Source organism: Ambystoma mexicanum, chromosome 8, assembly GCF_040938575.1.
Source record: "Ambystoma mexicanum isolate Mex_15411 chromosome 8, UKY_AmexF1_1, whole genome shotgun sequence".
Classification (NCBI taxonomy): domain Eukaryota; kingdom Metazoa; phylum Chordata; class Amphibia; order Caudata; family Ambystomatidae; genus Ambystoma; species Ambystoma mexicanum.
This window is the reverse complement of record NC_090929.1, coordinates 548,896,328-548,968,416: the sequence shown is the minus strand read 5'-3', so window position 1 is coordinate 548,968,416 and position 72,089 is coordinate 548,896,328.

Sequence of the window (72,089 nt, the reverse complement as noted above, 5' to 3'; positions counted from 1 at the left end):
GATTTCAGATATGTTGATAACTCCCGTAGAAGTATATGACACGTATAGTCAGTATATGCCAGAAATACAGAGAAAAGTTATACAGGTAATGGTAGAATACCTGCAGGATGAATGTATAAAAATAAAGATTTGTTGTCCCGCAGATTTATTGAATATTTACAAGAGAGCTTTTTCGTTTGACACTTCTTCAGCTGCTCGATTTAGCCCTGCTGCTAGGTAAGCGTTCGGTGTTTTCTATCTCTCAGTTGCCTGTGAGGGAGGTTCAGCTGACATTTGTCCCAAAAGTTGAGATTCCAGCTAATGCCGTAGCCGGTACACCTGCTCAAGACATTCCTGCACATTTGTGTCATAGTTTGTTCACGTCCCGTTCTCGAGACAGGAAGTGAACACCATTAAACAATCCATTCCCGATATTAGGAAGAATCTGACAGGGTTCTACAAAGAGATAGAGTCTGTCTTGCAATCATCAGTATTTTCCTTGAGCGATATTGAGTTGTTATTTCCCATGCTCCTACCTGTTGATTTGTGGAAACAGATTAGGACTGTAGACGATGTACCAGGATTAGGGGATACATGGCATAATATAGTTAGACTAGATAGAGAAAGGCCACCTAGCGAGAGACCACCGCAGGTAATACTGACTTTGCCTGATAGGATAGTCACGAAGCTTAAACTTATAATTCCTGAAAGAAGGATTATTTGGGACAAACTTACTGCTTGTGTCCAAGGGAAATCTGAGGGTGCTACCGAATTCTTTAATCGGTTCGAACAAGTGTTTTCAGATTTCAGTGGACAAGATTTGAGCACAGAGTCTGGGAAATGACTATTTGTGGACAAATTTGTGTGTGGATTGCTGCCTGACATCCAGTCGCAAATTATGTCTTCCGAGAGCGCTTGGCAAGCTAAGTCTCAGTCAGAAGTATTCCATATGGCTCATACTATGAGAATCGTGTCAACAACAAAAAAGAAAGAATTGAAAAGAGAAAGGGAGACCTGAAAACAAAAGTTCTATTACAACCAATTGTTAGAGGCCGTAGAGGGGGTACTTCACAATTTAGGGGTCAGTATGCTCCACAGAGAAATGCACCATTGGGTCCTGTAAACGTGAACCAGTGTGCTTATTGCAGACAAGAGGGTCATTGGCGTGCACAATGCCCGATCCTCCAGCAGAGGTCGTATAACGGATTTGGTGCCATGGGTAGACAATCCAGAGGCCGCCCTGGGACAGGGGGTCCTGGTAGAAGTCAGTTTTCACAAAATTTGCAACCTTTTTCGCAGGATAATCAGGCACCGAGTGTGGATAATAGAAACATTTTTGACCATCCTTCTGCTGCTTACCTCTCTGAAGAACTTCCTTTTGACGACATTCTGTTTCGTTAGGATTGCCCGAAGCAGGGTTTGGAACCGATGCCTATTCCAGTTGATCAGAAAGGTCCCTACGTTGAGATGATAGTGGGAAATAGGAAACATCTATTCTGGTTAGATACTCGGGCACATAAGTGTTCCATTGACCATTCACGTGTTCGAAACATTCCACTTTCAGGGCAAAATAATGTTTCTGTAGGGTTTTCTGGTACGCCAGTAGTTTGTCCGGTTTCTTCGCCGGTACGGATTACATTGGGTCCATTCACGGACCACTGTTCATTTCTTTTGACTACGAATTGTGGAGAGAATTTGTTGGGGTTGAATCTGTTGAAGGAATTAAATGCGGTAATTGAATATTCTTCGGATGGAGTGCGTTTGACGATTTCACCACAGCAACTTTCTGTCTCTCAGTTCTTGACCAGACCTTTGCCGCTGGAATTTAGTAATGTTCCGGAGTGCTTGTGGGCAATTGATGATAATGATGTCGGTGTTTTACAAATTGGACATGTTAAGATCATTTTGAAACATGGAGTAAAGTTGCCACGTATTCCCCAGTATAAGATCTCGGTCGATGGCGAGCAAGCTTTGAAATGTATAGTCTCCGATTTTGTGCATCGTGGGGTAATTGAGGAAATTGCTGGTAGTTTGTGCAATAGTCCGATTTTGCCCCTGTACAAAAAAGGTGATAATGCGATTCCTTTTTGTTTCATTATTGATTTACATGCCATCAATAAGATTGTTGCTCCACAATTTCCCATTGAGCCTGATGTGACGACAATATTAACTATGATTCCGGCTTCTGCTACTTACTTTAGTGTTGTGGATCTTAAGAATGCTTTCTTTAGCATTCCTATACACAAAGATAGTAGATATCTGTTCGCGTTCACCTTAGGGGGACACTCGTTTACCTTTACCGATGTGCCGCAAGGTTACACGGAAAGTCCGAGTATGGATAGGAGGGCTTTGAAAGAGCACCTCGACACACTCAAGTTGCCCACCACTTGTACACTGCTTCAGTATGTAGACAATCTACTTTTAGCTGCTGACTCAGACATTGCTTTTAAGGAGGGCACTGTGTTGTTGCTTATTCATCTAGCAAAACATAGACACAAAGCTTCATAAAAAAAGTTTCAGTATTGTTGACAGGAGGTCGCCTATTTAGGCTATCTCCTGTCAAAGGAGGGAAGAAGGTTAACGCCTGAGTGGATAAAAATAATTTCTAGCATGTCTGTCCCAAATACACAGAAGGAAGTCAGAGCCTTGATAGGAATGGCTTCTTACTGTAGGCAGTGGATCCCCAACTTCTCGTTAACGATTAAACCAATGTTGGCTTTGACAAAGAAGGGCATTTCTTCGCCATTGCCATGGAACTTGGAACACCAGCAAGCGTTTGATCTGCTCAAGACTGCACTGTGCTCGGCACCAGTTTTGGGCACAGCAAATTATGAAAATGCCTTTGTGTTGTATGTGTATGAACATGATGGATGTGCTTTGGCTGTATTAACGCAGGAACATGGAGCGAAGAATAGGCCATGCGGCTACTTTTCTTCCGCCCTTGATCCTGTTGCATGTGCTTTGCTAAGATGTTTGAGAGCTGTCGCTTCTGCTGCTGTGTCCATAAAACCGAGCGAGGGAATGGTCCTAGGCCATGCTTTAACCCTGAAGGTACCTCAATCTGTAGATGTTCTATTAAACAGAACACAAACTCAACACCTCACCTCTGCAGGATTAATGAGATACAAATTGATCTTGTTTGCTTCACACATTAAAATTCAGAGGTGTTGCGTTCTGAATCCGGCTGAACTTTTACCTTTCCAGCAAGGTACTGCTTGCAGTGACGAAGAGTCACATGACTGCCTTTACACCACAGAGCAAGAGACTAAAGGCAGAATGAATCTAAAAGGTACTCCTTTGGACAATCCACAAGGGGAGCTTTTTGTGATGGCTCCTGCTTCAAACTTCCGGGTGGTACATCACCGGCTGCTTATGCAATCACCACATTGAGCATGGTTGTGGAGACCAAAAGAATCACGCATAACTCTGTGTAGGCCGCAGAGATTTTATCATTGACTTGAGCTTGTGAACTTTCCGAAGGGCTTACCATAAATATATATACTGACAGTCAGTATGCTTTTGGGGTGGTTCACAACTTCGGTAGACTTTGGGCAGAACGAGGATTCTTGACCTCACATGGCACTAAAATCCAGAATGGCTCCTTGATAGTACGGTTACTCTCAGCGCTTGCACTCCCCACTCAGTTAGCAATCATGAAATGCGCAGCGCATCAGAAGATCATAGATAATGTGGGAAAAGGGACCGCTTTCACTGACCAGATAGCCAAACAGACTGCCACTGATCTCTCTTCAGAAATGTATACTTCAAGGGAAGCCACAAAAGTTTGCACTTTGGATGAGGGTATTGAATCTGTGAAAAGTATTAAAGCTGATGCCACTTCAGAGGAATCTAAAAAATGGGCTGAGGGTTTGGCAAAATTGGATGATGACGGATGTTGGGTGGACAAGGTAGAAGGGAAATGGTTGTTGCCAGATGCGTACATTACAATGATGGTCGCTATGGCTCATGGCCCCATCCATATCTGTGCACGGAAAGTTACCAAAATGTTACAAAATGTCTGGGTGAACAATACAATTTCCAAAGTAGCTGAACTTTTAGTTCAGAGCTGCATGATTTGTTTGCAGCATAATATGGGGAAGGGTACATCGACTCCTAGGGGTAGTTTTGGTCCACCTTCTGTCCCCTTTGAGGTGAAACATTTTGATTTTATTGAAATGGAGCGTTGCAATAACTACAAATATGTACTAGTGGTTATCTGCGCTTTTAGTATATGGGTTGAAGCTTTTCCTGTTAAAGATGCCACAGCCATGACAACGGCGAACACCAAGCTGAAGGAATATTTTCCTAGGTTTGGTTTGCCAAGAGTCATCTGGTCGGACAATGGTCCACATTTTATCTCTGCTCTAATTCTGCAGTTATGCGTGGGATTACAGATCGATAAACGGTTCCATTCGGCTAGACATGCTCAGAGCGCTGGTTTGGTAGAAAGACACAACGGCATCATCAAGAACAAGCTCGCTAAAACGTGTGCCGGCACCAAACTAAAATGGCCAGACGCCTTACCGATCGTGTTATTATCAATGAGGACGACCCCTAAAACTAAGACTTGGCTCTCTCCATTTGAGGTGGTCATTGGTAGGCCAGCTAACATTTGGAACCTGCCCAAACCCCGATCTTTGCGTGACATTGAACATGTACTTCTTTCTGATTACTGTGGCCAGTTAACTAAAAACCTGTATTTGATTTACCAACAGGTGCGAGAAGCCCTCCCTGCAAAGTACGAGGGCCCATGTCACAGCAAATGACCTGGGGAGTGGGTGCTTGATAAAGCATTCGAAAGAGCATCCTGTCTCGCACCACGTTGGCGGGGCCCACATCAAGTTCTCTTGGTCACATAGACTGCCGTGCGAGTGGTGGGGCAGAAGCACTGGATCCATGCATCACACATCAATAGAATTCCTTTCGCTTTGACACACGATACAGAAGACACAGATTCCCCTATCCCCTACATGTGCTGCAACCAATGATCACGTAGCATCAAACAGCATCACGAGTGCGTCAGAGACTCTCCCTGAGCCCGTGGGGCCTGGGGAAACAGCCACTTTATCTCCACACTCTCCAACAGATCCTTTTGCACCATTATCAAATCCTGTTTCGAATTCACCACTTCCATCAGGAAGCAACGACACATTGTTTGCAGCTCACACAGTACCAGGAGTCACAAGGTACGATCTGCGTCCGAGGAGTTAGACTTACTGCACGGTTCGGCTGTGCCATCAGAAAAAATCATCTGAGGGCTTGTCTTTTTTGGCCCGTTCTTCTGCACGTAAGGGAATTCTGTTGGCTAGGATTTGGGAAAGGACTAAGAAAACACGTGATCTGGGGATCGCCAGCAAACTGACTTTGGAAAATTTGTTTGAAGAAACAATGCCTGCAATCGCTCCCACTCGTACGGAACAGATAAGAGACTGTGTGACCAACCGTAGTAATGAACAATCGAATGTGTCGGCCCCGAAAAAGTATTGCTGTCTTGTGATTATGTTAATTGGTTTCACAATAGTAATTGCCTTAGGGTTTTGGTATTTGTAGGAAGTACATCCGCTTGAAATTTTGTTACCCACTGAAAATGTACCTACTGTTTCTACACCCTTCGTGCATCTGCACACTCTATCTCCTAGAGACTCTTAGCACAGACAGAGTTACCATAACAATACTCTATTACTCATTATGAATGCCACACATGCCATTTTTAACAAATCTAATTGTTGGGTCTTCTCGCATTTAAAGCAACACGGGGATAAGGGGCTGGGCTGGTATATTCATCCTTTACCTTTGACTACTGCATATTATGCTTCTTTAAGGGCACTATTCTTTGGCCAATGGAACAAAAGCATCTTGGGGAACTTTGATGGAACTAATTTGAATGACTTTGAGAAACTTGTTCTAACGCCCCTGGGATGCTCCCTCTTTGCGAATAGGAGCAAGCTTAATGTTGCTTCTATTAGGCCTTCTGGTAGACTGTCTTGTCCTTTTCAATCTTTGATCTCTTTTAAGATGACTCCTATGGGCAATAGCTTTGCCACGCCACCTTCCTATTCTGTTAACCACAGCCCAATTCAGTTTCTTTCTGCATACAGAGGAATGGTACTCGGTCAATGGGTGATTTTAAGGGTTTTGCCAATGTTGCAAATTTGACCAGTGAGGCCAGACCTTTGTATGTAGGCAAAACCTGTCTACTTTGTATGCGGTAATTAAGCTTTCCCATGGTTACCTAGGGATTGGCAGGGAACCTGTTATTTAGGGATTCTGCTACCAAGGGTATTTATAGCAAGCACTGTAGAAATCTCAAAGGCTCGTCCAAGGTGGGACGAGAATGGCGATACTTCAGCACAAGTTCTGGGTGACGTAGCTAAATCCTTCGTACCATTTTTGGGGCAAATATTGAACTGTGAAGATATCAAAAGACTAGCGAGAGTACTGGAGAGGACCATCAACCGGACCACTGACATACTCTATAACATGACTTTAGAACAGAAAGCAATAAGGTTAGTGGCACTTTAGAACCGGATGGCATTAGACGTCATCCTGGCTGAGCGTGGTGGGGTATGTAAATTAGTGGGGTCCGCTTGTTGCGTTTTCATGCCAGATTCCTCCCCAACCATCTTTAAAGCAATACAAAATCTGCACGTCCTTAGTTCAGAAGTGCATGTTCCCGAGGGAAACTCGGATCTTAGCGCTTGGTTCTGGGACTTCTTACGATCTTGGGGATGGAAGCTACTTTCAGTCTTGCTGATTATTTTGGGTATTCTGTTGTTTTCTGTTGCTGTATACAGTGTCTTCCTGGCATATGTTTGGTGTTAGGAGGATGTTGTGCACAAGCTATGGGTACATTAGGACCTAAGGTACGCGCCCCGGAGAAAATGACAAACTAATTTGTGTTAAAGAAAATTTCAGTTTCTGACCTTATGGCGATCGATACCTCTGACGAATGTGATTCAGGGTGTATGGACATTGAGACGTGGAGTTACTCTTAAAGTGACTAGAAGTAGTTTGGTGCTAGGCTAAGGCCAAAACGAGGGTTTGTTAAATGGGATATCATTTTGTGCCTCCTTTCTTGTATATATTGGCCTAAGCCCAGTCGCTCTACGAAGAAAACCGCGTTGCAAAGTTCTGATTTTAGATCGACTTCGCCTCCATTTTAGGCCTAAAAGCCATTTTGATTTCTTTTTAAAAGTAAATCTGTTTCTAAAATGGTGGACAGTGTTTCCCGCTTGTAACTGAGCCGTCCTGAACTTTGTACGATAGTTAATATTCAAACTGTCGGTTGGCCGAATGTTTGGGTTGAGTAAAGAGACCTTATCCCATGTCTGACTTGTAGTCTAAGGATTGTCTGAGCCAATAAGTCTGATCCCCGGACATACATCGACCGCAATGTTGAACAAATCCCGAACGTGGACACTGGCTGAACTGCATTGTAAAGGACATGTGCTAATGCCTACTGCTAAACCTGGGAATACACTGTTGCCATTGTGACCTGTTTGTATGTAAACCGAGGATGATCCATGTGCAAATTGTCGTACAAACCACAAGTGAACTCGGCACAAACTCTAGACCATGGATTATTAACTTGCAGAGGGGCTGGACATTATTACCGAAAATGTAAAAAATGCACAACTGTTTAGACGTCCAGTACGTCTCACTTCTCACACTGAATGGCTAGTATTTCGCTGTGATGTACTGAGGGCCAGATAGCTATCTGTATCTGCTTGTTTCTTTGTAACTGTGCAGTAATAGAATAAAGATCTGTGAATCTTTAGAAGCCCGTGTTTGGTGTATTTCCTTTTGTGGTACTCAGCCTCGATATTTCCTTGCTTTTACAGGGCGCTGGGTCCACCTTACCACCCAGCAGATGAGAGTCCTTGAGCGCATTCGGCCAGTGCTTCACCACCAGATCCTCAGGATGCAGGCCCATCTGGAGTTGAGCGCTAAGTGCCCATGCATTCCCGTTTAAAACAGTGCATGTTGCAGTGTGGTGGTAGTTAGATACTTGGCTGTATGTGTGACATGGGTCATGTATGAATGTGTGTGTGCAGGGACATGATGGTGCTGCATGTGAGTCCAGTCAGGCGTAACCCACATGGGTAATGTATGTGTTACAATGCATCATGCGGAGCAGCATGCGGAATGCACACGTGTATGCATGCCTGTGTCTGTACTTGGACATGTTTGGGGTGTGAGAAATGGGTGCTGCTCTCATGGACTTGCATGGTGTACATGTCCGTATGTCTGAGTAGTGTGTGAGGGACTGGCACATGCCATGGATGCATGACACATGTCCGTGACGATGTGTTGATTCACTGATACAGCCTAGTCATCCTTGTATCCACTGTGTCAGGGGCTATACGGGGCCAGATGGATGACCCTGTGGTGATGTGTGTGCATGTGATCAGTATGTCCCATGATGCATGTGAGTTACAGCCCACCAATGGATGTTCCTACAGTGCCTTGGACATGGATGCAAATGTTTGTTGCATGTGCCATGCCTGTTGCTGCATGTGTGTTGCCTGCACTGACCCATGTGTTGTGGAGGGACATGATGGAAGTGATGTTTGACAGTGCCACTCATGTGCTATTGCTTTGTGTCTAGGGGACTATTGTACAGTACCATGATGCTTGTGTTCAATGTCTCACTTTACACAGCAGCGAGTGAAGAAGAGGGCGGAGACGGTGCTGTGGAGGAAAGTGACAGGGATGCCTGCACCAGCCTGCGACTCAAGGTCCAGTCACCTTCCCAGGAAATTCCATCATCCGGGAGTGAGGGGACTGGTGCTGCGTCTACCACTACGGCTGCAGCGGAAAGGGATGGGTGAGACCTCACAGGGGCTGGCGACAGCAGAAGACGGTGCAGAGCCATCCAGGTTGGTGGTGTGTACGGAGGAGGAGGCCGCTTCAGAGCCGCATATGGGGCCTGGTGGGGGTGGTACCACTGGTGCAAGTGGTGCTGTCCAGGGGCAGGGGCAGGAGGCAGCACATGTCGACACGGAGTGGCCTGTGCATGTCACTGTCCCTGACACTGTGACTGCATCAGCATGCACCAGCAGGGATGCCCCATCCCAGGCCTGTCCGCAGGTAGGGGGGAGGTCCACGTCATCTGGTACTCTTCTACCTGTGGACGTGGGGACCCGGGACAGGATTGAGTCCATCCTGATTGGTATCACGTTGCGCACACATGTCATTCGTGATGATGTGCATGCTTCCCGGGGGGACTACGCACGTCATCACTCATGGTCAGAGTTTCCTCCATGTCGCTCTGTCTTGCGGCCCTCTCCTCCTCTGTGCACACTATATGCCAGTCATTCTCTGTGCCGTCTTCTGGCCCAGATGCTACCAGGGCCCCCTGTGGACCTGCCCCAACCAACGCAAGCAGGCTGGTGGAGATCCCATCCCTGCCACAGTCGGGAGTTGGAGCTCCAGCACAGGTGGTCACCCCAGCAACTGGACCCCTGGCAACGGATGATGTGCAGACACATACAAGCAAGGCACCTGCACGACTGCCCTGGGTGTTGCCATCTACCCAGAGGCAGTCGTGGTGGCGGCGGCAGGCAGCAGAAAGGCAGCTGCAGGCTTGGCGCATGAGCCATGTGGCCTCGGGGCCCTCTATATAATTGGGGCAGGCATCGACTGGCGGGCAGGAGGACCCAGGATTGGGAGTGTCTTCCGTGTGACAGCGGTTGGGCCAGTGAATAGGTGCGGAGTGGCGGCGGGCGGAGAGGGCACGGCTCACAATGGTCAGGGCGGAGAACTCCATGCACAGGGCTTTGAGGTGGGTTGAGTGCCTCGAGGCAACTCACAGGGAGTTGGAGGAGGCCATGGCTGCATACCTGCAAGACCTCGAGGCCAGGGAACAGGACCGCCTCCAGAACATCGACATGGAGTTCAATGATACCCTGGTCCAGGACATCAATAAGTAAGCTATCGGACTAGCCCGCCACCTTTGATTTTTAGGAGTAGGTTTCATTTGGTTTTTATTATTATTTGGAGTTCACAGACTTTGCTACACTTTTTTTATATGGTTGTATTTTAGATAGGGTTTTAGGTAGGTTTCCTTTTGTTTTGGGATAATGGACCCTTCAGACTTTCGTTTTAAATATTCTGGACATGTACATACTTTATTTTTTTGATATTCACATGGAGTATTTTTTTAATGCTTTTCACCTTAGGATTTATTTCTATGGACTTTGGGGATGGACCACCCTCTTATTTTTTCATGTTTTGGATTTTTATTTTTCCTAGGATTTCACTTTATTTTCATACTGCAATCATTATTTCTTCATTTGCATGTGCGATTTTCATTTTGTCATTTGTTTTAATTTTTAATACATTTCATTATTCTTCATTCTTGGTGTGGTCTTATATGATTTCTTTGTTGCATGCCTCCATGAGCATTGGCTCAGTCATGTGTTGCCACTGTGTGGCTCTGTAGGACATTTGTTGATGGGCATGCTGGTTCTTTTCAGACTATCATGGAATGGGTAATTTAGTAGGGAGTGGGTGCATTGGATCGTTGGGTGTTTTTTCTGGGGGTTGGGGGTGTGGGATTTGGGTTGGCATTAGGGCCATGGGTCTGTATAGTTATGACGTGGTGTTTGGGGGGACATGAGTCGGGGCCTACTGGAAAGTGCCCGTCAATGAGGGCTGGGTGGGGTGACATGAGTCGGGGCCTGGTGGCAGGTGCCCTTCAATTGGGGCTGGGTGGGGGTAACCTGAGTCGTGGCCTACTGACAGGTGCCCGTCAACGGGGGGTGGGTGGGGGGACGTGAGTCGGGGCCTGCTGGCAGGTGCCCGTCAGTTGGGGGTTGGTGGGGGACATGAGTCGGGGCCTGCTGGCAGGTGCCTGTCAATTAGGGGTGGGTGGGGGGGACATGAGTCGGGCCTGCTGGCAGGTGCCCGTCAGTGGTGGGGGTGGGGGGGGCATGAGTCGGGGGCCTGCTGGCAGGTGCCTGTCAATGGGGAGTGGGTGGGGGGACATGAGTCGGGGCCTGCTGGCAGGTGCCTGTCAATTGGGGGGAGGTGGGGGGGCATGAGTCAGGGCTTCCAAGTGCATGATGCCATGTGGCCTGCCTGCAGGGCATGGGGAGGGTGGATAGCCTGCCTGTGGGGCATGGTCAGGGTGGATGGGCTGCCTGTGGGACATGGGGAGGGTGAATGAGCTGCCTGCAGGGCATGAGGGGGGTGGATGGACTGCCTGCAGGGCATGGTCAGGGTGGATGGGCTGCATGTGGGGCATGGTCAGGGTGGATGGGCTGCCTGTGGGGTGTGGTGAGGGTGGATGGGCTGCCTGCAGGGCATGGGGAGGGTGGGTGTGCTGGCACGAGTGGGGTACACGTATTACGAGGGGTGTGAGGGGAGTTTTGCATGCGATTTCGCTGGCATGAGCAGGGTACACATATTCTGAGGGGTGCACAGGGAGTTTTACCCACGATTCCGCTGGCGCAAGGGGGGGTACGGGTAATCCGAGGGGTGCGCAGGGAGTTTTACATGCGATTTTGCTGGCGCGAGCAGGGTACGTGTATTCGGAGGGGTGCGCAGGGAGTTTTACATGCGATTTCACTGGCGCGAACAGGGTATGGGTAATCCGGGGGGTGCGCAGGGAGTTTTACATGTGATTTCGCTGGCGCGAGCGGGATACAGGAAATCGAGGGGTGCGCAGGGAATTTTACACACGATTTCGCTGGCACGAGTGGGATATGCGTATTCCAAGGGGGGTACGGGGAGTTTTACATGTGATTTTGCTGGCGCGAGCGAGGTGCGCATATTCCGAGGGGTGCGCGGGGGGTTTTACATGCGATTTTGCTGGCGCGTTAGGGCTGAGTAGCGTTTTTAGCACGTTTTCGTGGTTCGGGGATGTATGCTGGTCCACTGGAATTTGCGCCATGTAGGGGATTTGTGCGATTTTTTGCACACGGGACAGGGTTGGGGCGTAACTGGTGCTGCTGAAGGGTTGCTGCACCACTCTGCGCCACGGCTGGTTATGGATGTACGTATCCATGAATACGCTGTGCGTGTAAATGGGTTTTGGCCCATGCGGCTGGCAAACTCTGGCGCTCACTCCCTCTCTGTGCTGCCCGCGTGCACTGCTTCTGCACTAAATTCTATGAATTACCCCCTTACTATTTTCCAAATTCAATGTTCCATTTATCATCGTAGATATTTGGTTTTAACTCCTCGAAACCAATGTTTTTTTCATTGCTTTTCCTAAGTACAAGTCCCCCTTGAATTTTCTTGTGTTGTCCTAATTTATAGTGGAGGTTGTTTCACTTCCCACGGGAGGATTTTATTTAGAAATGAGACCACGCCTATCACCATTGAAGTCCTTTCTCCATTCATCAAAACTGACCACCAGTCTTCTGCACTATATGATGGATACTTTACGAAGTGCTGTCCCAAAAAAGTTCTCTAACCTTTACCTAATCCTAGCAATCCAGCAATAGATGTTTCAAACGCTCTACTTTTTTTCAGTTCCTCACAAAATCGGCAGTTATTTTGTCCTGTTTGCCTCTTTTTGCCCAGATCTCATTGGTAGGGAGGAGGTTTAGCCTTATCCTTGGAAACCTTTCCCGATAGGGTCTACTTGGGAACTTTACCAGGTAAATTGCAGGTAGATTTAATTTTTTGCAGACCATTGGGAGATTTGTCAGTAATTGGTAAGACAAAGCAACTTCCGGAGTCCAGATCCAATCATGCTCACCCAATTTATTTTTCACTCTTGTGGAGTTTGAACATAGATCTACTTCCGAATAGTCTATTTCCACCAATTTCACTCCGTTTTTTGTTTTCTGGCCCAGCTGTTCAAGAGTTTACTTGCACCTCCTTTTGACACTTCATTGATGATTAAAAAATGTTTGGGTGTTTTGGTTAAATGATTTTCCTAAAAAGGGCTAGGCTATTCCATTCGACCAAAAGCTTGTAGTGACAGCAATCCCAGTTATCTACTTACTGTAGCAATAGGGGTGGAATTGGGCAAGTCCAACACTTGTCTCCAAAATTGGCCCTCAAGTTTTGGCCATAATTTTGTTGGTATCTCAGGCAAGGTCTTTGCTCCATATGTCACAGCAGGAAGGTCTTTGCTCCATATGTCACAGCAGGAACTACCTTCGCCTTGTAAAAATTCAGGACCGGTGTTGTAGAGAAAAGGCCATATTTTATATCCATGACAACTAGCCTGGATTGCCAAGATCTTTGTTTTCTCACGTGTGAAGACCAGCATCCCAACCTCCACCCAGCAGTTGCTCAACATCACTCCTAGGTATTTAAACTGTTTAACCTGCTCGATCTTAGAGGAGTGCAAGAACCATCTTTTAGTTTTTGTTGCTTTCTCAAAGCACATGATTTTAGTTTTTTCCTTGTTTATTTCAAGGTTATTTTATTGGATATATCTCTGAAGTGCCTCGAGTTGACGCTGGAGACCCACCACAGTTTGGTATATTAAGATTAGGTCATCCGCGTACAGAAGATGCAACAAAGTAACTCCTCCTATGCTTGGGGGAAAAGATCTGACTGAGGACTCAGATTCCTTGAGGTCTGTAAGATAGAAATTAAATAGAGCAGGTGCCAGAGGACATCCTTGTTTCACACCTCTTGATGTATGTATTTTTGATGACAAAGTTCCTGAATGGTTCAAGCACACTCTGATCGATGTATTAGAGTGGAGAGCAATTAAAGTGTCCAAAATTGCCCTCAAGCAGTCTTGATTTAACAACTTTGCCTCTAGGTTTCCGTGATCTACCTGGTCAAACACCTGGACGAGGTCTACGGAGGACATGAACATTCTTGGTTTACCTTCCAAAACTCTCCCTTTCAGGATACTAAGGAGAAGAATATTTGATGTTGTCCTGATCTCCTTAACGAATCCTGTTTGAAAAGGATTGTTGCAATCCTCTTTCTGTGTCCACTCTTGGAACTGTTGCAGAAGTAAAGAGCCAAAGACTTTCCCAATCACATTGAGAAGTGCGATCAGCCTATAGCTTCTCATATTTTCCTTCCTACCTTTTTTAAAGATAGGAATAACTGTTGCTCTTTTCCAGGAGCAAGGAATTGAGTGACTTTTGGTGATGTTTTCTCTCACATTATGAATGAAAAGTGTTCATTCCTCTAGGTGTTCCCTCAGAATTGCATTGGTTAAACCGTCATGGCCTGGTGCTCTTGATGTGTTCAATTTCTGGAGTTTCCTGTGGATATCATCAACCTTATATGAAATATTCCATGGCATACTAATGGGCCCTGTTTGTTGGTGTGATGAAGAGGTCGTTTTTTGGTATAGAGATGAAAAGTGCTCCACCCAACTCTTTTCTCAGACATTGTTTTGTTGGACATCGCTCATATGTGATCCAGTTTACTTGACCCGGGACCAAATGTTTTTAGGTTTTTTACAACAAATAGCTTGCAATATTTGTTCAGAATCATTCTGATACAATTTCAATCTGTAACTGGAAAGCCAAGTTCTATATTTCTTAACGTCGATCTTTGCATCTTCTCAGTCTTCATGCGTGTTTATCTTAGTAGCTAGTCTTTTGGTTCTTCTCACTGCTCTTCTTTTTTCAACCAACAAGGCATCAAATGTATGGATTGTCTGAACCTGACCCCTGTTCGAACCCTTTTATCGCGATCAATGACACTCCAGGAGGGGGACATAGTCAACTATGGGGTGATTAGATATCTTGCTGCTAATTCCTGTTTTGATGGCATAGGCTTGCATAAGTTGATCCACAGCAAGTTTACTTAGCCTTAGTCAAGTGCCCCCATTACATTCTTCAACTGATTTGTTGTTTGTTATTTTCTATCGGCACGGACCAAGTTGCACATAGCAGATTATGATCATTATTTTCTGTTCGGATCACCTAAAATTATGTTATTGGAAGGAAAAGGTCTCTTGACACAAAAATGTGATCAATATCTGCACATTGGCTACCACTTTCCCAATTAGACACCCACTCTCAACCAGGGCTGTTAAGTAGTGCAAATCCTAGGAGTTCATGAGGGACTCCCATAAAGTTCCTCTCTCACTTATTTTGCCATGGGGTCTTTGCACGCAACTCATGTTTATGTCTCCACACACTATGATGCAGTTTGCACTCTGGTCTGTATAAGCATCTGCAATAAAATTTGAGACCATGTCCAGAAAAACCTTGTTAGTGATGACCTGTGGGTTACAATATAAGTTTAGCACCACTAAGGAGGCAGCCTCCACTTCCTTGAGTGGATTGAGCAGATGGTTCTAAGTCATCAAAAGTTCTTGCGCAAACAGGTTGGTAAAAATTGTTTTTGTCAAAGTCAATCCACTTCCAGATCTTGTTGCGGAAAGAAGACCTGATGCCGGGCATACTTTTTCTTCCTTCATTGCTGGGGAAAGGATAATTTCATATACGTCCAGGTAGGGGCTTTCCCGTAGCCAAGTTTCCTTAAGGTATATGAGATCAAAATCCTCCAAATTTACATCACTTGGGGATGTTAGGTGTTTAAAGCCCCTTGTGTTCCACAATGCCATTTTAAGCATGGTCTGCACTTAGGTCACTTTCTTGGGCTCCTCCAACGGAGGTAGACACGATGTATTTGTCTTGGGTTGCTATGTGCGGACTCGTTGGGCCAAGGCTTCTGGGATCCGGGACCATTTTCCTAGTTCTAGGTCCTCATGGTGTCTACTTTTGGGTGTTCCGATCTCCTTTGATTCTTTCAGATGCCTATTTGTTTTAAATGTAACATTTAGGCTCGCTCTCTGGCTTTTTGGGCAGTGCCCAATATTCATTGGGTCTCTAAATGAAGGGGAGTCTCCTATTTTACCAGTAGATGCCAATTTGCAAGGGGACAGCTCAATACCACCCTTTAAAGGGGCCGGTAGCCATCTTTTAAGCTCTTCTTTTTTCTCTTGGGGCGACGGTAAGTCTCCGATTTGCCCTACTGCTGTCCGTTCTAAACCCAGCATCAGCAGGCTTTCGGCAGCTTCCAACAACATTCCTTTTCCACTGGTGATGGAATGTGGAGATTAATGCTATACATTCGACAATCATCTTCAAATTCAATAATCCTTAGATCATTAGGAAGGATTTGTCTCAAGTTGGGAATGCAGTGGAGTAGTGACATGACCGTTGATCTAATTAGTATTAGGTCAATACCTTTATCCAGAATTATTTCCAATTTAAGAGTACGCTCACTACTGCATTTTCCGCATTTGCAAGACATTTTCTTGTAGGCCCTGACTTCATTCCTCCAATTCTTGGTGAGTTGGGTTCCCATGTGTTAAAAGAACTTATACTATGTTTTTGGCCAATTTGTGGTGACCTTCAAGGAGTTTCCACTCTACACCTGGTCCTCCCTACTCGCGGAGAGTGTGCATGATAGTTCCTTTTGCTTCTCCTTATATTCTGTTGGTTGTCATGGGATTTCAATTCACTGGTCAGATTTAGGGCAGAGGATGTTGACATGTTATTTAAGCCTTTCTCCTAAAAAGATGTCTCTGAAGCTCTTACTCTCTTCTCTGCCAGGGTTTTGAAAATTGGGGATGTTGACTCTTCTGAGACAGAACCCAGTGTCTCTCCGATTTTACTTTTTCAACAAGATTGGCTTTGGTGGTTCTGCAGATCACAAGTTATTGTTATCAACTCCAACTCTGATTGTTCAATTGAATATAATGATTGGTCCATAAAATCTTGTGTATTTTGTAAGTCGGCCCTAGTTATCAGAAGCACTCTTCTCGTGGTTTCTAGGTTCCCACTTTTCTTTGATGGGTCCTTCTCTTGGAGAACAGTTGTCTTAATCCTCTTTCTCTGAGCTGGTTGAGGTACTCTTGCACTTGTTTTTTTTGTTTCTTTAGATTGAGAGGCAGACAAGATGATCATTTTCTCTATGCTGTAAGCCTGCATCTTCAGATCATCTTTTAACGTTTTCTTTGACTGCAAAACGATAGAGTATTCTTGATTTTTCTCCTCTGCTGCTTTTGTGAAAAACATTGATTTTTGCTGCTTGTCTTTCCTCGGTTCCAAATCGAGAGGGTTGTCTTTATTCGTCACACAGCCATTCTGTTCTCGCCTTTTTTCCCCTGTCTGGGAAGGAGTTTGACCTCCTACATAATTCATGGTTAGTTCAGGGGACCTCGAAACGTCAACAATTCCAATGCATGAGCTATATAGACTTTAGTCCTTTTTTGTTTTGTCCAGCATTTTGTTTTTAGGATCTGTTTGAGTGGTTGTATTTGTTTGCGATGATTCCAGTCACTGGTGTGGGACAATTTGAAGTCCAGATATCATTGGACTCGAATTATCTAGTAAAACTGATTTGTCTCCAATGTCGTGCTTCTTTGTTGCCATTATGTATCCCTATAATATTCATTTCACATGGATCATTGCCATCATTGTTGTATGATATTTTAATGTGTCATCTAAGGCCTTGTAAAGTTTGGTGAACGGGGCCAGAACAATTGTCAGCATCGACATAATTGCTAATAGGTCTTGTTTTTTGTTTAGAATTTCTTTTGCAGTCAACTCACAGTGTGACTCAGACCCCTTATCCTGAAGCGAGACCGAGACAAAATTTGAGTGGGGTTCCACTAGAGAGTCGTTGTTTTGTGTATGGTTCTCCAATCGTGGTTCCTCCTCTTGGGTAACCTGGTCGCGTCTTCTTGGTTGTTGGAGATCTTTTCTCCCTGACTGGTATGGCCCAGTCTTGAGATCTTTAATGGGTGTCGGTACATTTCCTTGTCGGTCTATGATATCTTGCAATGGTGATAAAGGGTTCGACATTCTTCTTTCATTTTGCACTGATGTATGATCCTGTTCTTCACCTTTTTTTAAATTTAAAATATTCCTCGTCACACTTTGGAGACTGGTTGGCGAAGATGGAGCTAACCCCACACCCCTAGTTCTTTCCACATGAGCAAGTGCACGGCACAGCATAGACTGGTCAATTCTGGTTGCTGATTCAGTTAAGCGTTCACAGACGCTCTGCGTAGCTTTTACAACTGGTCTGTGTTTTAAGGAGCACAAGTGGCATTTGGTGCTCTGAGGTTTGTTTTGAGGTTTGAGTTTTCAGAAGTCATTCATTGAATCCACGACGTGATCAGTATGCTCTTGAGCATCTCAGCATCCGAGATCTCACCAGTATGACCTGTGTGGAGAGTATCTAGCTTTTTGGCGAAAAGCGTTACACCATTCATAGAACATGCCGTTTTTTTCCTTGTCAATTTTTTATAGGTGGTTGGGGCTTTGATCCATTTAAGACTCGTTAGTCTTAATGTTTTGGGGACTTGTTTCAAATCTGAGAAGGAACATTCAATTTTTCCTTCAATGCCAATCGTGTTTGAGCTGTTTTAAATACAAATACATTTCTCTCCTCAATCGGGTTTAAACTGTCTGCTGTTACCATAGCTGAAGTTACTGGTATTAACTTTGGAAGGTTAATTTCACGCGCCTCAATTGGGTTTCCATTACAACCTCCACATTAGTGCCTTTTTCTGTTTTGGGCTTAACTTTATCTCGATTCTTGTTCCAATCTCCTTATTCTATAGACAATACAGGCATCACGTCTTCAATGTTTAATACATTCACATCTTAATAGCAAGTTTCCAGGTGCTTAATGCTATTATGTACCTGCGCTTTGATGTGTATCTGTGCCGCCCGTCCTTCATCTGAGCCCCCCAAGATGATGTTTGTGCCATTAGGCAAGAAGATCAATGTGGGAGAGTCACAGATGTTATTACTCGAGTTAGATCTATTTGAGAGGCACAGGTAGGCCTCCTCTTCTTCTGTGCTTCGATCGCTCCCTTCATTGTTGTTCTTTTGAAGTGTTCAAATTTGAATGTGTGATTTAATGAGAGGTTGCGCCAAGGCGGGTTGAGTCACTTCCGAGCTTTCAACCTGCCGGCTCGGCACGTCCAGCACACAAGCCTCAAGCTCTGCACTGGAGTAAACAGCCACTCCCTCGTCCAAAGCAGGTAAGACCTCAGGCTCATAAACAGGCTCACAAACAGAGTCCAGTTGCAACCACAGTTGCGATTTCCTTGAGGAGTTTGTAGGTAAAAAGCCAAACGTTTTTAATGTACCGGGTGGGGGACTGGAGCCATCTAAGGAGTATGACGGTATGATGGACCAAGAGAAGTCAGTGGTTTGGGCATCTGCAAGCACATTTAAGCTGCAGCCGGTGGCATTAGAGTCAGGGAAATATTAACCACTGTAACGTTGCCTGATTTCTTACCTGCCACCATGCTGCCTTTCAGAAGTGGGAAGACCGGCTGAAGCATGGGAGTTGAATGCAGTCTCGGCAGGTCAGGGGCTCTTTTTTCTTCATGGCGAGCATTCACGTCTCGCAGAAACTGTGCCTCCTCCATATTTCAGACTCGCCAAGCCACCAGAGCTCGCACAGACTGCGCTGACTGCAGAACTCAGCTGCCGGACTCCACAGCCACTGCAAGGCCGAGCAAAGCTTTTGCAGAATGACCGGTGACAGCAAACAACACAGAAACCAGACCAACGGGTCTCAAGTACGCTCAGGTACGCTGACTGCAGAACTCAGATGCCGAACTCCATGGCCACTACCTGGCTGAGTGCAGCTTTTGTAGAATAGTCCTCCCACACACTGGTGGCAGCAAAAAACAGGGAAAACAGACCAACCAGTCTCAGGTATGCTAAGGTACGCTGATTGCAGAACTCAGCTGTCAAACTCTGCGGCCGCCCTGTGGCCGAGCGGAGCTTTTGTAGAAAGGTCCTCCCACACACTGGTGACAGCAAACAACAGAGAAAACTGACCAACGGGTCTCAGGTTCGCTCAGTTACACTGACTGCAGAACCCAGCTGCTGAACTCCTTTGTCATTGCTCACACAGAAGCAGTCTCACTCTCAGTTTTCACATGCTGCTTTTTACCCACTCCTGCAATTTCCATCAAGTTCCTCTCTTTCATCAATTCTCATAAATCTTTAAGTTTAAACTCTGGCCTCTCCTGTTCACTCATGCAGCCCTCCACCATTCTCTTCAGTTTCGATTGCCAAAAACCTTAGCTTCAAACACTTTGCACCTAATTTACAAAATAGTTTTATAATGGCAGAACCTCATTGGAAAATGATCTGTGAATCAGGGCCTTTATCTCTTTCTAAAACACCTTTACTCAATCAAGTGGCTTCCTCCAATTTTCACAAGCTTAAAACATTATGGCAGATTCTGCACTCTTTTTATGCCTGTGTTTCTGCTGTTCCTGGCCCTATCCGTACCCCTTTCAATTATGGCAATGCTCTCTACATTGGGCTCCCTGCGGGCAATCTTTACTGTCTTTAGCTGCTTTAACATAGTGAAACCAATCTCAGCACAAACTCCCACAAAATATGTCATGTTAGTCCTCCTTTTATCCCTGCATTGGTTTCCTATATGCTTTAGAATATTGTTGAAATCTCTTTGTCTTTCTCACTGATGCTGTCACAACAACACTCATGATTCTTGACCTAAATGCTCTATCCTTCGTTCTCTCATGTCCTTTCAAAAGCACCTTTTCTGTATCTTATACTTCCATTGCCCCTGAGCTGGAGGGCATTCCTTTTCTAGCTTGCCTGCTCGAGCATGGAGCTACCTCCCTTTCCAGCTTCACTTATTGGTTCACCACACCACCTTCCACCGTCAGCTGAAAACTCATCTCTTTGACTAAAAATAATTTTCAAAATGTACCACACACTAAATCATAACTCATCAGAAAGGCATTGCATTGGTCAGAAATGTGTCGCTAAACATTAAATAGATAATCTATACTTTACATTATCAAAATTCAAAGTGGTACTAACTGAAACATTGGTATTTTTCTTCCTCTCGATATTGTAAAAGATAAGGTGCAACCTTAAAATAATTTGGAAAATAATTCCAGATCTGTGCTTCAAATGCCAAAAACCTTAATTGGAAGTCATAGCCTTTTCTGTTTTTTGGGAACCCAAAGAAAGCATCTGACTAGCTACTAGAGCAGCATATTCTGCTTAATATGACAAGTTGCTTATCAGGAACATTCCAATGTTAACAAAACATTTGATTCAAGATGGAGCCAGATGATTTATATTAGAATTGATAAAAATGTAATCCTGTCCATCTTCCCACTTCGGGCTAAGCATGACACAGTTTTGTTGACAGCAGAGAAAACATTGACAATCGATCTTGTATAACATTTCCTGCATCAGAATGTAGTACAATATTCAATACTATACGTCCAGCCAGTCTATTTCATCAGGCTACATTGTAAAATGGCAGAATGGTGTGTGTTCTACACATTTTCTTCTTAAGAGTGCCAAGGTGAGGAGGACTCCAATCACAATGGGGCATGTGCCTGGCATGTTGTATAGTCTTACAAAACAGCTAACACATTGAGGGATGATGATAGCGATTGGGTCGGTGAGCCCAGATGGATAAACTATTTTTCCACCCTATATAATAACTCAGATGAGAAAGGGCTGATTTGTCCTTCCTAATATGTTGGGCTGACTCACAAACCCAGTCTCACTTTTCCATGATGGAGGTCCGCAAAGCCCTCATGGGGATTGCAAATGGCAAATCAGCAGGAGCAGATTCAATCCCAACTGAGTATTTTAAATGTGAACGGGTGGTATGGATACCTTAGTAACTATAATATTGAATGTGATCTTACGTTTAAAGATCGTACCACCTCAAGGAAAGAGGAAATGATAGTACCAATTTAAAATGGCAGATAGATCTGATCCCACATTTTACCACCCAATATCCTTAATCGATACTTCTGCCAAATGGTTTGGATGGATATTACATGGAAAAATCATGAAATGGGCATTAGGAAATCACATCCTAACAAAATACCAGTACAGTTTTCAGAAAGATCACCTGTTAAATTTAAGTCTAATTTTAAACAAACCTGTAAGGGGTTATAAAATGTATGTATATTCTGGGTTCATGGACCTTTCCACTGCATACGATTGCATCAATCATAGGAAGCTCTGGAGTGTCCTAAATGAGCTGGGCATGCCAGGTAAGATACAACAGTTGCTAGTCGAACTATACTCCAACTTATCAGCCAGAGTAAGGATGGGGAATGGGCAACATACTCAAGATTTCCGAATCATGTGAGGGGCAAGGTAGAGGTGTGTTATAGCACATTAATTTCCTGCCAAGTAATCTAGCTGCTCTGACAAGCAGTGTTCCTAAAATGGCTGGCCAAAAGATGTGCACATTTTTAAATGCTGATGATGCAGTTTTGATGGCCAAAATAAAACATGCTTTACAGACCCTAGTAAATGGCTTCAAAGATTATATGGAACAAAAAGATTTGAAGGTTAATATCTCAAAGTCAAATGTGATGTGCATTGGTACCAGTAAACAACTGGGGAACTCAATAGTTATAAATGATGAAAGACCAGAATGGGTAAACACCTTTTGCTACCTAGGTGTAACAATATTCCGTGTCCTAATGTGGACTATACACATAGAGAAGCAAATAGCAAAGACCACCCAAATCGATGGCTCTATTTTGAGGTATGGCAAGAACTTAGGTGGCCTGCCACTGGATCACACTCAGAAGATTTATTTAGCTAAATCAGCATCCTTGCTAAAATATGGAGCCATTGTACGGGGTTATGATCAAAACAAATGGTTCAGACCACTGAAAATAAGTTCTTGAGGAAAATCATGGCCGTTCATCAAGCCTTTCTGGGGTATTTGCTTCACAAGGAATGTGAGCTGATCCACATTGAAGACATGATAGCTGTACAACTGCTCTTTTGTTGGCATTGCTTGTGGGGGAATCCTCACCTCTTACTTACAAAAAGCTTGGTGGAAGACGTATTGCCTTCGAATATAAGTAGTTAATTTCCCGGGTTAAGTTACATCAACTCTGTTTTGTGCTCCCTTGGCCATGGATGTTTATTTAGTAATTAACTAGACATTAGCAATTCAGAAAGAAAGTGGGTGGTGCGTGACTTCTTGAAGGTCACGACTGAAGCCAGGCGGAACAATACGGGAGCAAACAAAGTGTTCAATTTTACCACACAAATGTCAGTGGTACCCCAAATATTAATGGGCTATGCACACTGGCTCATAGACCATTAAAGAGAATGCTCATTCTTTGCTTTAGAACTCATCTTTTATTTCCAAATGTAACCGGAGGTAATAGGGTGGAAAACAAGAAATGTCCATGTGTAAAGAGCAAGGCAAACGATATATGACATGTTATGCTTTTTTGTCCAGTTTTTAAGACAATCAGGAAGAAGTTCCATTTACCTTTACTAAGGGCCTACGTATTAAGACAAGCACAAATGGCTTTTAAGTTTCTTTTATCAGTCCAGGATGTTTCTGTTGTCCAATGTGTTTACTTGGCAAAAGCAGTTAATATCTGGGAACAACATGTTGGATCAATTATGCTGATCTTTTGTTTTATTTTAATAGTGTATTCACCAAATTGATGTTTTAATTGTACATACGATATTCATAACTTTGTAAAATGTTTGATGGATGTTTATTCTCAATAAACCTAAACTTGAACTTGAACCTACAAAACTTATTTTAGTGGTTGCACAACTTTTAACCGACCCTGCGTGCAATTTGTTTAAACTGGAAATGGTCTAGAGCTGGGATTCGTAGTAGAAACTGTCAGATAAAAGTCATGTCAGATAAAAGTGTGCATTTCTATTTCCTTAGATGATATTTCTGCTGCCATATTCTCTGGCCCTGTCCCTCATGGCACGAAGCAGTACTCAAGTTGCGTTTTGGGAGAGGAAGTTCTAAAGTTCCAAAAATATAGGTAATTCTGTGTTTAAGGAAGTGAAAAGTCAATTGTGAGATAACAAATGTAAAATGTATTGGAGTATAAAAACATGTTTTTCACATACAAAAATCATCAGAACAAAATGCAATAAACTAAAGGTTGTCTCGTTGAGCCATAAACATTCTGCCACTCGCCACTAACGTTCCCATCAGACCATTACACCTGTACACACAACACATCTTTTTCGAGTCATCATCACTCCCAGTCGCCTGTGCCTTCTAATTTTGAATTATTATTCCTTGCAAGACTGTAATAGCAATAATTTTCAAATGATTAATTGGGGCAGGTTCAAAACATATGCTCGCAATCAGCCCAAAGATCATTGCACCTAGGGCAGCAGCTGCTGAACTCACTCAAAATTGTGCCTAGTTTTAAAGGTGTGCATTAAAGGAAATATTTAGTATAGTAATATATTTTATGTACATTTGTCCCCAAAACAGTTTCTGAATGTTTGTTTCGAGCATATCCCAATGACTTTCATCAATCAACATTGCCAACTCTGCCTGTCATTTCATCGCCTAACCCAATGAAACACCACAGCGATTGAATCTGTCATACATACATTGCAGTGTATTAGAGGGATCATTTTGTAAGTGATCAATATTTATACAATTCTATTTGCTCAGTCATAATCCATTACCTGAGGATATTTACAGGAAGAGCTTGGCGGTCTCAAATATTCACATTGCAATTACCCAAACTATTTTATAGCTCAATCTTGGTGCCAGCGATTAATTCCTGACAGCCTCTATCTTTCTAAATATTCATCCTGTAAAATGTCCAAGTTTGATGAACCATTCTAAGTAAGGCTTTGAGATTTAACTTTATGAAATGGCTTTGCCATGTACATTTTATGAACTGATTCCAAATCATTATTAAATCCTGAATCAACGTATATGTCTTAAATACAATTAGTACATTAGCACAGTTCTTAAGTAAATAGTCATATGTTACTTCTGGCTTAAACATATTATTTATAATTCTTGCTTCAAGTATGCTATCCATGTCTGGGAAAACCAGTCTCTTTGATGGCAGCATGGCAGACCAATACTATTGTTGAAAGTCTGTTAGCCCACCTCTACCCTTCTGAAGGCAGTGAGTTAATGCTTGCTATTTTATTAGTGGTATTTTAGAGTCCCAAATGAAAGATGTTAATATTGTATTTAACTTTAGAAAGATGTTTAAAGACAGTACAACTGGTGGGTCTGAAATAAAAGCAATGTTTTTGGCAAAATGACTACTACATTAGTACACAGGAGGAATATAGTGGAACATTCCTCCACCTGTTCAAATTGATTTTAATCTTTACAAATGCCAGAACATAACTCAGCTCATATAATCTGTTAATACCCTGAGTAATGTTTAAACCCAAATATCTTCTGAAATGTACATCCCCTCCCTAACTCTTCTAGAAGATCAACAATAGTGACGTGCACTAGTATCATTTCTGTCTTACCCGTATTAAATCATTATCAAGATACTTGTGAATACTCTGCTATCACTTTTAGTTCAGTGGCAATAGATGTTTTGCTGGCTCATATAAAAGTTTAATCTACATACAATTATGTTCATAAAATTGCCCTGCACTCCCCTAATAGACCTAATTTCAAATAGCCCTACCTGGTGTCTCCTATGATAGTTAATTCATGATCTTTCTCCGAATTTTGTTTAGATTTAGCAGTGACCCTTCATACAGTATTTTGAAAGAGTTTAATAGAGTCAAATATAAAAACTTCATTCTGTTAAGCATTTTTCAGTATGACATTTCAAATCTAATGTTTTTCTTGCAAATTATGAACGTATAGCTAAGGGTGGGCTGCTCCTCATACATGACTTCCAGACAGCGGTACATACCCTTGTGATTGCACAAACTGATAGGGAAATGCGATCCTTGCTGGGTTTCCTGTCGGACACCTGGCCCTTCTCACACTAGTCTGTCATGTTGTGGCATGCCTCATAACAGTAACCAAGACATTCAACCACATCACACCCCTTTTGCGTGACCTACACTGGCTACCTATCCCCACCAAGGCAACCTCTGCCCAAACGCTTGCCTAACTTGCTGCCTAGAATATTGCAAGGCTTGAAATATAACTGGAACACAGAGAGAAGACCAAGAAATATATAAGAATTCTACACCAGTTGCAACTGGGACCAACACTCCTGTAGTTTACAAATCAACTTAATACCCTGCTTTTTAGGGAATTCCTAGGCACGATTTAGGATCCAATGTTCCTGGATTAGCACTACTCTGGGATTGTCTTGTAAATGTATCAATCTTGTTCTCTTTAATCCTTGTGCTGGGCTCCTTTGCTCCCGAGATAGGTTTGCACTATTTTAAACACAAATACAAATACATAAGAACCTAGTCTGGTCATTTAACACATTCATATTCATAGATTTTACTACAATGGGGTTTCTTTGTTATGTATTGCATTAATGTTTCTCTGTAGTACTTTTTACAAATTAAATACACATTTGTATCAGTTATAATGATCAGCATGCTTTGTTTCCATTTCTCATATATATATGTTACCCTCCCACAAAAACCTTGGGTCCTCTAACATCCCCTCCCAATACCCTGACAACCCACACACCAACCCTCCAATACCATTCCAACCCTTGCTGGTCCACTGGTACTCTGTACCCCTTACATCCAATACACACTGAATTGCACCAACAAGCAAGGTGGCCACACCCAGGGGTGCTGAAAGTAACAGCTTCTTCTCAACCATTATAATCAATAGTAGAGTATTATCATCCTACATTTGTATCCTCTTGACATTGCACTTGTGCTCATATCTTCTTTTGACATTCCCCTTCAATACACCCCTCCTCTCCATTTCCTCTGCATTCCATTTCCTACCAGCAACATCCACACCATCATCTGATTCACAATTTCTTGTACTCTTCCTGGTATTCCTTCTATGTATCCCACAGGGAAAACATGAACATAATTGATATTCTTCTGATTCAATTCCTTACCTTTCTTTGCAGCTTTGACTAACTCAGCAAGATAATCATGCACCTCAGCAGGATCTATAGAGAAAAAAAGACCCCTTCCAGTACACTTTAATCTCTGCAGGCTGAATAAAAAAATCATATGTCACTCTTCTACAGCTCAGTTCATTGATGCATCAATGTCAAAAAGAGGTTGGAAATCTCAAGACAAAAAATTCCCAGAGTTTCAATGTTATTCTTCTATATCACCATCGTTAGCATCTCCTACTTAAATATGTACCTTCAAAAATTGCCCGACATAATGTTCTGTTGAAAGCTCTGGAATGGACTCCAAAGTGCCATTTCTATTTAGAATTCTCCTGCTTTCTGCCTTTCAAGCCTAGAAACAAAATAGAGGAAACAGTATCAATTGGATGCATGCAACACACAATCTGGCCACAAATAGAGGAGGTTGGGGCTTTGGGAAACCTTGAAGGAAAATCAAAATAAATCATGTTTAAGCACACTTCTGAGGCAATGCAACTCAAAGGCATATTTAAACATGGTGCAACTAATGAAAGTCTTTGGGCCTCATTACAACCCTAGCGGCAGCCGTGCCTGTCACATAGGCACGGCTGCCGCTGGAGTTGCATTTTTTCCAGCCCCTGGCAATGGGGATGTACAGGGAAATTCCGATCTTGGCGTACCCGGTATATCCCCTTGGCCAGGGGCCGGAATCCATTACTCTCCATTCCAATTTGAGTCCCATAGGGCTCGATGGGAATGGGGAGGTCGGATGCACCGGCACCGTTTATAACAGTGCCGGTGCATCTGACATGTTGCCGTCGCAGGTGCCTTTCTGCCCGCCAGGTCTGACCTGGTGGGCAGAAAGGCACCCGCAAGCACAACTCGTAGTTTGCCGGTCCGGGAACTACGGTACCGGCAAGCTTACCATTACCGTAGTTCCCGGAACGGCAAACTTGTAATGAGGCCCTTTGACTTCCTCGCTCCTTTTTTTGATAGATATTTTTGTTCTTTTTTGTCCTACAAATGTCCGGAAAGGGAATAAGCAAATCACTGCTGTGAATTATGTTTGTAAAATGCTTATGAAATTATGACATCAGGATTGTCTTTCTCAGGGATTCCTCACAGAACCCCAGCTGTTTATTTTCCTACTGCCCTTTGTACAGATGTGCCTAATTGGTAAGGCAAGATAAAGGCTCTTTCATCTCCATTTTAGGGCTACACTCAATTCATGAATTATTGGTGCCTTATGTTTTTATGAGTGATGGTGTTTTACAAGACATGGGATGGCCTGTGGACTGGTGCCACAATTTGACACTTAAGAAATTCTACTTAAAGTGTGTTGATTATTGGCTGTTCATGCAGACCTTTAAACTGTGCATATTATTTCTGGCAGGAAATGTCGATTTTCCCCTTTTAACTATTTTGTGGGAAATTAGCTTTTTTAAGACAAAAAAAGCAACATTTACCCCATATCAAAAGCAAACCCAACTGATCCTTGGAACAGCCATTCCGAGGCAGTGCTTTCCCATCATCAGAAATATCAAAATTATTTATTTGTTCTTTTAAAGGGATTGTTGGTGAAGAATTTTGATCAGCCACAGCAATATCCTTTCTAGTAGGGTTAGGGCTAGTTTGAGACATGGCACCAAAGAGAAATATGTATTATTTAAGTTGTGCATTATCTTTACATGCATGCTAAGATGAGCCATTACATTCAGGAGATGGTAGTCCAGTCCTGTTTTGTTTTTTCTTTGCTTCCAGAGATTTGTGGTCTTGGATTTATATTAGTGAAGTTCCAGAATGCAAAGAAAAATTAAACTCGACTTCCATCTCTGAAAGGAATAGAGAATGTTTGCATGTATGTTTTTAGACTGTGTCATCAATTTTGTGGCATCCTTTTAAACTTTTTTGCATTAATATTGGTTAGCAGAACAACATATTCTGCCAATGTCTTTTATATAGCCACTTCTTAGATGTTGAAATTAAGTTTTAAAATGCTGATGCCAAAAACACTCCTTGAAAAATAAATAATTTTGTTTACTAAAAATTCTGAAACCTTCCTGAAAAAGGCTACTTAGGCTTAAGTTAGAATAATGCTTATCTGTAATATAGGCAAAGGAAAATTATTAACAGGAGCTCCACAAACTACAATTTCTCACACCAGCAATACAATCCTATGTAACTCATTAAAGTTATGGCTTGGTTGTTCAAATTAACTTTTCTTCAGGCATTCAAAATCTATGCTAATATTTCTGACAAATTCTTCTTTAGCAGTGATGACATTCCAAATTGAATTCTTCTGGAAAATGACAGCCTGTATCTTAAAAAGTGTTCTCATAACTTGCCAAATCTAATTTACTTCTTCCTCAAACCTTTTTCTCATTTTCTAAGTCAAGTTATTCATATGTGCTGTGTACAAATTAATATTGAACATGAGGTTGGCTATGAAGTGTACACATATGAAGAGGTTTGTTTTTAACGGAATGTATTTCAGAGGGAATTGTTTCTTTCCAGGCTGCTGATACTGTCAGATGCGTAGACAATATTATAAGCTTTCTGATTGGTTAAAAAGCAGTCAATAATGGAATCCATTTGCAAATCACGCAATAATCGCCAGCTGCAAGAGATTTACTGACCGGTAATGGCCCCCAGCATAGCAAGGAGCTTTAATGGGGTTGGCTCAGCTGTTACTTGATGGTAAAACCAAACAGCATGACCAAAGAATGAACAGTTGCCTTAAAGTCTGTACATCGACACTCATATTTCATTATTATACTTATTTCCTCTTTCAGTCTTTTGAGATTGCAAACAACTTATCCTGTACCCCTGTCAATTATTTTTAAAAAAAGATCAATCCCCAGATATCAGAAATGTAATGAACACAGGGGCAAAAAGCACAATAGATAATGGTATCATTTTTCAGAAATAGTATGAGTGATTAAGCTGGTCTACAACATGGGCTTCAAATATATAAATCTTAACAAAGTTACATAAACATCAGATATTCCCTCCAGACAGAGCCAATATACTGAGTTGTGGATCAGTCCAGGAACCCCTTGGTAAATGTGCACAATAGTTTACTACCTCTGGCTAAAAACACTCATTTAAAAAAAAAAAATAATAACAATAATACAGTATTGTGTTTTTATTTTTTTGTTGTACTATTGACATTTCTGTGGAAATTACATATATAGGATGAAGTACAGATGTCAGAGGAAGTCTCTAAGCAGTGCGTCATCATGACTTACAAAGAAAGACTGAATGGATTGAATACAAGCCAACTGATGATAGGATTATGCATAGGAACATAGGCATAAAACATTGACTAGGGAGCAGATATAAATGTTATAGAAATGTAGACCTCGGGCCAGTATTTATTTAAGTGCTTATTACCTGCAGAAATACATAAGTAACATTTCTGGCAAGAGAAAGAATGGGTATGCTCAGAATTGCAGTAAGAGGAGGAGGGGATCAATCAGGGTGGTGGAAGTACCTTTGGCAGTAGCAAGTAGATATTGAACCTGGTCTTAAAAGGTACTGCTGATTGCAATGAATTGATAGCAGTGGGAAGTGCATATTTACAATACCCCATTGGGACACGTCAAAAGGAAAAGGTCCCTTCACTTGGTCTCAGTTTATTATCACAAACAGAATGAACCCCTCTTCAAAGTTATATCTGTTCCAGAAGAAGGTGCAATGATGATGTAAAATAAATAAAGCATTCCTTAAAAAGAGACGGGATACTCGCTTCTCCCTAGATATCATTGGTATGCAGGCTCTCAAAATGAATATATTGTTGGATTACTCTACTTTTGAAATACTGTTGGAATGGTTAGTTCACCAACCTTGTAAAGCACTATCCACAATTTTGACATGGAATGTTCCTAGAGTTAAAAGAGAAATGTAAAAATAAGGGCATCCTGTTTATAAAAGTAGACATTTTAATTTAGTTTTGAATTGTAGAGTGCACCTGAGTAAAAACCACAAATAAAATCCAGTTTCTTTGGTGTGCAGGGAGTGTCACAAATATTAACTAGATGATCCCCACTTTATATACAGCTGCTGGATTCAGCCATATCAGATTGTGCTCATCAGGACAGGCAAATGCCCCCCATTGTCAGGGCTGTAATCATTATGGTACTTGTATGTTAAGTGACATACTATTGGGAGAATTTTAAATAGGGGCAAGGAAACATATGTTGCTGCCTAGTCCTATGAAACTGTAGCCAATGACATGATTATGTACCAAATTCACAGCAATACTAGGCACCTATTAATGGTAATTCAAAATGGGGCCTGAAAGATAAATTGAGCAGCTGTGTTTACTAATGTGAGGCGTTATGCTTTGAAAAAAGCTACACAAATATATTGAAATACAATTATTGTTCCTTAACACCATTTCAATAATGGTCTTTTATTTTTATGCTAATCCCAAGACCACCATCACTTTAGACAATGGCAATTTCAATGTGAGGATAAGGGTTATTTCAAGAAACACATGGCAGGAAAATCCACTAAGCGGTGGCTTTAAAACATTGATGTACTAAAAAGAATGTTCATCTGTTTCTAGAAAGACACTAGGCCTCAGCTAATGGAAATTGGACCAGTTTATCAGTCATTTGTCAAGTTCAATGAGTTTATCCCGAACATATGGTTGCTAATTGATAACTGATCATGTTCAAATAATGCAACTTACATTACAAAATTGCAAATGTCCAGTAGCAAATTACTCATTTGAAGTACATGTTCTTCTAAATCATTTTGGTTATTCACCTCATTACGAACCCAAATATAGTTTTGAAATGCACTTGATCAGGTGAATGAGATCTATACACAGTATATATCAAGTGAAATGCATACATTTAGCATGATTTACATATATAGATAACACCACTGTTTCACTTAAATGAGAGAAACACAAATATAATTAGACTCATAACATTTTCAAGAATCAAATTGCTTCATTTTAATCATTCTTGAATATTTATATATATATTGATATATTAAAAGGAACATTTCAACCCAGCAGAGGTTGCCACTCTGAGGGAGGGGATAACTTATATCTGAGACAACCCTATTATGACACATCAAATTCAATGTTCTAATTTAAGCAAGACGGAGAACTATTTGTGAGTATGCTATACAGAGGATGACCAATCATAGAACCTCTAAAATCAGAATTGTGTCAAATGCTGCTACTGCAGAGCGTTTAGCCCATTTTAAAAATTCATGATTCTATGGGAGAAGTGAGAACTGGGATGCTTTTTTCCTACCTGTCGAGCCGCGCAAATTGGTTGAGAAAACATTTAATACCATTGTAGAAGAGGATTAGACATTGGCTTGAGAAGGATCTTCTTAATTGAGCCAGTAGGCAATCAGAGCTGACAAACACCTTGTTATCTGGATCCAAATGCCAGTGGAGAACTCAATGACCTGTAAGTCCAGTCCTTTACCATCCAGAGGACAGCACCTGTCAAATGGGTGATGGGACATCCCAGCGATAGATTTATGTTCACAAGATCAAATTTGACATCTTACATTGTAAGTGAACTCCTGCTGCATTGTATATCTAAAATATGACATCAATTAGCAAATGAATCCAATGAAAGGGCGGTATTTCTTCCCCAGATAAATGAAAATATTAATTTCCTTAATTTGTTTCAGAAAAAAATACTGTCCTGCAATTTAAGAAGCTACATATTTGGCAAGGAAATGAAAAAGCTGAAAACACTGAAAACATATTTTCCCAGCAATGCCACATGCTGGGGAGGACTTAGACTGTATTCGTTACAAACCTGTCTCTCTGTTAAAAAAGCTAAATTATTTGAAAAGTCCACTTCACTTATTCTCAACTTGAAACCCTAAACCCTTTTGAATTTCTGTTAATGTGTTCTGACTAGAAACCCCTTTCAATTCTAAAGGATACATTGAAACTATGTGAGCTTCTTTTTAGGATCTCAATCTGATATAACTATGCTATGATAACATATTCTCTTGTACAGCCCAATAGAATAGTTCTCTGGCCTTTCTGAATTGTTATTGTTGAGGTTTTTGTTGTTTTAAATGAAGAAATACAGTGTTCAAAGTAGAAACCCAAAGCCATAACCATCTCATAAATGAATGTGATATTGCTCTTTTGCTGAAAAGTACTTTCTCATGTTGATTCAACTCTGCATTGTATACGTTTTGAAGAGTTTCATTCTGGACTGACAAAGGTATTGGGTGCTGAATTATACATTAAGCACGTGTGCACATGATCTAACATGACCACTGCTCTCTATTTCTATTTGGGGAATGTTTTTGTGACTAATCCGAAACAGATTTACTATATTTTCATGAAAACTGATTAATGAGAAGGTGTACAGGCTGCAATGTAATTTATTATATTGTAGTCTGAATTCAATTGTAGTGTTTTGAGATGTCTACCCCAGCACTACCAAACTGCATTCATAATGACACAGCCTGGAACCTGACTGGACCCTCTTTCTGCCACCACAACACATTAATTGTTCACAATCAAGTGAACGGGCTGTGCAAATATGCATTAGGAACACACATTCTCCCTATCTGAGTGATGGATTCCCCCTACCTCAATGATTATTTTCACAGGCTCACCCATTGAATGGGTATGTGTTACTTAAAGTTAGGAGCAATGCTAATGAGCTTTGTGTTTCATTGTTCATTGTAAAGACGGGTGCTGAACAGGCAAGTACCTTTAGGCATAGACGCCAGCCTACAGTCAACGTTAGCCTTTCCAAATACAGGACATCTAATACCTACACAGCTGAAACTGGTAGACAAAAGTGAAGTGGGGAGCATTTTGTTATATATTGGTGATACCACTCAGATACACAAATACACTAAATGATTATTACTTACAAGCTGTCCTGTTTTGCACATTTGATTAAATTGATCAAAATCAAAAACAATACTGTGTTTTTCAATCAAAATGAAATGAGTATTTTATTTTGAATGTCATCCCTGCTTGAACAGGTAGGGACATGGCAGTCCTATCATGGGTACATCACTTTTGGTTTTCTTAAACTGGAACTTGTATTACAAATGTCATTTTCTGGAAACTTCAAGACATATCTACAAACATTTAAAACGAGTGCAGTACCATAACAGCCTGCTGAATTTCATCGATCACAAGCTCCATATAATGAAACACCTCATTCTCAGCCCTTAGTATTCTCTAATAATTGGGCTTGCTCTTTACTGCAATTTGGATAATTAGCATACAGGAAATATATTGCGCTGTATGCTTTTCATGATTACATTTGTTAAATTGTGTAACCCCTCAGTTATCCTTAGAGCTGGTGAGATTTTGCCATTTTGATATCTTACAGCATTAGGAACCTAGTTGGATTGATTAGGAAGTAAGGTAACTTGTGCACGGACAGAAAGACATTTCACTAGTAAAGTTATGATATTATGGTCATAAATGCACTCAACTAAGTTTGCAACAGATATTTAATTTGATTGTTGAGCAGCCGACACGTGTTCCAACCAAACAGGTCGTCCTCAAGGCCTAAAAGTCCCACGACTTGAGTTTGATGCGGAACAGATAAATAAGTTTGATATCTGAATTGGTGAATTCAATAGAGTTGTAAGCTTACACACGAGTCACCAAAGAGGGATAGAACCCTTGTGTACTTGCACATATGCCATTAAAGGTGTGACGTCCCCCACTCACGAAAAACGGAGAACCCTTGACTGGGTCGCTGACCATAACTGTACAGCCACCATTATATCCAGCAACCCACAATCTTAGACCGACCACCATCTCATAGCCTTTTCACTAGACGCCACAACACTACCCACCAAAAACAACTCATTAGCCCCTTCAATTCCCACCAAGAAAAAAAAAATATTAGAGCTGAAAAACTAACACCTCTTATACTACCAACTCTCAATTTTCCCCCAGATTCTACGTACCCCTCCACATTAGTCGAGGAATATAACAAAACTATGGCCCCAGCCCTCGACACCATCGCCCCAATAAAGTCAGAAAATGTAAACCCAAAAAACACCTCAATACCTGGTTCACCCCACACCTCAAATCACTAAGATTAAAAAAAAGAAAAAGCAAAGCCATATGGAGACTCTCCCCTACAAATGACAATAAGGCAATTCTATCCAATATATCCACCCTCTACAAGAAGGAAATTATAACAGCCAAACACAATACCTATGACAAAAGAATCTTGCAAGCCACAACTAAAGTATAAAAGAATTATTCACAATTCTCAAAGAGCTTGAATCTCCCATTCCTGACATAGACACCTTTGTAAAGGACACAAGCTGGTGCACTAGCTTTCAAAAAGCACTCTCCGATAAAATAACAAGTCTACAAGACAAAATTGCCATAAAACAAAACAACGGCCAAAACTCTACACAACAACCTAGTAAACCTAAACTCACCTTAAAACCCCCTGATCGCTTCAACTTCTCAAAAGTCTCCATCCTGGAGGTCGAGAAAATCATCCTCACACTCAAGCCTTCCAACTTACAAGGAGACCCCTGCCCAGCCCAAATTATTAAAGATGCAGCTAGAGATTTATCCCCATTTTTCTCAAAGCTCATAAATTCATCATTCGCCACTGGGACCATCCCAATCAATCTCAACGAAACCTGGGTACTCCCCCTGCTAAAAAACAAACCTTAGACCCCTTCATACCCACCAAATATAGACCCATCACCACTGTCCCCTGCCTGCTCAAAATCTTGGATAGGGTAGCCTAAAAAACCTCAAAAATACCTTGAACAACATCACCTAGTAGGAGTCCACCAGTTGGGATTCAGACCACAACATGGGACTGAAACGGCTCTTATCGATCTTAAGGCCCACATCGATACACTTAGAGACAATGGCCAAACCGCCCTACTGCTCCTGCTCGATCTGTTGGCTGCCTTTGATTTGGTTGACCACAAAGTCCTCTGTAATCATTCGGACTTGGCCGCACATTCCTCTCAGGATCCCATGATATGGGTCCAATCCTTCTTGAAAGATGGGACCATGCGGGACTTCTCTCCATCAGCCTCTGCCGACCCCATCCCCATCAACCGTGGGGTACCTCAAGGCTCCTGTGTGTCGCCCACTATGTACAACATATTCACCAAGCCCCTTTTTGATGATCTCGAATATCTTGGTATCACCTACACCAACTATGCAGACGATACTCAGATCCTATTACCGTTGACGAGAGATTATGATAAGGATTCGGCCCTGGTTAATGGTGTGTACCTCATCATCCAGGCATGGATGGCCACCGACGGTCTATGCCTGAATGATGACAAAACAGAACTCATCATCCTTGGGACGGCCACCAACATCAATAAACTCAGCCCCAAATATTCTAGCTTTGATATTGATGGCAATATAATAAAAGCTGCCAAAGAAGTCAAAACACTTGGCTTTTACCTAGATGCCACCCTCTCCCTATCTAAACAGGCAAACTCTTTGGCCTCTACCACGGCCTATACATGTAAGGTCATCAGAGCTGCTAAATAGTTCCTCTCGTCTCCTAGTTGTATTACACTGGCCAGAGCCTTGATCTTATCAAGATTAGACTAGTGTAATGCCCTATACTTGGGCACCAACAAACAAATCATTAATAAAATCAAGACACTTCAAAACAACACCCTCAGAGTGGCACTGGGTATCTCTAAAAATGTCCACATTTCCGAGACTAGGAGACTGAAGAACTGGCTCACAACAAATGACAAAATAAGACTTAAAAACAGCTTCTCTCACACATAAATGCCTCAATAACGCCACCCCGCGTTAACTCACCAACACATTCTCAAGACAATTATCCAACCACCCAACAAGACTGGCCAACTTTAACCTCTTAATAATACCTAGATTCAAACAAGCCAAAACAGGGGGGGTAGCTTCCCAATCAAAGCAGCCCAACTATGAAACTCGCTACCGCCCACCTTAAGAACAAATCAAACTTACCCTCACTTTTGACAGAATATCATCAATTGGTGTAAATAAAACAATCATTAACCAATGCTCCACTTAGGGACCCCATGACTGTATATAGTTAGGCTACTACTTCCATGTACACTATCTACCTTCGCTGTTTACTTTGTATATACCTACAATGAATGCTTATAATTACTGCCTACCAATTGTATATATGCACAGCAATGTTTCACTCTGTATGTACTCCTTGCCTTTCTGAATGTATATAAGCACAGCAATGTAACCAAGCAGAGAACCTTACTTATCTCTCTCCGTGCCCTGATACCCTTAGATCTGGCACGTGCTACAAATAATAAAGCAAACACACAAACAAATAAACAGACTCCAACACATATTTGTGGGTACTTCAGACCCATAATACTTATTGATTCACAGAAACTAGGAGCTCTCAAATGATAACTAATGAGTGGGCAATGACCTTATGACTTCTCATCCTTTAACATACCAACTGCTGCAACTCTCTATTGCATTCACCCATTTTGATATCACACCTATTTATCTGTTGGGCATCAAACTCAAGTCACAGGACTTTTAGGCCTTGAGGACGACCTGTTTGGTCGAAACACGTGTTGGCTGCTCAACAATCGAATTAAATATCTGTTGCAAACTTATTTGAGAGCATTTATGACCATGATATCAGAACTTTACTAGTGAAATTTCTTTCTGGCCGTGCGTGAGTTACTTTACTTCCTAATCAATTCAACCAGTATTGCCAGATTTGAGCCTAGTCTAGGGCGGCTCTATGGAAGTGTAAACGCAGCAGGCCAATTCTTAGTAACTATTTTAGGTGGAAAACATAGCTCACCAGTGAACTTGTCAAATCCTTTACCCTCAACCTGTTTAGCATATGGAACCTCTCGGACATATTGAGAAGTCCAGTGGGCTATGCATTGATAAATGATGAGTTATGGAGAGACACAAAAAACATTATTTTTGAATAACTGGATGCCTTGCTCTGTCCTCGGTTATCTTTATGTCCTCCATAAAATTACAAAAGAGAGGTTTTTTTCCTTCGCCAAAAAGGAAATTACTTTAATTGGGTGCCAGACAGGCAGAAACCTCTGTGTCTAACTTACCACCCCAAAAAAATTGAGCATTCATGCCAACCTTAATTAATTGCATCAGTGTTAACATAGTTTTCAATTATTTGCTCTATTTAAATGTTACATTTCGAGAAATGTTAACAGTTGGCATTATAATGAATGTTAATGTGTTTTTTGTGAGTAATTGCCATCTGGCAAGGCTGCACAACCTGACTGTTTTGATTTTTAGTACATAACATGATGCAGGTGATTCCTTCTCCAAAGGGGTAATAGGTTAACCAGATCAGCCTTTGTCTCAAACTCCATGCCAAAAGCATATTGCACTTATGCTCTGCTGCATCAGTAGCCCAATACGCAGCACCCGCTCTGGTGGCAGGGTCATCTCTAAGAATAAGCTCTGCCTGAGTTTAGGCATAGTGCATGGTGATACTGATGACATGATTGCACATGTGCCGGCTCCTGTGAGTCAGCTCTGCTGTGGAAAGGAATGTGTATTCGGGTCAAACAGGCTCATACTGCCACAGGGCAGGACCGAAACACAGAGGACCCAACCTTTCTTAAATTCTCTTTGGGATGGCTGGTAACCCCCTCCCTGAGAGACAGGTGCACAGCAGGCAGCTGTCACTGACCCCAGTATCAAAGGATCACACCCATTCAAGTGGAGTAGCCTCACACTAGGGTGGTGCAAATCCAAAGGTGTTTGTTGTCTGTAGGAGGGAAGGGGGTGTGAGTAGGATAGGCAAAAGTGCTCTGAACACTGAAAGAAGCCTTCCACCATCGTGTTTCTCACTGACTCTCTTTCCCTTTCCTGCCTTCTCTTCTTTCTCTGGAGCAAAGCACTTGGTTGCAAGATTAATAGGACAAAGTCCACTCCAGCCAGGAGCAGAGATTGGTCCCCCAAAGCCGGCTTGCTTTAGACAAAACACCCGAGGACTGATTCCTTTGAAGGAAGGAGTCTTGCACCCCTTCAGCAGAATTCCCTCAGTTCCACAAGCATCCTTTAAAGCCTAAGAGACATTCTGAACATTCTCACCTGCACTTCCTTTAGGACAGTTGTACTGTCCAAAGCCCTCATCCTGATTTGAAGAAGGAACAATCATCCTGAACTGTAGCATCCTGTCCTAGAGTCCTTTGCTAAGTCCGTACAGCAACCAGAGGGCCACACTAGCTGAAGCTCCCTGTTCTGTCACACCCAACTGGTCGCTCCGTGTTTCCTGTATCTTGAACTATAAGGAAGGGGCTGGTCCTGGTGTCTGCGTTCCTCCAACTGGCCTAACTATTGCACTGCATCTAAACTAGCTCGACACTGTATCATGTCCTAGTGAAGCATTTCATTTCTAGGCCCGAAGCGACTGCTACGAATGCCGTAAACCAAACTGAATCACTGGAGTGTCACTCACTGACTCTAGCCAGGGGTTACAACCAAGGCTCGGCCAAGCTATCCCATTGACTAACATTGACACACCCTCAATCACTACTTTGAATACCACCACCCGCCATATCAAACCGCTGGAACGTCACTCACTGACCTCCTCCAGCAGCTAAAACCTGACTTGGCCTGGTCAACTGCGAAGCGTTTTTGGGACCGCTCCAACGTGCATCACTTGAACCACTGTACCTTCGACCGCACAGAACACCCGCTTTCACCTCTACTCGATGCACGCTTACTGCCAGGTCCTCCACAATCCTACATGCCCTTAATGAGCCTGATCAACTTGCACCATTCTACAAGGCCAGGTCTGATGCGTCAGCCCAACGAGAACAGAATCCATGTACTGTTGACACTAAACTGCCCCCTGTGTTCAGTCAGACTGGTTAGGTCATGATCACTTTTGTGTCCTACAAGATATCCTTTTATTGTAGTACCTTACATACCTCCCTTGGAACCACATTCATTGTTCCACTTCTCTGTTCTTTCCATTGGGATAGGTTTTTGTATAGTAATTTCTTATTATTATGTGTGCAGATGGTGTGTTTTTATAAAAGTGTTTATATTTTTATAGATCCTTGATTGGATATTCCCTTTATTTTGGACCGTGATTCTGTATTGTTTGGGTCACTTCTGGTTCACCTTCACATCCCTCTTAAGAGTATAGCCTTTCCTCTGCTTGCGTTACCACAAAAGGTGAAAGAAATATACTTCTTGATTTTCCCGGTTTTGCCTTTATGATTGCGTTGTGTTTTGGTTTGAGTGCGAGGACTGAGTGGGCCATTTTACCCCTACTCATTCTTGTACTCCTGCGAAGCGGAATCCAATTCATCACAATTTCAGGTAAGGAAGCTTCTTGCCTAGTTTTTCAATTCATTTGTTTGTCTTATAAGGCATTATACCCACATTGTAATGTCCAGCAACTTACAATTGATTAATTCAAGTGTTTACATTAGTGTTCATAATATAACTGCTTGGTCCTCCATTTTTGCAGGTCAATGACTTTGTGGACTGACAGCATGGAGATTGCAAAAATATAAGGTGATTTCCGATTTGAAGATGCAAAAATCGATGCATAGGTCAGTTGTTTGCTGTTATGATAACTTTGAAGCTGGGTTGGCTAGACAAGAAAGTAGGTTCCCTGAGTCCGGAATGTCCATGTTTTTATTTTTTCTAATAAATTCATGTTCCTTTCATGTGTATACATGTGGAAAAAATAACTTATTGCATCCTACATTTTATTTTTACAAAATAGACATTGCATTTGTACATGTATGAATAAAATAACCCCAAATAAATATGAATCAATACAAGGAGAAAAATATAACAATGTGTATAACCAGAAGCCTTCAACATAAGTATCACTTTCTTTCTTCACTGGCAGCTAATGTAAGGACCTAAGTGCTGGTGATATGTGATATGGACAAAGAAACAACTAATTGGGCATCAGCATTTTATGAACACTGTACCTGAACCAGCTATTAACTTGTCAAGTCTATATCATAGTCAATGTTCAATGAGATGGAGAAGTGTATGATTACTTTTCTATCGTCAATGAAAAGGAATTTCAGCAAATGATGGAGACTCTAGGAGAAAATAGCAAGAACCTGAAAGATTTCTTATTTCAGGGTTCAGGAAGCCTGGATTAGATTCATTCCTATATTCTGCACTTTTCTGACTAGTTCCTGACAGTAAAAAGACGTTTTATCCAGAACAGGACTGCAATTATCCAGAACAGGACTGCGAGATTTGTCGTTGGCCTCAAGCCCAGGGATCATATCTCTCCAGGCCTGAAATCTCTGCACTGGCTTTCACTGGCTGTGAGGATTAAGTTCAAAACCCTCTGCATCATCCACAAGGCCTTCTAGGGCCTGGGGCCTCATTACCATCAGCTCTCTCTTCCTAAATATCTTCCTTCTCGAGCTCTTCGCTCATCCACCTCCAACACCTTCAGGGTCAGTCGCTTCTCCAAGCAACAGTTTGTGGTAGATCTCTTTCTTTGGCTGGTGCCTCCCTCTGGAACAACCTCCCTGCCTCCCTTAAACCCATCTCCAGTTCCGGAAGCACCTCAAAACCTTTTTCGTGGCCTCTGAATTTTTTTGCAAAGGTTGTTGAGATTTGGTCCAGGGGGGGCAAAGTTATAGGGGAGGTCCCAAGATTTCTTTTTTTCCCATAGACGTAATGGGAAAAAACTTTGCTCACGCCTACAGCCCAAACCACTGGACGGATTTTCACCAAATTTGCAGCAGGAGTGGTGGCTTGGTCCCAAAAGCGTGCTTTTGATAATTTATCATCCGTCCAGTAGTTTTTTTTAAATGACCAAAATGTGAGGCAAAAAAATGCGTGATATCTATGTCCGCTCCGCAGACTCACTTCCCTGTTCGGTCCGCGGACTGGTCTCCGATTGGCTGTACTGTCCACGGATTGGCCTCCAATTGGCCAGAAAATGTGCAGACTTTTGCATGGTCAGTGGACAATGGGACGTGCCCGCTGATTGGCTGGTGGGAAAACGTGAAATGTGTTGGTTTTCCTGAAGCACCCGCCATTTTGGATTTGCGGACCTTTTTGGGGTCCGCAGACAGCGCAGTGAAAACATTTTTTTTAAAGCAGCATTTCACTTGTCAAACTCAACAAACAATCTCTGGGGATGTGGGGGGATGAGGATTGGATTGCATATGGCCATAAGAAGCCAAAAAATGGGTTGTTTCACCCCCCTGAAAGTCCACGAACACTCCAGATGTCCTGGGGCAGTGCTGTGGTGCTCGCGGACACTTCAGATGTCCTGGGACATCTGTACCTATTTCTGCTTTGACACTTTTAAAAAAATAAAACATGGGCGGATTTCGAGCAAACTCGTGAGGAGCATTGACAAGGACATTAAAGCATGGTTTTGCAAATGTGCCGTGTTTTATTTTTTTACAAGTGTAATAATGTAGGTACAAAAAATAGTCATATACCTTTGGTGACTGAGGTATAGCCTGTGGCCATGGGCAGTAGCCAGATTGTCTGGGTCATGGCATAAGGTCATGACGCGGACAATCTGGCTACTGGCCATGACCGCTATGGACGAGAAATGGTGTTAAAGTGGTGATGTCTACCTGGGACTGGCTGTGTGGTAAAGTTATTCGAAGGTAGGATAGCTTTGAAAGGGAAAAAAGTGCTTGTGGTAATGTGTTCATAGGGTTTTGCAGGCTGCCATAGCAAGGGAAGAGGTGCTGTGTACGGAGCCCCACCTTCTCTTTCCATGTTGGCTGTCTTGTAAAAGGATAATCCTTCCTTCTTACAGCGGGACACCACAGGCGTCCCGTTATAGGATGAAAAATCTATGTTTTAGCACCCTGAGTTCCCAGGGGTGCTAATGGCCTTTATCCCCCATTTCAGGGGCTGCAATGGACAATAATGGCCCATAGCCCTCCTTATTTATTTATTTATTTATTTATTTATAACACACCAATGCCGCAGACATCAGGCTGTGTGGTTACAGTATTTGTTGTGGAAGATGAGGTGGAGGAAGACAGCTTACTACTTGCTGAGAAAGGAACAACCTTTCTGAGAGCATTGTGGTCATTGGATTTGGTGTGGCGGCGCATTGAGGTGGTCCCATAGGAGTACTGTCCAGGTAGTCTGTGACTGAGTGCACTCAGTGCATTTCACTTTGGTAGCTTTAGCTTTTGGTACACTCCCAACAATTGCAAAACACTGGCACACCCATGATTCGATCTTGGTGCTAGAAGTAGGCACTTCTTCTACCTGTTCTTCTTGGTTCTCTTCATTGTCTTTAAAAGTCCTGTGCTTTTTTGTTGTTTTGTAGGTCCTCCAGCTGGTGGTGGTGTGGCTCTTGGGGAGGAGGGATGGCAATAAGTGATGCCATTTTTAAGATGAATAGCAGTTTTGATAAAATTATTCCAAGTATGTACTGTGTACTAGATTGGTAACGGATAATGAGTACGAAAAGGTGTAGGAGGTGTGCAAGGCAAATTTTGACGTTGAAAGTTCCTAGATCAGTAGACAATGCAGTCCTGAACTGTCCGCGAAGGATGGATCTTATCGTGAAGTGTGGACGGGTTCTTCGGCACGATAATATGCTGCGCGCCAGCATATTATCATGTGGCACGGTCTGTAAGGACCGCAATGAAGTCAGATGTTTGTAGACGTCTATGGATGCAAAACTAGTTGAAATAGTTGCAAAAAGTGCATAGAAGGGTTAAAAATGATTCTAGAAGGTGGGAAATGGCAGAGTTTTAAGGTGACACTTTGTAAACTGGACACAAATATTGTTATATTTGGTAAGTATGATATTAGTAAGTTGTAGTAAAATAGCATGTACTGGTAAAAACCCATGAAATTCACTGAAAAAATGTTGTTAAAGGGACGTTATGGTTAAGTTGGACTAATAAAAACCTATGAAATTCAATGAAATAATGTTGTTAAAGGGACGTTATGGGTACGATGCACATATAAAAACCTATGAAATGCAATGAAAAAACGTCATTAAGGGGACGTTATGGTTAAGTTGCACTAATAAAAACCTATGAAATTCACTGACAAAAACTTTGTTAAAGGGACGTTATGGTTAAGTTGCACTTATAAAAACGTATGAAATTCACTGAAAAAACTTTGTTAAAGGGATGTTATGGTTAAGTTGGACTAATAAAAACCTGTGGAATTCAATAAAAAAAACTTTGTTAAAGGGACGTTATAATGATTCTAGAAGGTGGGAAATTGCAGAGTTTTAAGGTAACACTTTGTAAATTGGACAAAAATATTGTTATATTTGGTAAGTATGATATTAGTAAGTTGTAGGAAAATAGCATGCACTGGTAAAAACCCATGAAATTCACTGAAAAAACATTGTTAACGGGACATTATGGTTAAGTTGGCCTAATAAAAACCTATGAAATTCAATGACAAAACTTTATTAAAGGGACGTTATGGTTAAGTTGCACTTATAAAAACCTATTAAATTCAATGAAAAAACTTTGTTAAGGGGACGTTATGGTTAAGTTGCACTAATAAAAACCTATGAAATTCACTGAAAAAACTTTGTTAAAAGGATGTTATGGTTAAGTTGGACTAATAAAAACCTATGGAATTCAATGAAAAAACTTTGTTAGAGGGACGTTAAAATGATTCTAGAAGGTGGGAAATTGCAGAGTTTTAAGGTAACACTTTATAAATTGGACAAAAATATTGTTATATTTGGTAAGTATGATATTAGTAAGTTGTAGGAAAATAGCATGCACTGGTAAAAACCCATGAAATTCACCTAAAAAACATTGTTAACGGGACATTATGGTTAAGTTGGCCTAATAAAAACCTATGAAATTCAATGACAAAACTTTATTAAAGGGACGTTATGGTTAAGTTGCACTTATAAAAACCTATTAAATTCAATGAAAAAACTTTGTTAAGGGGACGTTATGGTTAAGTTGCACTAATAAAAACCTATGAAATTCACTGAAAAATCCCACTGACTGTTATGCCCTATTGGGAATGGGAAATAGTGTGAGAGGGTCAGATTGCACATTCTGACACTTCACTGTTCTAACAACTAGAAAATACCCCTGATGTGTCTTTCAATGGATATGTGGAAACCTGGCTATCAGTCCCGCAATATGGATCTGACCTTGTTTTTTTTTTATTTCATGAGCCACCTCACAGCCAATGTTATGAGCATTTCTCTCAAGCTGTGTTGGGAAATCACTCTCCGCTCTCATAGCAAACAAATATTTCCTGTGGTGAGATGAGTCTCCAAGCCTCTTCCCAATTTTTCCACTAAAAGCAACTACCACAAACAAACTGTCATACAATTTGTTTTTCCAGGTGCATACTCAGGCAAACATGTTTAATCATGTAATGGAAGATTAGGGCCGGATTCATGGAATATTTACCACGGTGCAAAGTGCCTTTTCACTGGTGCAAAGTGACTTTGCATTGCCAACAAACACACTGATTCACAGAGTGGTGCAAAGTGTGTTTTTGCAGAGCAAAGTCACTTTGCACTGCAAAGGTACTCTTTGCATCATGAATTAGGCCCACTTAGCGTGGTCCAAAGAGTACTTTTGCAGTGCAAAGTAGCATTGCACTGCAAAAATACATTTTGCACTGCTCTGTAAACCAGGGTGTTTGTTGGCAGTGCAAAGTCACTTTGCAACAGTGCAAAGCCACTTTGCACCACGCTAGAAATTCCATGAATCAGCCCTTGAGGACACACTAGACAGTCCCTTAACTGTTAAAACCCTAATCAAGGTTAAAGGATACGTGCACAAAATGAACTCATGTGCCCTAATGTGCTTTTTGGAAATGGATTATTGACCAACAACAGGCAGTTATGCTTCTTTCTAACACTGAATGACAAAAAAAGACATGTATGTACACTCCTGGGATTGAGGCAAAACAGACTCAATCTCTTCCAACTATAGATTGGAAGCATATATTAGACGCTACACATCTTTGGATCTGTACACAGCACTTTCTTAATTTTACCCAAACAATACCTATTCCAAAGAGAGCTATCATTGTTTTTAAGGGTTAGGTAATCTAGACAAATTGACTGTAGCATTCTTCTAATACTAGAAATGATCTTAATGTGTGTTTAGTTTGTGGTAAAGAAACCCCTCTAATAGTTTCAACCGTGGGATTCACGCTTGATCACAGGCGTGAGAAACTTCACTTCAGATATCCCACATTTGCAATTAGTAGGCTTTAACATGAGATTTTCTGTGGATAATTTCCCTTAATTTGATATCATGCTCCTGCATACAAAAAGCCATATATTAAGATGGCATGCTGGAACACTGCAGTACCTTTATTGTCCTTGCTAATAGTCTGTATCAACCTCGAGGAGACTACAACAGCAGACACAAATCCAAATGGCATTATGTAATAAGGATATGTTCCAAAAGTAATTATGGAGGGTGTCTCATTCTGTGCGTTCTCGTGTGATGATATGTAGTGATAAGCAGTCGAAATAGCAGACATTCTAAAATGCAACATATTTAGTTTTTCTTAAAGCAGAGGGAGTAGAAAGTCTCAGCTCAAGTTAGTTGCTTAATACTTAATGCATAATCTTACTACTAGAATTCCTAGCAAACACTTTAAGAGAAAGTCAGAAAGCTCCATCAATGGGTTCACTGACATCAAAATCAAACAGTTTTTGCCTTTATACACTGTTACTTCAGCTTGACAGGCCAAAGGGTTGTGACTCACTGGTTCATCATAGTCCATTACAATAATATGCCAACGCCTTCCTTAAATCAGAAACGAGTGGCTCTGTATGTATTGAATGTGAACACATGGTTGTGCATGCATGGTTTTTTTAACGTTTATATTCACATTTTGATGACTTGTGTAAAGATGCCAAACGCCACTTTCAAGTATGTAATTCCTAATGGTGGTTTAACAAGTAAGTGCAGTTATGTAGTAAGTAATTTAGTTGCTCACACATGCATGTACTTACTGTCAACAATACTAAAGGGATAAGGTATCAATCCCCTCTCCCGAACCACAGAAGCCAAATAGATCGACCCTCCCACAGTGGTTGGTACGGGCGCCTGAAAAATGATAACACAGGTCACCATGTGGCAGCCAATGGGGAAAGACATAGTTAGAGAAAGGGGATGGAATGACCAAGGAATGGTAGGGAAAAGAAACGTGCACATATACCACTACTGTAATACTGCAAACATAAGACTCGTAACCTACAACCTATAATCCAATTCATGACCTCCTACAACCTGTACTCTACCCTCCAACCTATACCTGCCACCTTAATACTTGTAGATATCTAAATCTTGTATGTTGGCTCAATACCCCATATACACATATCACACATGGGTTAGTTGTTGTAACATAGATGGAACAAACCCCTGTAACTAGCTCCTACAAACACACTACACAGAACATTCATTTGCTTAAGAAGGATGGCACAAAACAAGGGGAATCCCCTTCAGTGACTACCACATAGACACATGGACCTTTGGGCAAGCGTAAGCCACAAACAAAGTAACATTGCACATTATATTTGGCAGTGTTCCTACTAAAACGTTTGCATAGGATCTCCTGGCCTGGTATGTAAAGTCTCCAAACCTAAAGCACTCAAAAATTATTTTGAAATTGACAACACTCGTGTCCATAGACCACTAAATGCAGGACTTCATCTGTGCAAAAATAAATGTGAGTGTCCTTACAGCGTGTTCAGCCTACAAACACCTCAAAACAGCATGCGCTAGCATTTGCGTAACAGACATCAAAAGAACTTCATGCGCCACTTAACTGAATGTCCGGACGCCTCTCGAGGCCATCCAGACCCGAAGAGATGACACAGAACTCTGCCAGGCCGTCTCCATTCACCGCTGCGACCCGGGAATTAATCGGCAAACACTCCGGCAGTCTCTCGGGCGTGAAGAGTGAACTGCTATTATACTTAATTTACGTGGAGAAATTTCAGCACTTGTAAGGCAGATGAGATATGATCATGTTTTTTGATGCCAAAGCAAATCTAGCGCCCTTTACTGAACTAGCTGTATTTAGTTGCTCTGGTACTTTTGGCGGCTAAGGTAGAGGCTGTTGCAGTACTCAAGTTGATTTAGGATTACTGCCTGAATTAAATCCCCCGTGTGTCTTGTGACCAGGTGTAGGAGTAGGAACTGGAGCTTCAGATTTGTGTCAGTACTTTGATCCTTCCCCTCGAAAGAAAAGGATTTGACAAAATGGTTTCCTACTCTGCTTGCACTGGTTGCAGGTAGGGATAGAGTTCATTATTCAATTGGCAAGTGAAAGGTATATTTGCGATCTTTTTTGTGGCCACTATTGATGATTTCAGTTTTTGTAGGGTTGAACAGTGTGTATTTTCTGCCATTCAGTTATCAATCTTGGGAAACATTTTGATGTGTGGGAGTTGTCATCACTACTGCGGGTGTTAAGCAGTAGTTGAGCGTAATGACCTGAGTGTTGAAAAAACTCAACGAGTTGTTGGCACATTTTTGCCTGCGATACGATGTATGCATTAAACAGCTAAGTCGTCAACCTAAAAGTTGCACCTTGTGCAACTCCACAGTTTTTAGTTGATGAGTAGGATAGGAAGTTTCCAAATTGTTAGCAACAATGCCATCCATTTTAGAGCTGTGCCTTGTATTCCAAACATTTGGTGAATCATCTGATTATATAGAATGCCACCAAGAGCATACATACAACAGCTTATTTCATTATCAGGCCCTTTCTGTCACCAGACCTCAGTATTCCCTAGCAGTTTGACTGAAACCAAAGAATTTTGACAGGCACGCTCCTGACATCTTGCCATCAATGCAAATATAAGGTGTTTCTCCCGATGTGTTTGTTCAGTCGGCGGGGGGAGAAAAGAAGCAACCTGTCGGAGACCCGAGTATGGGAATATGTACACCTTAGTGCACACATATGAAAACCCAGCGGGATCATTGATGGACCCTTTTATGAGGGCCTATGGCCGACCTCCATATTTGCAGGCTGCCCAGTGGGTGAATTGGCCCTTCCCAATGGCAGATAAGCCCTGATGGCTGGCAGATGTACTGGTGCACTTGATTAAATAAACAATCACAGGTGTATTTCCGGTTGATAAGCTGGAACAGCCTTTTCATATAACTGCATTTGTAAAAACCAATCTTGGGCATAAACCAATAATATTACACCACTGGTCTCCTAGCTGAGGCACTCTTGGTTAGTACCTGAACTAAATAAAACTTTAATACCCCCCTTCCGTTACCACCGGCATCAAATAATTAAAGAGCATCAATTGGGTCACTTGGGAGCAAGCTCATTCACATTTGGTGCATAAATAATTATATAGCATCCAATGAGTCACTTGGGAGCAACATCATTCAAATTTGGTAAATAAATAATTACATAGCATCCATTGAGTCACTTGGGAGCAAGGTCATTCACATTTAGTAAATAAATAAATAAAATTCATTGGGTCACTTGAGAGAAAGATCATTCACATTGGTAAATAAATAATTATATACCATCAATTTGGTTAACTTGGGAGCAAGGTAATTCATATTTAGTAAATAAATAATCAAATAACACCCATTTGGGTCACTTGGGAGCAAGGTCATTCACATTTGGTAAATAAATAATTAGATAGCATATTATTCAGTACTCTGCCAGAGGATTTGCCTCCCATTTGTCTTTGTAACCACTCAAACCCATCCAGTATTCCTAAACCCCCTAGCAACTGCAGACTACCGCAGGACATACAACATCTATGACACAGACCAACCTATACTCTAACATGACTGAGAGAAGGTTTTCAGCTTTTTTTCTGGTATACATTGCCTCTGGAACTGTGCGTCTTAAATTCAAGATGGACAGAATATGTTTTGGCATGCCGCCTCTGGGATATACTCAGGGGAAGAGTAGTGCTAGTTCCCCTTCACCCTCCTTCTTTCTAGAGGTTGCCCAAGGATATGTTAAGATGGGGGAAGACGTATTGGGGAAATGCCACCCGGCCCGCACTTTTACCATGTGTCCCCCTCCTAACATTTCCAGTAAACACACAGGAAGGCCCAGCTCCTAGAGATGCTGTGCACGCTCTGGCATACGCAGCAGTAACTGAAGTGAGCCCGGGTGGGAGACACAGCTAACTCCTACAGTCCTTCTCCCGCTCTGCTGAAATTCCCCTAATCCCTGCACCTGGAGGAACAGGAGGGAAACCAAGGAAGGACTCCGCAAAGCAGATCCCGGACAAAGCCTGACTAGGGCCTCCTATGGAGCCCAGCAACCATAATAGGCTGGGAAGACAATTCCTCAGCCCCTTATAACATGGGCCCACAGCAAGGCATGCCATCGCGTGGCTCAATCGGACCAGCCAGGTTTCAGAACCACAATAAGAGAAAACAGGGCCAAACTTGTGAAGCATTTAGGCGGGACCCCGCATTTAGGCGGGACCCCGCTGTGATATTGCCTGATGCTCCACTTTAATTTTTTTTCCCCTCCTACCCTCACTGAGTACCACTGTACTCAGAGGCAGCACCAGGCCCTTTCTCTCTCTCTTTCTCTCTCTCTCTCGCTCGATCCCACTTTCCCACTCACCTTACTGTCTCCACCCTGAGAATGGGAGAGTGAGTAGCAGTCCTGGAAAGCCCAGCCTCTGGGGATGGTCCTCTTCAGAGAAGGTAGAACACACCCCTCTGTGTTCCATCTCTCGTTCCTCTTCCACTGTCCTCTCTCCTAGCGGCCACCCTCTGGGTTTTTATTTCTCCCGGGGACCTTCCACCTGTGCGGCAGGCAGGGGAGCTCCAGCCCCACCTGAGGTGGCATCATCTCATGCCTAAGCTCACTCCCTCTGCTGGTGGAACACACCATCAGCCACTTATGCACCGGACACACTAAGTAACGTTATTTGCCCTCCAAAACTGTAACAAGCACACACAGCCCGTACACACACACACAGAAACCTCTGAATTAAGCGGGTTTACACAAAACTCCGACTATCGTTGTGATTTCTGTGTGTTTCTGTGGGCAAATCTTGATTTTTTTCTAATATAACATGTATCACTGCAGATCAACGTGGTCACATGACACACTTGAAGATACAAACTTTTAAACCCTGTCTTGAATTTTCTGTAACAATACACAGTGGGCCAGTGTGGTTAAAATGCTGCAGTATTACCGTATACTGCCACATTGGCCCTCATTACAACACCGGCGCTAAACCATGGCTCTATTAGCACCATGGTTGGTGCCAGTGTTGTAACAAGTCGGGGAAATGGGGAAATACTGCCCCATTCTAAGGTTGGCAGGGTGGTATTTCCCCATTTCCCCATGGCCCTTCCCCATTCCCATTTTTGCCCCATTGCGGTACCGTAATTGCCTACGAGGTCCCTTTGCGGGTCCCTACATTAACGGCTGGTCCAGAACAGCCGTTCAGGTCGGGTCCCGCAAAGGGACCTTGTAGTAAGGCGTTAAAAGTGGTTAACGGCGCCGCAGCCTTTTACTGCGCCATTAACGACTTAGCGCCAGGGTCGTAATGAGGCCCATTATGTTTGTTAGGAGTTATGAGCTGTTGGTAAATCCGCCAAATTCGGACTACATTTCGGCAGAATTACTGCAGTGGAATTACTGCTGCTGTAATTCTGCCAAAATCCCCCACTGAGCCAATGGACTCAAAACAAATGTTGACTACCACCACCTACCTCCACATTTAATCTGGTGATAATACTGCTGGACAAAGTGAAGGTAACAGTAACACTATTTGGTGGTATCTTGGGGCCTCATTACGACCCAGGCGGAAAACCATGGTGCTAATAGCACCATGGCCCATGCCGGTAACTTACCGACTCCGCCATGGAGAAAGGGGGAATTCCCAGCCCATTACAAGGTTGGCGGGACGGTAATTCCCCCTTCCTCCATGGCCCTTCCCCATTCCCATTTTTGCCCCACAGGGCTCAATGGTAATTGGGAAGGCGCTAAGTAGGGTACCGCAAATTACGGTACCGTACTTAGCACCAAGGTCCCTTTGCGGGTCCCTACTTTAACAGCTGGTGTAGACCAGCCGTTAAGGTCGGGTCCCGCAAAGGGACCTCGTAGTAAGGTGCTAATGGGTTAACGGCGCCGCAGCCTTTTACGGCGCTGTTAACCCATTAGCACCAGGGTCGTAATCTTTTTGCCACCCAGATATCACCGAACTCGTAATGAGGCCCAGTCTGACTTCTTATGTGTGGATTGGTTAATTCAACGCATTGAAATAAATATGTCATTTAATGATGTATGCTGAAAGCACAGTCTATTAAAGAATATAACCATTTATAGATGTCCTTTAGAAATCTAAATCCAAATTGCCCAGACAGGAGATCATGGGGACCATGAAAAAAAAAAGCCTGTTGCATTTTCCCTGTGTTTTGGCAGGCCTCCATTTTGACCTAAAAAATATCAAATCTGCCCTCATGGTAAGGTAAGATAGCAGTGGGACCAAAATAACACATTGCTTTGGGCAGAATACATCCCTTCACTGGCCCTGGTAGCACGGGCGTAATTATAGGGGGCGACGGGGGGACATGTCCCCCCCAACATTTGTGGCATGCCTTTTTGTCCCCCCCCATCTTTTGGTGGGAGGGCCGGGGGCCGCATTGTGGCTGCTGCCTTGATTGATCATAAAACTGGACAGCGTGAGCCTGGCTGAGGTGCCCAGCCAGGCTCACGCTGTATCATTACATAATGCAGACATGTGCTCAGCTGCGTGTATGTTTGCTGGAGGGCAGGGCTGAGGGCTGACCCTAGTGAGGGGTCACATTTCGACAATTACATTTGGGGCCAGGGGTGTATTTAGCATTTCACGAGTGGGGGTGAAGTGAGCCACTAAATGCAGTGCGTGTAATATTCTCATTCACACCCCCAAACGGCCCACCCCTGCCCCAATGGACTTTTTTGGTAACATTAGTTGCAGATGGCATTTTTATACATAAAACTGCAGGACCATTGCAGATGCAGGAAACCCATCTATTAAAGCGCTGTCCAGGCGCTCTGGGGAACCATATAATGAAACCTCCAGATTTGCATATGGATTGCACCAACAGAAGTGATTTCACAGAAAAGGACATCCCAAGGAGCATCATCTGTTTTTGATATGTGGATGCACCATGGTAGTGACTTTAGAATGAGTTGCCATAAGTAAGCCAAGTGGCAAATAAGTTTGTGGTGCAAAATACCTAAAATGCACATTTGTTATGTATGGAGAAACTATATAGTCATCAGGCTTTTTTATTACAATAGCAATATATATTAACATAAGCTTTGAAGTGAATCAGAATCACGTACAGAGCTTCAGATAAGACACAGTGGGCTTCATTACGAGGCTGGCGCTCCCGTAATGAAGGGTGCCGGTACGGGACCGGCACCCTTCATTACAGGACGCCCTATTACGAGATTCCCGTTATTAACGGGCCCGTTATTAGCTCCTTCCCCGTTCCATTGAGCCCTATGTTGGCTCAAATGGGAATGGGGATGGGTTTTTCCAATGAGGATTTATCGGGTCCTCCAAGGTTGGAATGGCCCGGTAAGTCCCCATTGGAGGAGCCCGGTACTGGAACCCGGTATCGAGGCAGCCATGCCCTTCTTAAGGGCATGGCTTCCTCCATACTCGTAATGAGGCCCAATGGGATTAAATGAATTGCTCAGGATCACACACTTTGGTTAAATGGTGAAATTGGGATGTGGACAATTTAAGCAACTGTGCACATCTTCCCAGGTTTAGTTGATATAGATATTTATTAAGGTATTGCTTTGCATTTCATGTACTTAAATAATTATTTATAGCAGTGCCTTGGAAGCAAAGCACATTACATAATAAACTTGCCTTTCAAAGTAGAGTAACTGTACACTATATACATTGTCAGAGAAATATGTTGAGGAATGAGAGTATGGCTTTAGTTTTATTCTCCCCATCCTGCACACAAAGTCACAAAAGCATCATGCATATTAACGTGAGCCTAAAATATCCCTCTTGGGTTTTAAAGCCATATGGGCCTCTTTACAACGGGCCTGTTATTAATGTGCCCGTTGTTAGCTCCCTCCCCATTCCCATTGAGCCCTATGGGGGCTCGAATGGGAATGGGGAAGGACCGGGCCCGGGTTCCCTGAAGGAGGAAATACCAGACCCCCAAAAGTCGGAATGGCCCGGTATTTCCCCATTCAGGGAACCCGGACCCGGACATGATTTTGGAGGCAGCCATGCCCTTATTAAGGGCATGGCTACCTCCAAAGTCGTAATGAGGCCCATAGTCATTATTTCATAAAAGATGCAACATTATGCACCCTCTCACTTCTGATCACTCCCTCCCATTCACATATCAAAAGAGACAAAAGTCCCTGCTAATACTCATCCCTCCCTCCCATCAGTGCCCAATGGCTCAGAGTGTAATGTTCTGTTGACACAGAGAAATGTGAGGAGCCTCTGCTTCCTGGACCTCCTTGGGACTTTGTCCTGGCACCGGGACACCTCTACCATTCGGACAGGATAAGCAAAACATTGGTAGCGAGAATTCAGCAAGTCATCAGGAAAACTTTGTTAATAATTATCACAGTACAATATATAGATGGGTGGTGCAAAAGATAGCTAGAATGTAGTTTTCACCAACATGTTGGAAAAGCCAGCTCTTCAGTTCTTTCTTAAACTAACGGAACATTGGCTCAGTCTCTAGTGCCACCTGAACGGAGTTCCAGAGTACCAAAGCTCAGCATGAGAAGGAATGTTTCTGAGAGTTCTCTTTGCAAGCCAGTCAGTTTCTATTCTGGTGATGAGTTTACTGTGAGATTACCGTGTGCCATCCACCGTTTTTAGTTTGGCCATCAGGTAGGCCGGCGGACTAGCGGTGGTTGCCTTATAGGTGAGGCACACTGTTTTGAAGCAGATCGTAGCTGGGATGCAGAGCTAGTGCAATTCGCACAAGGTAGAGTGATGTGGTCACATTTCTTAGAGCTAGTGATTATTGAATTGAATAGAGCATCTTGCCATTTAATAATAAGGAGATTAAAACTCTGACATATAACAACATGATGGTTGTTGTATCGTGTTAAAAATTAAATCACCTATCCCATGAGTAGAGGCTTTTCCAAGAGATATGTACTTTCTATGTTTGGCTTTTACAGTTTAATCAATAGCTTCGCTTGGAAAACCATCCAATTGATTAATAATTTTGTCACTAGGTAGCACCATTTGTTTCTGTCAAAATACAAACTCTGACATATTACTCACAAAGAGAATATCAGAAAAATGAAAGGGTTTGATTGCTAAGGAATCTTTTTCTGAAATCTTGCATGCAACGTTTCTCCTCATCTCTAACCTTTCGCTAAACACATCTGTTTTGACATCCTTTTCTCAATGTACTCATCGAGATATTAAGCCTCATATTCCACCAGTGACATTTTGTATGTGAGGCAGCTGGTTTTGAATATGCTGATGAATATGGTCAATTGAACCAAGACTGCATCAGTGGTCTGCTCTGCAATAAGTAAATAGTGTCTTGCAATGTGGCCACCAGCTTCAAAAATGCAAGTGCGCATTAAGGAGATTCATATGGACTCCACGGCCCTCATTACGATACTGGCGCTAAACCATGGCGCTATTAGCGCCATGGTTGGTGCCGGTATCGTAACGAGTCCGCCAATGTTCAATGGGGAATTACCACCCCATTCCAAGGTTGGCGGGCGGTAATTCCCCATTGAACATTGGCCCTTCCCCATTCCCATTTTTGCCCCATAGGGCTCAATGGGACTGGGGAAGGCGCTAAGTACGGTACCGCAAATTGTGGTACCGTACTTAGCACCAAGGTCCCTTTGCGGGTCCCTACTTTAATGGCTGGTCTAGACCAGCTGTTCCGGTCGGGTCCCGCAAAGGGACCTCGTAGTAAGGTGCTAATGGGTTAACGGTGCCGCAGCCTTTTACGGCGCTGTTAACCCATTAGCGCCAGGCTCGTAATGAGGCCTCACATGTGTAAAGTAACAGGTAAAGTCCTTGTCTGCCTTCATGAAACTGTGATACAGATGGAGACCCTGTTGATTAACCTCCATCAGACAGTTTTGTCAAAAGATTTGACACTTTCCTCCCTGTGGGCAACAAGATCCTCTCCGAACTCAGAGCCAACCGTCCTGGAGGTGGAGTAGCCTTGATCTTTCCAGATAGGGTCCCAGCCTCTGTCATCCCTATGCAGACCTGCTCCTCCTTTGAGTGCCTGGTCTGCAGGCTCTCTATCTCTCTTGGCCTTTCTCTAACTGTGGCCACCATCTACAGGCCACCTAGGCAGGTCGCCTTCTGCCTCTCTGAATGGGCTGTCTTCTCCTCTTCTCTCCTTACCTCTACTTCGCAACTTTTCCTCCTCTCGGAGATCTCAACATCTACCTGGATGCTTCTAATTCTTCTTGTGGGCTTCTCCGCAACCTCTGTGACACTCACTTTCTTTCCATTCTGCCCTCTGGACCAACACACTCCTCTCTCTTGGACTGACCACTTTCTACTTTACTCTCATCTGAAAATAGCTATGCCTCAGACAAAGCCCTTCCCCCCCAGCACTGCCACCTACCTTCTCAGTCATTCTGCCCATGAAGCATGTGTCAGTGGATGCCTTTGCATCTACTTTCTCTGCTCCTCCTACTCCTGTGGCTGACTCACACCCTGACACAGCCCTTTCTAATCTGCATCTTTCTATTACCAACACCCTGGAAATCCTGCCCCTGTCATCATAATCCAGCTGAAGCCTGCCTCCAAGTACAACTCTTTGTATGATTCTGATCTTGCTGTCATAAAATGCAAGGGCAGGGGGGCTGAGAGGAAGTGGAGGGCTTTAGGTGCATCCTCTGACAAACCTGCCTGCTGCCTGCTTCAAAGGCAATACAGACTCTCTGTCCTGTCCAAGAAGAGAGCACACATTAAAGTCTGCATTTCTGCAGCCTCTAATAACATGGCCAAACTCTTTAAAATCTACAAGGAACTGGCTAATCCTGTTGCAGTCTCTACCTCTCCTGTTCCCTTCCTGACCCTCTGTATGGCTCTGGCCTCTCACTTCTCTGCTAAAACACAGGACATCCTGTCCTCTATCTTCTCTCCCTCTATCTCTATCTCTCTCGGCCCCCTTTGGCCATCTCGCTCTCTCCTCCTCCTTTCTCCTCTTTCTCTCTGACAATCCCTGACAAGGTTTCTAGACAAGTCAGATATATGAAAGTGTTGTCCAAACAGGTGCTCCCCTGCTCCTCCAGAGCCATCAAGGACCATATTGATACCCTCTCTCCAGCCTTGGCCTATTTCTGTAATCACTCTTTCACCACTTGAACTTCCCCTCTCCCCTTAAGCACTCCCTTGTGCACCCCCACCTAAAGAAGTTGTCTGCCAATCCAACCTCCCCAGCAAACGATCACCCACTCTCCATCACCTCTTTCCTGGGTAAAATCTTGGATAAGCTGACCATCTACCAGCTTACTCTCCACACTGAATCTGTTGCTTGTCTCCATGACAATCAGTCTGGCTTCAGTGCTGACAGAGGCACGAAAACTGCTCACCCATGAAGATCTGCTCTCTACCCTTCATTCCAGCATTCCTTATGTCCTCATCCTCCATGATCTTTCCTCTGCTTTCGACATGGTCAACCAGGTCATCATGGTCAATTGACTCTGTGAGAATCTGGGCATCAGGGATAAGGACCGGGAGTGGCTTACCTCCTTCATCTTGGACTGCCCCTCCCAGGTCGAACTTGGTCCCTTTCTCTCTGCCACCTCTCTCTCTACCTGTGGCGTTCCCCAGGGCTCTATCCTCTCACCTTGGTTTTTCAACCTCTACTTTCAGTGTTATGTGGATGACACTCAGCTTTCCTTCAGGCTCCCCTTAGCCTCCTTTCCCCTCTCGGGCACTCCTGACTGCCTATCCGCGATTCAGGACTGGTGCGCCTCCAACGATCTCTGCCTTATTATATATATTTTTTTTATTGTTGTATTCACGGTTTGCAGGAAACCTTATACAGCATAAAACAGTATAAAAATAGAAGAAATAAAGAGACAAACAAATAGAAAAGTATTATTTTATACATATCTCATAAAAACATACATCCAAAATAAAACAAAGAATACAATGAAATAGGTTCATATCAAAAAAGAAAAATTAAACCACCTTGATGACATACCACATCATTACATATTATTTGTATCTAGTTCTACTATGACAAACATTAAGAACTCATTTAGGGCTAAAATCAAGGCAATACTCATTCTCCACATACACCTACACCAAAATAGGTTAGCAGAAATCTCCATGTTTTTGTCAAATTTATCCTTGAAACAGTCTTGATGTATAGCATCAAAGTAAGAACATGTGATAACTATATGTCTCAGAGTCCCAGGATATTCTTTATCCCCACAAAATCTACAGTGGTTGGGAAAAGTACTATTGGCAAGCGACTTAGTAGGGCCCTTCCAATGCTTTATCCTCTGTAGGGTAGGAAACTGATTGAGCCTAAAGCGCATGTAAGTCATGTGAACCTTAGCACAGGGAAATCTTTGCAGATCTAGAGGTATACATTTCCTTGCGTGCTTAAAATTAGAATATTCCCTATAGGTAGAATAAGAGGCAATACAACCACAAGAACAAGATCCTCTTCCGTAGACCCAAGGGAAACCAGGACACACATCATCCTTGTACAAAACTCTTGAACTGAAAGAACAGATTCTTCATGCATTATCATACCAAGAGTCTCATATAGTGAGTTTTTAGGGGGGCTCAATCATTTTCCTAAAGGTGGTGAGTTTCTTCCAAACGTATCTAGCTTTCAAAGATACTAGACAAAGCTCATGTCTTATGACCACATTGGGTATGGCCATAGACAAGCCCAACAACTCCTTCCAGAATTTCTCTTGTGTCATATTCAGAGTATCTCTGCCTTAATGCCAGTAAGACGGAGATCCTTCTCATTGGGACCTCTGCCCCTGATTTCCCTCTCTCGCACTGGCCACCAACCTTGGGCTCTCTTCCTTCGTCTTTGTGTGATCTTAGACTCCACTCATTCTCTCCTCACAACGTGGATGTTGCCTAGAAGTCCCACTACAAGCTGCACCTCCTCAAAGGGACTCCTCCCTTTCTCACTTTCCCCCAGAAGCTCACTGTCTCCAGAGCCCTGATTCTCTCTAGACTGTACTAATGCAATAGCTTCTTTCTCAATCTGCCTTCCTCTACTCTCCACCCTCTGCAACTAATCCAGAACTGGACTGCAAAACTTATCCTTGACCTCATGCCCAGGGAACGTACCTCTCCAGCCCTGAAATCCCTCTACTGGCTCCCGGTGGCTGCAAGGATCAAGTTCAAGACCCTTTGCATTGTCCACATGGCTTTCTGGGGCCTGGGGCTCGCGCTACATCCAATGTTCTCTTCCAAAAGTGCCTTCCTTCTCAAGCCCTTCGCTCAGCTACCTCCAACTCTCTAAGGGATAGACGCTTCTCCAAGCAGAGAGTGGGGGGTAGATCTTTCTCCTCTGCAGGTGCCTCCCTCTGGAATGGCCCCTCTTCCCCCCTCAAACTTGAGCTGGACCACCTGAAGTTCCAGATGCAGTTGAAATATTTCCTCTTCTCCTCTGCTTTCTCTCTCTCAATCCCCTGCTTACCTACCTGACCTACTTTTCTGCTGTACTGACTGGTTGCTTGGCTACCTGCAGAGTCTTACCGGGTACCAGGCTTGTTGTTTATCAGTCTCTCTTGCATTCTCTCTGGGACTATCAACTGCTTAGTGGCTGTAACTGTAACTCTACAGACCGTTGTTCACCTCGCAGTACCCAGAGCAGCGCTACCCTGGCTGCACTTACTCAGAGCATTGCTGCCCTGTTGCCCCCCCCTTGCGCTCCCCCCTCCCTTTCCCTTTGCACTTCTCATTCTCGCACTTGCAGGATCTGAATGACACAAGGCCTAGTAAGATTGTTTGTCTTGTCGTCCCTCTGTCTACATTTCCTTGTCTTGCCGCGCCTAGAAACACTTGTGTACAGGCACGTTATAAATGACTTATCATATAATATCATTTAATATGAAACATTGTCAAACACAGTGAGCAGATTTCCTGCGATGTGTCTCTCCTCAGTAAAGCAGAACTGCTCCAAAATAGACCAGAAAAGGAGCTTGTCTCCACACCTTTCACTGCTTCCAGGTCAATTTGCAATCTAATAAGAATGCGCCCTTAAAAACCTATTTTCTTAACCTTGCATTGTAGTGGCCGATACATGGCTCCCGATGGCTACCATGGAAAGGGAAAACGGACTACATTTTACCTTTCCCGGCAGCCATTTCTTTCACTTTTTTTTTCTGTTTCGACACGTGCGAAACAGAAAAAAAAGGCCATTTGTACCCCGGTCTAACGGGCCGGGGTACTAATGGCAATAAGTCCCGAGGCATTGCCTGGGGCGGTATTGGCCTGCCGCCTCGGGTCTTATTGCCACAAAATATATTTTGCGATGCATGTATTGTAAATAAGCATCTATCCAATAGAAAGATATCAAGCATAGATACCGCCACTTCTTTTGTAGTATACTTTGTGAACCGAATAGAGCAATGCACTGATGTAGATAGAGTGCTCTATGGTAATAATAATTGGAAGAACTACAAATATTATTGTGCATGATATATAGTGTAAGCGCTACACCCCCACCTAAAGGTTATTTTAGCTTTTATAGTTTGAACAGGACACTTTTGTTCCTACAGAGGTGAATGGTGGAATTTGTTATAAACAGGACATCTGAATCATACGTTCACAAGTACATTCCGGGATTACGGGAAAAAGGTGAATCCATAACAGGCAGACCCATGGTTGCCTAGGCTACCACGAGACACACAGACCAAAACAGACCGGCTAAACAGCAATGTGCTAGACCATCTCGCCAAGGTATGTGTTTTACCTATTGGCGTGGATCTAAATTCACCAAAGATGTCTTATCATACTGCCTTTCTCCTCAGTAAGGTCTTACAGTCTTTTTACTGCAGACAAATAGTGAGAACATATATAAGTTAAAGAAAAACACAACTAGTAGCATACACAGTAGCAAACCGTACAGCTCCATACGAGTGCAGGCTCATTAAGGAACATACTCATATGGCTTACACAAAAAGTATCTCCATTTACTCTAGGAGACCTACAACTAACCGAAATTGCGTTAACCCTATAAAACAAACTACCAGAAAACTGAGAGATTGAGCTATACATAGCCCACCTCGTTAAACGTAACACCTAAACAGGGTGAGTAATACTACCTCAACAGAGAGGCACACTACTTTTAGTATGTACATTTAATTATAGAGACCCTTATGATAGGATCCCAAACTATGTTTCTATGATTAAAGTGACAACCTACGCAATATAGTGGCATGGATCACATTACCCATGAGCAGCGGCTGAAAGAGAAATATAGGTTTGTTGTTATCTTATAATCTACACACTAGCCCCTTGTTTGAGACAAGGAGGGTATCACTCTGAGGAGCAACAAGCATTGGTTTACAGGTAGCATCTAAGCAAAATGATATGCCTTTTTTTAGAATACGCACAGAGTTTCAGGGCCTCATTACACGGTAGGCGGTGAGCCATGGCGCTATAGCGCCATGGCTCATGCCGGTAAAATACCGGCACCGCCTTGGCAGAAAGGGGATTTACCGCCCCATTCCAAGGTTGGAGGGGCGGTAAATCCCCTTTCCGCCATTGCCCTTCCTCATATCCATTTCTGCCCCATAGGGATGTTTGGAAATGGGGAAGGCGCTAATTACGGCACCGCAATTTTGCGGTGCCGTAATTAGCTCCGAGGTCCCTTAGCGGGTTGGATTTTAACGCATGCAAAAAGCAGGCGTTAAATCCCCCAACCCGCAAAGGGACCTCGTAGTAAGGCGGTAAGGATTTACCGGTACCAGTATTTTACTGGTACCGGTAAATCCTTACCGCCATCTGTGTCTATTAAGCTGACCACCCATGTGAGAACTGGCTACCACCACACACCACCACAGGGGAACACACCGTTTTTTACTGCTTTAGAGCGTTTCCTCTTTAGTACATAACAGAATAGTTGTGTTAAATGTTTTCCTATTATTATATTTTTTACTAATACGTTTATAAATGTGCATTAATTGTCGTCCTTTTGATAACAGTTTTGCAATTAATTTTATATTATCTTTTAATGTTTCAATGATGTATGCATTGCTCTGCATGTTGGTGTGGTGATGTAACTTGCAGCTGATACGTGCACTAACCATAGATAACAAATAGAATATAAATAATTGTTACTGGCATAACATTATGATAAATAGGTTTTTCTTGACGGTGACTCTATTGTATCATTAGTTAGTAATATCTGCACCGAGTGTTGTTTCCTAAATATTTCATACATAATTCAGAATCTGATTATTTGCAAGTTTGCAAGCTGTCCCTTCTCCATTCAGATAAAACAATTCCTATGTGTTATTCATTCCTTTGTAGGGTTACTTATTGTAGTCCTTTAAACCTTTCCAACCCATCTGTGTGCTTTTCAAGACCTGTCTTAAACTGGTACCCCGATAATTGCATTTGTCAGTTGAACAGAGCAGTAACACCTCAGCCACTGCTCTTGCCCTAGACTTCTGAGACATAATGTCCTAGAAGTCTGGGTTTTTGATTTCATTAGTCTGAACAATATTATATAATCAATACAATGCCATGATTATACTGGGGTGCTGGTGAAAGAGCCACCACCATCAGTGCACCGTGTGGATCCTCCTGCACACTACTGTTCAGTTATAATGGCACTTGTGTGCACTGCCACCATTTTGATAGTGACGTGTATTTGTTAGGTATCATCTCATCTTTCCACATGTGTCGTGCTTAGCTTAGTATAAGACACTATCAATGTCACTGTGTTTGTGGAAATAGTATTAAAATCTTGATCTTGCACCAATGACAATCCTATGGCCACAGTCAGGAAACAGACCAGACAGGCCAGATAACACAGATGTATGGCCTTCTGCTATATTTACTGGCACTCTCCTTTTTCGGAATCTCGATTATCTGGCATTGATACTTTCGTTATCCATCCTTGTAGTAGCCAGAACAGTATCATTACTGGCAAATTACAGGTGGCGTTCCATGACTTTGGCATTTACCCAGCCTGTCACGTTTGAAACTGTACTCTTCTAAAGTTCTGCTAGTGGAGCTGGGAATTAGAATGCGGACAGTCTCTGTGCAATGACAGATATCACAGCATTGTTGTCACCAGATCTAAGCCTTGAGGCTATCCGGGTAACAATACATTTTTCAAAGCAATACATTCTTTAATTTTAGGGTTAATGTTCTGGGAAACTAAAATGAACACCAAGCTTATGGTGCATTGTGCCCTTAGTGATTAACACATCCAGCCCTTTTATCACAGACACATGTGTCACATATAAAAACATGTGGTCATTCCTATGTCCCCAAAATGCTCTGTAAAGCTGCCAGGACACATCATTGGCACTGTTTTTTTATTTTTTTTATTGTTGAATTTAATCAAATAAATGATTTTTACAACATTTGCAGATTTTTCCTATATCTTATCCAGATTTGTCATTCTGATAAAAGATAGTTTCTTTAGACGATATGCAGAGTTACCGAGAGGAAAAGAAAGAAAAGCCTTGGCGCTGCTTTTCTCCTTCCTCCTTGGGGTATATAGCAAAAGTGTATCAGAGGAAATAATGCGTTTGGTGACTTGCTCAATAAGACAAGTAAAACAAGTATTTCATACTGCGACTTAATACAGAGAGTCAATTTCCAAAGTTGGTCAAATAAGATCATTTTATTTCCTTATAGCTTTCTTTTGATGGGAATACACACAATTTTCGTGAACACACACCATTTTGTTTATCAAAATATACTTCCTTTTTGGAAAGTTTTGCTCTAATATTAAAATCAATGATCCCTTTCTTCTGAGAGTGTGACAAGAGACTGCACACTTGACAATGAGACTCACGTCGAGAGAGAGAGAGAACACTCGTTCTGTGTTTGATTTGCAGGGTTCAACTAGTAGCTACAACCACCTCAGTGGCAAGCATTGTGTCTCTTAATGACCCCTGTCAGTCTGTTGCTCCTCCATGAAATTAACTAACAAGTTACGTGTGTTAATAGCAGATTCATCAGGATCAGCACATCTTTGGGATATTTCAGAACTTCTGATGACACGTTCTGGTCGGACACAGTTTTATACAAAGTAATGCACACAATAGTTTTCAGTGTGGCCCGTATGATGAGCCAATTTTCATCTGCAAGCACTGTTAATTCAGGGTGAGGGTACCCAGGTTTTACAAGAGCTGCTTTATATTGCACTAGTGTAGGGTAGGCTTGCAATGTCTTTTGCGCACAGCAGCCATTTCAAAAGTGGCCCATTGCTCTGCTTCTTCTATAGAGATGCCAGTGCCACGTTCTCCGGCGCCAGATCAGAATTGCCTGGTACCGGATCTGGTTCTCCTTTTTAACAGCCATTTTGAAACCCTCCAATTACAGTATTGCTATCATCCCTTAGCTGTTCCATGCATAAAGCAGCAGATGTATCCCCCGGCGCCGCGGCTTTAGCTGTGCGTGCTGACGCTCTTGCTGGACAAAGGACTCATCTCAAAACACTGATTTGGGTCTGCGCTTGTAGCACAGCACATGGGGCAGGTGGCAAAATGTTGCCTTTTGGTAATGAGTAAAATCCTTCACTGCCTTTTAGTGCTGCGCACAGTGCGCAGAAGGTCGAATGAAGATACATGGAGATAATATACCTCTAGAAAAAGGTTTGGTCATTTAAAGAACATGGGGGATCTGTATTCATTATTGCAAGTAATTTTGATGATTAAAGCACAGCAGGGGACGCGTATCTGGCACAGGCAGTCCTGCCCTTTTGTGTAGCGGATGCTTCCGCCCCGCTTCTCTGGTGACCCTTATTCTCTGCTCACAATCTCTCTTTATTATGTTCAGGCAACATGTGATGAGAGGAGCTATGAATATAATGGAATGTTTACCAGGGCAGGAGAAACATCTCTTCTTTGTTTAGTGGAGTTTTTTTTCGATAAAAGCTTGAACTTTGCTTTTTCTTTTCTTATTGTGACTTTGGAAAAATGCTAGATGGGATCCCTGCTGGGTGCTCAGACAGAACATGGCTCCCACAGAGAAAGAGGAATTTAATCCAATAGGGCTGGTGGTTACATGGCTGCTGCTAGCCAAGAGTCCTTGCAAATGCGTGCATCTCGTGATACAGCCAGACCCATTCCTGTGTTGTACGTATTTTATACCAAAGCCGCAAAATCCACAACAAAACTTCCTGCACCCACGTAGGAAGTTGAATGTTATTCACTCATTGTTGGGAAGAAGACCAAACAATCATGAACATATGCACCTAAGGCCTTTCTGATTGATCAACATGTTATCAATTTATTTTGACTTATTTGTTTATTTTTTTCTGTTTAAAAGCTGTTGTCAGCAGTCTCCTTGATGTACAGGGATAAAGAGGCAGGTAAAGGGTTGAATGCATGCATACTGGGGAGAACGGTGTACCAGGGAACCGCCATCAGGAGTAATCCCAATTAAGAAAAAGTAATCCTAAAAGGAGCATACATCAAGGAAGAAGTAACACAGATTTATTGGACCCAACAGCTGGAAGACACGGTTCACACAGCCCTGTAGAACGTATCTGAATTAAATGAGCTCTCTGAACCGCCCACTGCAGCTGAACATTTTATACATAAATTGCAAAATTACCATACAACAATTTTGTTACATTTTTAGGACAGGTCACAAGAGCTGATTGGTGAAACTATGTCAAACCCCTATACGAATAGGTACCTTAGGTGACCCTTGTTTGGTGAACCATATCTTGCACCAAAATCACATTACCACTCTCTGTGGTGTCACAAATCTTCCCACACTACCCCACAATTGTGTGATTGTGCTAATCAGTCAAAAACACTTGTTTGCCATTGGTAGGCATTGCCCAATATACAAATGGATAAACTGCTGCATACTGATTCGACATGGCCTTCTGAGATGGTGATAGATGAGTTCACACCGGCTCCAACCAATGATCTGTCCCACAATCATCAGCAAGGACACTTCTCAATGTTGCACCCTAGAGACACCAGAAACTCTCTCCATTGATTGGCTCTCTGTTGCGTGCCCCAAAACCCCTACCCAGTGCTCTGGCCCCCAGCTCCCTTCTCATGTCTTGCTGCCAAATAAAGTCTACAAAAAACTGTATCACACTATGGCTGGATTTTAATTAACAGTATTTGATTTCTATTTCTCTGCCAATTCTTCTTAGACATCCAGGTGCCTAGCTCATTGGACTCAAAAGCATCTCTTAAAGCAATTTTGATTGGACTGTGTTGTCCCGGGAAACTTCAGTCTTGCAACATTCCTGCACGCTGTTTCTGACTATTCACAAGATATACACTGCTGTTACCAAGGCCTGCAATCCTTTTAGTATTAGTTGTTCGACCTATAAGAAAATGACGGATCTACTGTTCACATATTGCTCAAAATCGCCCCTACCACCTTACTGCCCAAGTCACCTTGCATGCCCACCCTGTGCCCAGGCTGTGAGAACTAACCCATTAATACAACAAATCACCACCCTCCATTGAATGGACTGCATTCTCCTAAGGAACTCCAGTCTTGCAAACGTCATGCACACTGTTTTGAATATTCAAAAGATATACACTGCTGTCACTAAGGCCTGCAGCCGTTTTTAGTATTAGTTGTTTGACTTATAAGAAAATGATGTATCAACTGTTCAAATAATGCTCAAAGGCCCCCCTACCACCTTATGTAAGATCAAGCAAATATTGAAGCTTGGTAGCACCAAAAATTAAATCCGCCAGTCACAAAGTCAAAGATTTATTCTGTACAGATTCAAATATCAAAACAGATATCTATCTGGTTCACAGCACCTCACAGTGCGTACCAGAAACAGCGTGAGCGGAGTGCGTCCTGGTCATCACAAAACATGCCGTTTTTATACACAGTCCTGGTCATGGCTCAGCCCATCTCCAAACTAATACGTTACAAATGTGGGTTTGTGCTCAGTTCACATGGCAAATACAACAATATTGTCTTTACATGCTTAAAGTGTTTTCCAGTCTTCAAAATACAATGGTTACAACTTTGTTCTATCTGGTCATGTTGGTTATCCAGCTTAGGCTGATCCTAGTTTCAAGAAACAAATTCAATTGCTTATTGTTAAGGTAGACAGTTCTATTTTGTCTAACTTTCAGTTCTTATGTTTGAATATAGCTAAGACTATTGATACAGAAAACACTTTAAATTGGAGTTCACTTTATCTCCAAGGTTCCTTAAACATACTGACAAACTTTGCTGTTCTCAGCTGTGTGGATCTTTAGCTTTCTAAAGTAAATTCTATTTCCAGAAATGTACACAGGATTCCTTCAAAAACACGCAACATTAGTTTACATACATTGTATAACACTGTTTGTGGGAGGATGAGTTTTGTAGACATAGATAACACTTTGAATGAGAGTTCATTAAGACTATAAGGTCTTGTTTGCACAGGACAAATAGTCTACTCTGCCAGCCCTAGTGTTGACATAGGCTCAAAGGTTGATTCTGCTCTGGCAGCTGAAAGCATAGCTTATCATTACTGAAGAGTAAGCAGAAGTTAGAACGAAGATGGAGGACTTTTTCCAAGATGGCGTTTGAAGTCAATTCTAATTCAGAACTTTGCAACGTGGTTTTCCCCATGGAGCATCTAGGCTTAGACCAATATAAATCAAAACGAGGCATAATATGATTTCCGTTTAACAAACCCTCCTTTTGGCCTAAGCCAAGTGCTAAACTAAAAACTAGTCGCTTTACGAGTAACTCCACGTCTCAATGTCCATACATCCTGAATGGTGTCCAGTCATATTTTCGAATGCAATATTTTCGAAAGTCAAAATGTTGAAAATATTAATTCGAAAATAATAATGTCGAAATACCAAAAATGTGAATATTTTTCGATTTTTTTTCGAATAATTTCACTTCCATGTATGTATGTATATATGTTTTATTCAGCATTTTTGAACATTGATAGTATTAACCATGGTTTATTAAGGATTTTTGAACATTAATAGTATTTACCATGTAATAGGTATTTTTGATATATATATGTATATAATAATATATATATATAATAATTATATATTTACTTTATATATGAAATGTTAATAAATAAATAATAAATTACAGACTGGTAATAGTAGTTTTAACGTTGAACATTTAGTATACTTTTTGTCCAATAGATGGAGCTATTGTATAAGAAATGAGATTGTTCATTTTGTTGATATATGTTATTGATGTCTACGTAAGGCTGCGTAACTCTACGTATGCGTAGGCGCCATTTTTAAAGTTCATTCTTGCAGCGTTTCCATCGCGTTCGGGTCTCTGTGTTTTCGTTTTTTTTTTTTTTTTCATGGACTTTCACCGGATTTCATGGATGCAATGTTTGTTTTTTTGCTGGATTCGATGGACATATTGGTTTTTCCGAACTATGGATTTTTTTTCGCGTTGGATTGTGGATTTCTTTTCCTGGGCTTTCTTGGATTTTCAACTTTTTTTCTTTGCTGGATTTCACTGTTATGGATCGCAGATGTGGATTTCTTTTGGATGTTATTTTTCCATGGATTGCCTTCTGGATTTTGGGTTCCTTGGATTTTGCTGTTGGTTTTTTTTATGGTTACTGCTTGGATTTCTCATGGTGGATCGGTGATTCTTCAAAAACGTGAGTATTGTTAACATTTTAAATTATACGCTATTGAATCTAGGTAGTTCTCTTTGTCATCTTGGTTAAAATTGCGTACTATTTGCTCAAGTGGCTGCTCATAGTCTCTGTATTTTTTTCTGTTTTAACTCTGTGTTTGCGAGTGAAAACCGTCATCTGTTCCTTGGTGTTTAGGCAAGGTTTTTTACTCGTGGGTGTCACCTATTGGCTTAACCCTTACTACTCTTCATTCTATGGGGTTAGTCATAATGTATTTTATTTACAGATAGGCAAATGGTTATGTGTTGGTGGGCGAGAGGGGGGTGGGTGATTGCGGGCGTACAGGTAAGGGGGTTTGGGGGGGTAACCCCCCCCATAAAAATGGGACTATTACCAATACTTCACATTGGTATGTTAGTACTGTTGCTCGACTTTTTTTTTCGACATTTTTGTTTCGACTAATTGTCTTTTTTCTATTATATGTATACATTTTCGACATATTTGTTTTCGACATTTTTTTTTCGACATTTTTGTATTGCGGTATTATGTTTTCGATATTATGACTATAAACCATCCTGAATCACATTAATCAGATATATCAATTGCCATAAGATCCACAGTGGAACTTTCCTTCATCACAAATTTGTTGGTCATTCTTTCCGGTGCGTGTACCTTTGGCCCTAACGTTCCCATAGTCTGTGCACAACATCCCCCTAACATTGAACATGTGGCAGGAAGGCGTTGCATACAGCAACAGCAAAACAACAGAATACCCAGAATTATCAATAAGACCGAGAGAAGCTTCCATCCCCAAGATCGTAAGAATTCCCAGAACCAAGCACTAAGATCCCAATTTCCCTCGGGAACATGCACTTCTGAACTTAGGACATGCAGATTTTGTATAGCCTTAAAGATGGTTGGGGAGGAATCTGGTACGAAACCACAACAAGCGGACCCCACTAATTTGCATACTCCACCACGCTCAGCCAGGATGACGTCTAATACCATCCTCTTCTGTGGCGCCACTAGTCTAATTGCTTTTTGCTCTAGAGTCATGTTATAGAGTATCTCAGTGGTCCGGTTGATAGTTTTCTCCACGACTCTTGCTAGTCTCCTGATATCCTCAGAATTCATAATCTGCCCCCAAAAAGGTACAAAGGATTTCGCTATATCGGCCAGAACTTGTGACGAAGTATGGCCATTCTCGTCCCGCCAAGGACGAGCCCTAGAGATTTCAGTGGTACTGGCTACATATACCCCAGGTAGCAGAATTCCCGAATAACAAGTTCCCTGCCAATCCCTAGGTAGTCATGGATAAGCTTCATTAACGCAAATGAAGTAGACAGGTTCGCCTACATACAAAGGTCTGTCCTCACTGGTCATGTTTGCAACACTAGTGCAACCCTCAAAATCACCCATTGACTGAGTACCATTCCTCTGTATGCAGAAAGAAACTGAGTTGGGGCTATGGTTAACAGTGTAAGAAGGTGGCGTGGCATCCCTATTGCTTATAGGAGCCATCCTAAAAGAAATCAAAGATTGAAAAGGTCGGGACAATCTATCAGAAGACCTAATAAAAGCAACATTAAGCTTGCTCCTATTTGTGAAGAGTGAGCATCCCAGAGGCGTTAGGACTCGCCTTTCAAATTCTTTCAAATTTGTCCCATCAAAGTTCCCTAAGATACTACCATTCCATCAGCCGAAGAATAGTGCCCGTAGAGAAGCATAACATGCAGTAGTTAGCGGCAAAGGATGAATATACAAGCCCAACCCTTTTTCCCCATGTTGCGGTAAATGGGAGCAGATCCAGCAATTTGTCCTATTCAAAATGGCATGAGTTGCGTTCATTAAAAGCAGTAATGTATTGTTATGATAGCTCTGTCTATGTTGAGAGTCTCTAGGAGATAGAGTGTGCATGTGCACAAAAGGTGTAGATACAGTAGGAATATTCTCAGTAGGCAAGAATGTTTCAAGTGGGCGTACTTCTTCCATATATCAAAATCCTAAGGCAGCTAACATTGTGAAACTGGTTAACGCAATTACAAGAAAACAACACATTTTAAAAGACCATGTATTTGATCGTCCATTGTCATGGTTGGCCACACACACAACTGTTTGTGTTGCACGAGTAGGGTCGAAAACAGGCATTGTTCCTTTGAAGCGAAAACTCTGTAGTCCGTTTGCTGGTGATCCCCTGATCACGCGTTTTCTTAGTCTTTTCCCTATCCCCGGCCACCTATTTTCCTTCAAATGCAAAAGATGGGGCGAAGGATAAGCCCTATATTTATTTTCCTGCGGGCACAGCTGAATCGTGCAGTAAGTCTAGCTCCGTGGATGCAGATTGTACCTTGTGACTCCTGGTACAGTGTGAGCTGCGAACAGTGCGTTGTTGCTTCCTGATGGAAGTGATGAATTTACAGCAAAACCAGACAAGGATTCAAAAGGATCTGCAGGAGAGTGTGGAGATGAAGTAGTTGTTTCCTCAGGCCCGCGGGCTCAGGGAGTGTCTCCGAAGCACTCTCAGTACTGGTCAATGCTGAATGATCGCTGGGAGCAGAGCAAGTAAGTTTCTCCTTATCTTCTTCGTCGTGTGGCAAAGGGAAAGGTATTGACATGCGAAGAGTGAATCCAGTGACGCTTCCCTGCTTCTCGTGCAGCAGTCTGTGTGGCCAACGGGACCTGACGCGGTCCTCTTCTGCGCGGTGCGTGACTGGATGCTCTCTCAAATAACTTCAGGAGCACCCATCTACCTGGTCGAATTCTGTGACCTGGCCCCTCGTACTTAACTTGGAGGGCTTCTCGCACTTATTAATAAATCAAATAAAAGTCTTGAGTTATCTGGTTATAGCATTTAGAAAGAAGCAAATACTCCACATATTTTTAACACTCTAGGTTTTTGGTAGACTTCAAATATTAGCTGGCTTCCCCTCCATGGTTTCATCCTTGGGGGGGATTCCAGTTCTAATCTGTGGGGTCATCCATATGGACAATGGAGCTATACATAAGTGTCTAGTTATTTCACATAACTGAGATGTTTTGTGTTTACCCAGACAGATTCTAGTATTTTATGGATTTTTTTAGCACATATGTAAACAGGACCACAAGCCTTTGTGATCATGGAGGTGGCTTGTATCAGGTAGCATCCTTCTCCCCTTTGAACTGTCTACCAAACACCTTTCCTCATCCAAACTCGCTAAAACCCACAGCCCTATATATAAATTCTTTTGGAGTAGCATCAGCTTGAATATCCCTCATCAAATCAATCCCTTCATCTACTGTATTTGTGGTTTCTTTCTTGACATACATTTCTAAGTACAAAACAATAGAGATCGGTACAGCTATCCTGTCAGCAAAAACGTTTCCTCTCCCTACATCATCTACTCTCTTTCGATCTGTTATGCACTTCATGATCTCTAGTTGAGTAGGAAGCGCAAGTGCTGAGAGTAGCTGAACTATCGGAATGCCATGTTGGATTTTTTGTTTTCCGCGCGAGGTCAAGAAACCTCGTTCTACCCTTTGTCAACCCAAGTTATGAACCACTCCAAAGGTATACCAGTTATCTGTAAATATATTCACTCTAAATCTTTCTAAAAGTTCACAAGCTTAGATTGGTGCAATAATCTCTATGGCCTGCGGGGAGTTATGCAAAAGTTCTCCTGGTTTCCACAATCTTGCTTAGTGTAGTGATGGCATAAGCAGC